This window comes from Pinus tabuliformis, chromosome 7 (genome assembly GCF_031772625.1).
Source record: "Pinus tabuliformis cultivar Carrire ecotype Pingquan chromosome 7, CPIR1, whole genome shotgun sequence".
Lineage (NCBI taxonomy): Eukaryota > Viridiplantae > Streptophyta > Pinopsida > Pinales > Pinaceae > Pinus > Pinus tabuliformis.
Window position 1 is genome coordinate 985,293,386 of NC_142293.1, and position 72,089 is coordinate 985,365,474.

Below are 72,089 nucleotides of genomic sequence, written 5' to 3' on the forward strand. Positions count from 1 at the left end.
TCATATGGGGAGTGGGCTAACTCCACCACCTGAAAGTAGTGAACCTTTATTCCCGCCAGCTTATACCTCTCTTGGTCATTTAGTTTCAGGTACTGCGGATCTTCGCTTTATCATGATCTGATATGGTCATCTGACATTACGCCTACCTCTGGTCCATTCATTTCATACGTGGCTTCCCAAATTCCTATTCAAGTTGTGGTTTCTTCGGTTCTTTTTCAACTTATAGTCACGATTGGGACAGTTAATGTCCCAATAGGTTCTTTAACCCCTCTTTCGACCTCTACATTGGTTACACCTCCTCCATTGAGTGGGAAATATGTACCACCCCCTATCCCACTGCATGGGGGGCAACCACCTCCTCCATATGTACCTCTTGTTTCTAGTGGAACCTATGTGAGAGGATCCCAAACTAATGGTATGGGATCAAGTCAAACAATTGGTAGTATTCCTTTTAGATCTGGTCAAATTCCTTATCAACAGTGTCTTTTGGCTCAAATACCCTACCAACAACCATACCTTACTTATGTTTCATAGAAACCTCCAAATCCACCTTTCAATCAACAAGGAGGATCCCAAATGCAACTTGGTCCTAATCCCTCATTTGGGTCATCTAGTCAATTTCAGTTTGCTTCTGGAACTTTTCCTTTAGGAGCTAGTAATCATTTGCAAAAAGGAACCTATCAATATCAGCAAGGAACCTATCAAATCCCATAAGGAACCTATCAGCGACAAGGACGTTTCATACAACAAGGACCTTACATGAACATGGGTCTTATCAGCAACCTTTGCAGCATCAAGGGCAACCTTTGCATCTGAAAGGGAAACCATTGCAGCAGCAAGGTCAACCATTGCAGCATCAAGGTCAACCATTGCAGTAGCAAGGTCAACCATTGCAGCAGCAAGGTCAACCATTACAGCAGCAAGGTCAACCATTACAGCAGTAAGGTCAACCATTGTAGCAGAAAGGTCAATCACTGTATTAGCAAGGTCAACCATTGCATCAACAACCCTATGTTCAATACTCCTCATAGGTTTTATATCCCCCCTATGGTTCTCAACGGCTTGTGTCAGGTCAATACCAAACTTTTCCTGGTCAGAACCCACCTCTATGGGGACAAACTCAACCTTTGTATGGTCAAAATTCCTCCCAGTGGGGGCAGTATCAAAATCCCTATGGTCAAAATCTACCACTATGGGGGAAAAATCAATACCAACAAGGTTGGAATCCTCAATCTAGACCTTATCAAAGGCCTATCATGCCTTTTAATCCTTAACTGTCATTCTTAGCAACTTTGGAGTTACCGGATGTGCCGAGGCTCACAAATGACCCAATACTTCATTCACTGTATTTTCCTCTAGTGCCTACTAAAATTCCAAGTGATTGTCCAAAATTTGAAGGGAAGTCTAGAGAAGACCCCCAAGCTCATGTCATGACCTACCACTTATGGTGTTCATCTAACTCTTGGGTCGATGACTCCATTCAATTGCATCTTTTCCAACGAACCCTAAAGGTTCTTCCACCAAATGGTACATCAAGTTACCTCAAGGTGCCTTTCAAGATTTCAATAATTTGGATATGGATTTTCTTACTCACTTCCAACTGCAAGTTCAATATGAAACTGGTACCCATATCCTAACGTCTTTGAAATAGAATACTACTACCCACATCTTTGATCACATCCATGAATGGAGATGTCGACGTCGCCTTATTAAGTTTGAAATCCCTGATGATCTTTTAATTAAATGGTTTACTAAGTCATTCGTTAATAAAATCACCAAAGACATAACTATGGGTGGCTGTGTGACCAAAGAACAAGCCATCGCTCGTGCTCAGTGTCTAGATTTGGTATATTCGCAATATAGCATGCTTTATGATCTCTTACCTGATGCTCTGTGACCTTCAACTAATTTTGCATCTTCTAAACCTACGGAGACACCACCCATTGATGGTATTATTGGGCTAGTAGCTCAAACTTCTAGTAATACTTCTTCTACTTCCACGAAGAAGAAATCTACTCCAGCTACTACGCCTTCTACTCCTTCAAATACTCCCAAAAATCCTAGTAGAACTTCTGAGGTGAATGATGTCCAATCTACCACAGCAGACAAGCCTCGAAAGGAAAAAATAAGGGTAAAGGTAAGGCTAAATTTGATACCCCAAAACAAGATCCTCCTAAACCATCTATTGATGATGCATCCAAATGCAAGCCGAAATATCCTTTTCTTATATGTGATGAAGATCATTATACCAAGGATTTTCCCCGCCTTGCTAAGGTTAGTTGTCTATTAAAAGGCACCACAACAACACTGACTGTGTTGAAAGAACCTTTTCCATCACAACAGTCTTCACTAGTAGATCAACCGCAATCCTCTACTTCTTTAGGTTCTCAAGTTTTTATGGGTGGACTAACACGTGTCTCTTTTGCTACTTGATCAAAAGATTATCAGACTCCTACCAAACCAATTTTGGAAAATGGTGCCACTAATATGCCTTCTACTTCCACTCCACCCATCTCTCGCCCTCTTCATATTAAATGACCTAGTAATGATTCCATTATCCGACCACCTCCCAAAGGTGTTCTTCAGAAGTCATCATATAATCTGAATGCACAAGCTACTAAGCATTATAATATTGTGGAATATTTAGCTCAAGCGCCTTTGGAGATGTCAACTTTGGAAATCCTCCAGACTTGTCCATCACAGAAAAAAGCCTTACTATCTGCCATAGAAGGGATTAATCCCACATATTCGAATCTGATTACTTTTGACCTTGAGAACCACATTCCTCATCTCCCGCATCAAATTAAGTTATTATCAAGGGTAAGACTACTCATAGGATTGTTATTGATGAAGCTTCTTCTACTAGCATCATGTCCCTTTCATGTTGGAAAGCTATTGTCTCTCCACCTCTCAACCAGTCCCCTAATAACTTGGAACCCTTCAATGGTAGAGGTTCATGCCCATATGGTATTCTCAATGACTTGTTGATATCATTGGAAGGAAGAACCAACATGGAAGTATAATTTGTTGATGCCAATCTTAATTACAATATTCTACATGGTCGTAGTTGGAACCATGCAATGTTTTGCATGGTTTCCACTTTATTTCGTGTGCTATGTTTTCCTCATCAAGGGAAAATAGTCATTGTCGATCAGATCGCCATTTTCTCTTCCAACTCCTCAAATGGCAATGTGACATATGTTGGGAATACCGATATTCATTATGAGAGTGTTGGGGTGGGTATTTTCAAAGACTCTTTCCTTATGGGAATTTTTTCCATTCCACCTACAAATATCGCTTCAATTAACATGATCTCGACTTGTCACAATCCTTGGGTCATTCCCCGTCCTGATCAGATTGACAGCTTTGGTGTTGTTATGCCGCTTAGCCCCATAGAGCAAGCATATCAATCTATCATTTCAACTTCTACTGCAACTTCTGAAATTCATGATCATTTCAATATGAGTATAGACATATATTTGCAATCTCCCTAGGTCAGTTCTTGGGATTCTTCGGATCCTTTGAATGATATGTTTCTGACTGACAAAAGTATCACAGAAGTTATGTCTCTCGAGGAAACTCCATGGAATGATGCCCATCATCGTTCTTCGCTTCTCCCAAGCCTTAGTGAGGTTTCTTCTTATCTAGAAACCCTTGTTTCCAATGTAATGACTCATCCACTTCAGACACCTATTTTGGTTCATGAAGTGTTGTCCGAAGGAAACATGGGGAACATTTCAGCTACAATGCCCATCGACATCTTTTTCAAACTAGGGATTGTCAAAAATATCCATATCAGGGTTTCTTGTTCTCCATATGAGATCAATATTTATACCACCCTCTTCAAATTATCTCATGATGTCTTTGCTTGGTCGTACGAAGAGATGCCTGGTATAGATCCTAGTATAGTAGTGCATGATATTCATACTTATTCAAATGTGAAGCCTATTCATTGGCGCCTTCATCCCGTGCACCCTAGAAACGCAGTTGCCATAAAGGGAGAAGTTGAAAAACTTCTTAAAGTTGGTTTCATTTATCCTATTCCATTGACATATTGGGTCTCAAATATTGTTCTTGTGACTAAAAAACAAGGAATTATTCATGTTTTTGTTGACTATCATGATACCAATCGGGCATATCCTAAAGATAATTATTTGACTCCCTTTATAGATCAAATCATCGATGAATGTGCAGGGAGGGAGATTTTTTCCTTTATGGATAGATTTTCTGGATACAACCAGATTAACATCCTTCCTGTCGATCAACATAAAATTGCTTTCATTTTTCTTTGGGGAACCTTTGCTTATAAAACAATCCCTTTTGGTCTGAAGAATTCTAGCATTGCCTTCCATCGAGTGATGTCTTATGCCTTTCATGATATTAATCATATCATTCAACCTTATCTTGATGACTTACCAACCTTTCGAGAGATCTTTCTCCGCTATCAACACTACAATATTCGTTTGAATATGCATAAGTGTGTCTTTTGCGTTGAATCTGGTTATCTCTTAGGGTTTGTCATATCTAAGGAATACATTCAGATTGATCCCCTTAAGGTGGAGGCCATTATGAATTTTCCCCCTCCATCTTCTTTACATGAGTTGTTGAGTTTACAAGGGAAAGAAAATTTCCTTTGTCGTTTTGTCCTGAATTACGCTGAACTTGCCAAGGGACTTACTCACCTGTTAAAGAAAGGGATCCCATTCATTTGGGATAAAGTTGCTCAAAAATCCTTCGATGCATTGAATAATTCCCTCATTAGCGCTCATTTATTGCATCCCCCAAATTATCACCACGATTATTTCTTGTACTTTGTCATCATCGATAGTAATATTACCATGGTACTTGTTTAGGACGATGATGATGGAGACAAACACGTGATTTATTACCTGATTCGAAATTTGTTCGATGTTGAAACTCGATATGCCCATGTCGATAAACTGGATTTAGTAGTTATTCAATTTGTTCAATTCTTTTGAATGGACCTAGGCCACCACCATATTCCCTTCACAACTCGCCTGAAGAACATATCACACAAGTTGTATACGTAGCTATCACCGTTCCTCCAGCAAAAAAAGTAGCTTCAAAATCCGCATATCAAGACTCCACTCTGTTGGCACCTGAAGGGGCAAGGACCCATGACATTAGAGAAGATATGAGCTCAGTAACAAATTCTGTTGATAACAACAGATGTATTATTAGGACAACAACATTGAATGGACCCAAGCCACCTACCCCACACAACTCATCTAAAGCGCATATCATTAATGCAGCAAATATCATTGTTTCTCGAGAAACAACAACACCTTCAAGATCCACATATCAAGACTCCACTCCACTAGCACCTGCAGGAGCAAACACCCATTCAAACAAATACGTTAAATAAGATACAGTGGAACAAGCATACAGTTCGACTATGGATAACAACAGATGTATTATTGGGATCGAATGGACCCAGGCCACCATCCCCATGCAACTCATCTAATAATATCACTCAAACAGTTAACGCAACTTCAAAATCTGCATGTGAAGACTCCATTCTGCTGACACCTACAGGAGAAAACACCCAAGATCATTCAAACAAATATGTTAAGGAAGACATGGTGGAATAAGTATATAGTTCAGCGATGAATTCTGTTGGTAATAACGGGTTGATTGCAACATCGAATGAACCTGTAAATATGTTTCCAAAAACAAACTTAGAGAAGAGGGTAGTGTGTCATACCAAAATGAAGTTTCCATGAAAAATGAAACAATAAGAAACAACATTTTTGAAAATGGGACAGCAAAATCGAATACTAAGAGAGTAAGAAAACATATTGTGAATCTCTCCAGCACCCAAATTGACCAGGTTACTCTAGGTCTCCTTGAAAGAGGCTTGAATTTTTCCATTTCCCCTCGTTCCATCCCCAAAGAAGACATTATGTGCAACATTGAGTATGGGATTAAGGATTTACCAGATAACATTAAAGAAATTGTTAGACAGGATTGCTCCATCATCCTCAGGAAAGCCCAACCACCCAAAAGCAATATTACCAAACAAGAATATCTTGCTCTTAAGAACCTGAACCAAAACCCTAACATTGTGGTCTTGAAAGCTGACAAAGGTGGGGCAATTGTTATAATGAACACAAATGATTATAATGAGAAGATGTTGGACCACCTGACCAATACCAGCTACTACATTAAATTAAAAAAGAATCCCATAAAAAATATCTCTAGGAATGTAAATAACTTGATAAAATCAAGCAAAGAACACAACATTAAAAATCTTATTGAAACCAATCCCTACACTCCCAGGATCTATGGAGCCCCTAAAATACACAAAGAAGGTGTCCCCATAAGACCCATTGTCAACACCATTGGAGGTCCTACTTACCATCTAGTGAAGTATCTTGCTAAGAAACTTAAACCCATGGTGGGAAACACTAGTTCCTTTGTCAAAGATTCCAATCACTTCATCAATGAGATCAAACAGATTAAACTTGACCAAAATGACATCCTAGTTAGTTTTGATGTAAAATCTCTCTATACTAACATTCCCATAGATGAGGCCATGGAAGTTGTCCATAAAATCATTGATCCTGACACTGCTAAATTAGTAGAAATTTGTCTAAAATCGACCTTTTTCAGTTTAAAGATGATATTTATGAACAGACTTGCGGTGTAGCTATGGGATCACCTCTGTCTCCCATCATTGCTAATCTGTTTATGGAATATTTTGAGACAAAATCCATTGAATCCTCCCCATTAAAACCTAAACTTTGGAAAATATTTGTCGACGACACTTATATTATTTGGCCTCATGGAAAAGAAAAATTAGACATTTTCCTGAAACACCTTAACAGTCAATCTAATTCTATCAAGTTTACAATGGAAGTAGAAGAAAATGGCAGCCTTCCCTTTCTTGACATCCTAATCAAAAGAAACCAAGATGGCTCCATATCCCACCAGGTCTATCGTAAGAAAACCCACACAGAACATTACCTTCATGCCAACTCTCACCATCATCCAGCTCAAAAACTTGGAGTTCTCAATACTCTAGCAACTAGGGTTGTTCGCATTTCAGATCATGACCATTTTGAACAGGAGAAGAACCATCTCATGGATGTTTTTGAAAATAATGGATATAGAAGACACCAAGGAATCAAAGCTTTCAAGAAGGCAGAAGCTCCTCATAACAAACAACCAATGGATGATTATGTTGGTAAGGTTCACCTCCCTTACATATTGGGTACCACTGATAAGATTGCTCATATTTTAAAAAAGAACAATATAAAAACCACCTTTAAACCTATGAACACCATTAGCAGATGCCTAAAATTGGTAAAAGATCCCATTGATCCAAAATGCCACAAAGGGGTGTATGTGGTTCCTTGTTCCTGTGGCAAAACCTACATTGGTGAGACTGGTCGATCAATCTTAACAAGGATTCAAGAGCATGTCATTGACATTAAACATAACCGATCCAAAACCTCAGCTTTGGAAGAGCACTCCAATAAAACCAATCATCATATTTGTATTGAAAACTCTTGTGTTGTGGCCAAAATTGAGCATTATCACCATAGGAAGTTTAGGGAAGCTATAGAGATAGGAAAACACCCTAACAACCTTAACTGTGATGATGGTTGGAAAATAAGTGATAATTGGATTCCCACTCTAACCTCCGACTCCACCTTCCCCTAGCTAATCCCTGCCCTCTTACTGCTTAATTTGTCCTTTCAATGTCTTCCCTATAGTGTAAAAATTCACAAACCCTAAAAAATTTCACTAAAACTTTTAATAATATATGCTAAAAATTTTATGATTTTTAACTAAATTCAATTCCAATTTTAGTCTTAAAAATTAATAATAATAATTAATAATGAACTAATAGGTTTATAATCATATTAGTTATTAATTATTAATAATTAAAATTAAAATTTTTATAATTTTCAATTTAATTCCAACAATTTTAATTTGATTCTAAACATTAAATTTAATTTCAAAAACATTAAAATTCTATTTTATCTTAAAAAAAATAATGAAAATTAATTAATATAATAATGAAATTTATTCATAAAATAATAGTTAAAAAACTAAAAATATTTCAAACAACCCATTAACCATGAGTTGGTTTGGTCAATTATTTAATATGCATTAATAATAATTAAAACAAATAGTAGTTATTAATTATTATTAATAAAATTAAATACTTTACATTACAATTTAATTCCAAAAAAAAATAATTCGACACATTACATTTAATCAAAACATTAAACTCAACCCTATTTTTTAATTAATAAAAACTAATGAAAATTAATTAATAAAATAATAAAATCTATTTTACAATCATTAAAATAAACAAAAATTTATTAATAATCTTTAAAGGAAGCTATGTATAAAAAACTAAAACTAAAATTAAATCATTATCTATTATTTCACTCTCCTTCCATAAAAACTTGTCGGTTGTCATTCATTCCCATCCTAGCCCACACCTTTATTTATTAACCCTATTTGAGTTATGGCTTATTCACTCATGGATCTATCCTGATGATGAACCATAGAGGATGGTTCAAACGTCGATTGCAAAAATATGAATGCGATGACTCTGGAAGATGACACCACACTATATTCTCATACAAAAAACCATTTTGATTTCTGATTACAACCCCATGACATACATTCTAACCCGTCAGTTACTGGGGAAAATTATTGTAAAGGGATTGTTATCTTATAAGAATTCGATTTGGAATTTGTTAAAGCTAAATCGAAGAAATAATTGGTTTTTGTCGAATTAATTTGTGACCTTCCTTCTAAAGCCACATCTACTGCATCTGATGAGCAGATTCTTGACGAAACTCTCTTCCTCATCACTACTATTGATCCATGATATAGATATACCATTACCTATCTCTAGACCCAAACCTTTCGACCAGAGTTATCCAACTTTGAACGTCAATGCACCAACATCAATCCCAACCTTACCAAATTATTGGAGATACTTTGTACCATTTTGGTGTTGATTCAATCCTTTGTTGATGTTTAACACTTGAAGAAGCTAAGAGAGTTTTAAATGACTGTCACTCTAAGGCCTATGGCGGTCACATGTTAGGATATGCTACGACTCAAAAAATCCTTCACGCTGGTTATTCCTGGCCTTCGATCTTTAAATATTGCATTTTAGCAAGCCAAAAATGTCATGTCTGCCAAATTTATAATGGAAAACATCACACGCCACCCCCACCCTTGCACCCAGTTATTACCGTCGGACCCTTTGCTAAATCGGTTATTGATTTCATGACATGTAACCCTCGCTCGGATGAGGGGCATGGTTATATCATCATCGTCGTTGATTATTTTACTAAATGGGCCAAGGTAATGCCCACATATGATTCTAAAGGTAAAACTATTGCTCAAATTATTTTTAATTACGTCATAGCTCGATTTGGTGTCCCTCAAGCCAACGTCACTAACCATGGCTCTCATTTTCGAAATTATATAATGACAAAGCTTACTACTCAGTTGGGTCTGTGTCACAACGACTTAACTCCTTATTATCCATAGGCCAACAACCAAGTTGAGGCAGTCAACAAAGTCTTGGTTATAATGCTTCAACATATTTTTGGGATGCATAAACGAAATTGGCACCTAATTCTCTTTTTAGCTTTGTGGGCATACTGAACCACAGCGAAGACAGCAACTGGATTTACACCCTTTCAGTTGGTGCATGGCCTAGAGGTTACCCTTCCAATTGAATGTGATATTCCTTCATCCAAGCTAGTTGTCAAATTACTCCCTGATACTTCGTCGGAGGAGGAACGATTACTTTACCTCTAAAGGCTTGATGAAACACGTTGTATTGCTTCGTTAGTAATTGAAGCTCAAAAGAAACGAGTTAAAGCACAATACGATAAAATTTTTACTCCCCGTGTTTTTGTTGAAGGTGACTTGGTCTTGTTATATGATCAAGCCAATGATAAATTGGGAGCTGGGAAATTCGAACGAATGTGGCATGGGCCTTACATTTTTAAACAAGTATTGCAGAAAGGTGCCTATGAGTTAGTTGACTATGAAGGAAATTAGTTAGCTAAGCCCTAAAATGGGCTTTACCTCAAGAAGTATTATGCGTGATTTTGTGTAAATACTTTGTACATTAGTGTGTTATTCATTAGTGTGCAGTTTGGTTTTGGTGTGTTTGTTTGCTTTTGCAAATGTGTTTTCCTCTGCTTACCATGTGTTCTACTTGGTTTGCAGATGTCATCGAACCTTTATGTCGGTTTCATTGATGGAGCTTGTCATAGTACATGGAATTTATCTTCCATCACATGGGAAATCTATGATCCTAATGGTGAGTTAGTAAATTTACAAGGCATATGTTTAGGTCGTACTACTAATAACATTACTATATATAGTGTGGTTATGGAGATTTTGTCAGAATTCTTTGCTCTTGGCATTAGCGATTTAGTCATTAATCTTGATTCATAGCTAATTGTACTACAAATTAACAGACAATATTCAATTAGAAACCCTCAAATTTTTAGAATGTATTTGTGAGTTCGTTTTTTGGAACGAGACTTTGATTACTTCACTTATCAGCATATTCTGAGACATTTAAACACAATAACAGATAAATTGGCTAATTATGTATTAGATAGACATTTGCGACATATGTAAAACAAAAACCATCACATAATGAACATAACATGAAAACATGTATATATATATATATAGAGAGAGAGAGAGAGAGAGAGAGAGATAGTGTTTGAAAATAGTTTATTACATCAAAATGTCAAAAACTGTGTTTTGAGACACATGGCTTCTCAAGCATACATAAGTACAGAAAATAAAGGCTAGAGACGAGTATTTTCCGAGATGGTGTTCATGATAACATGACACATCTTTAATGACTCAATTCAATAACCGACGCAGTCTGGTGGGTACCCCTACATTATGCATCTAATATCGCAGTGGCACCTCATCAATTGATGCATATTCTATAATTCCCCTTGTTAGGACTTCTAGATTACATTCCACCTCAATGATCGAGTATGCTCCCTCCTTATAGGGGTCATCCTCTATCTAGCGTTCCACTCACCTGGCTATCGTAGAAACCCATGGAGGTCTCTCTAGTCCAACATCTGCAAAAATCACAAGTATCAAATCTCAGTACACATAAAAAAATTAGAAACTTCAAAAACATTAAAATTTGGTTTTTACCTGCATTGGTCCACTATGCACCGAGTGGAAGTGGAAGATAGGGATCTCCTCGGAAATTTGTGCCAGTATATGTCCAATCATCTATCATGATTATATGTTTTCATGGCCATCCAAAAAATGATTGGGGAAAAGACATTTGTTGACCACCTCCCTGCTGAGACATCAGCTCACCCCACGTCGTCAACCATGGATCTCTAGGTTCTGGTGCATCCACTTCTGTCCATTGATATTGAAACAATGGCACACGTTCCAAGAAGAATGTCACCAACATGGATCCGAAGCCGAATTTTTTCATCTTTCCTAATGTGCACTTCGTAATTTGGCTCTTCATATTGACCAACAAACCCTCACACCAGTTAAAAACTATGGGACTTAAACAATCAATGGCATACTAGAAATGAGACCTTTACTTCATGTTTGCTTCATGAAATACCTGAGCCCCAGCTATTCGGGCCATAGTATGAAGGATTTTTCATAGTGGGAGATTAGTGATGGTCTTTATATCTATCTTCACACTCTGGGTTTTTTAAGTGCGTGGATTTTTCGAGTGCATGGTTTTTTTGAGTGAGTGAAAGAACCGGATAACTGAATTTGTTTTTCCTTTCTAGAAAAACTAGTAATGAAAATCCACATCCCACCAACTAATCAAATGTTGCAGTAACTCTACTTGGCTCCTAATCCCAGGAATCCGGAAGAATTTTAGTAACCCGTAGTCTCGAAGGATAGCAATGCAATTTGGTTCCTGGTTTTCTTAATGGTCTTCGTCTTTGTGTGCTCTTTCTTTCCATTTGATCGCCCTTTTGGTTGATTAACCTGTAAAACATCCATCAAACAACATTTCATGAGTTTCTATGGAATTAAATCCGGAAATATTTCATGAGTTTCTATGGAATTAAATCCGGAAATAAGGCATTAAATGTGGAGGATTTTCCAAAAAATTCACAACTTTGTGCCAATATGACTATCTATATATTTTTCCTTGCTTCCAGCACACTACCACCGATGGCCGCAGGGTGAATAGTGTGGGTCCAATGGGTAAAGCCCACGATGGTCACCCTCAACATGAACTTTTGCTAAGCCCTCCATGCTGCCTAGTCTATGGATGAAAATGCATAAAATTACAGCCAAGTTGAAGGGAAGAGATAGATCTCTTACCTGCAGTGAACGGCTCGACGAATGGTGTCCGGAATTGATCATACTCTTCACCTAAAGATCAAGATAAATTAGGGTAAAAATGCTCTCCGATTTGCAAAATGGTAAAATGGTGAAAATGATTTACTTTTTTGAGTTTTTATAAGTTTTTAAATGACATTTTTACCAAATTAGGGCATATGTCACTTATGTTTTAATATTTTTTCTCGAAATTAGTAATGTGTGTTTCACTTGTGCAGCGATATGTCATGGAACTTGGTGACATTAATTAATTATGACTGATTCAACAAGTTTTATTTTATCACTTTTTTAGACTCGTAAAAAATAAACGAAAAAAGCAACTGCCTAGAGTCATGTTTAAGCTCTTTTTTGACTTTCAAAACATGAAAAGACTGCAGATTACTTGTCATTTTGAGCTCGTTAAAGTAAATTAAATGAAATCTACTCAGTATAAGTTTAACCCTTTTCTGGATTGAGATAGAATATTGTACGAAAAATGAATACCTTAGTCAAACATGCCTAACCGGTTCTATTGGATATCATTTTCTACCTTTTCGGATTCAAGAGACAATTTATGAAAAGGGGCTTTTGGAGTTTTATTTTTTGCCTCTTTTTCAAACTCTCTAAACATGAAAAAGATGTTAATTTTTACCACTGTTGGACTCATAAAACTTAAATGACGCAGGACTTGTCATCATGATGAGATCAAGTTTCTCCTTCCTAGGACTCGTTAAACTTACTAGGATGAATTCATCCAAAGGATGAACTTATATGGCAAGAAAATGTAATCCCCTTCAAGCTTGAAATCAAAACTAATGGGGTACTCACTAAAAATAGTGGGGGCGAAATGAAAGTGAACATCTCTTTTATTTTGTGTAAAGGCAGCATGTCGCTCTTGAACATGACACTTATCTGTTTCTTGTGTCGGGTTTGGGATGTCCTCACTTCATCACTTGCCTTCCTGGGTTTGGGAAATCCATTTTTCCTCTCATTTGATTATACTTCTTTGTCATCATGACCTCTGATCCCATTTTTAGTCAAATTTTTCCAAACTCCAGAGTCATGTTGCCAATATGTTCAAGAGAAGCCCTATCTTTAGTTTTTGCTGCTTATACATTGTATGACCTTTCTACCACAATCCTAAATCAAACTTATCTACTCTACTATATCGTTTGTTTCATGTTAGTGATGTGGGATACATTATGGCCCTCTTTCGACGGATCGCTTCCTATCGACTTCAACTCATTATCCGAGAAGATGATCTAGAAACTCCCTTCCAGTACCTTGGAGCATGCATGCTTTAATGGCAAGTTCTTCACATTCAACGATAGGTTTACATCATTGGCCTTCAATCGAATGATTCTATGGGTGTTCAACTTCAACTTCATTGTTCACACTCGTGGATTGTACTGATTGTAAATTGAGATTCATTGTCATTATTGATGGTTTCTCTCGTTCCTGTTAATAGTTTACATCATTGGCCGATAATTGGGTGGTTTTCTATCATGTTGGACTTCGACACATTTATTTGTTAGAAAATTATATATTACGGAGCAATGGAACACATAAAATATTGCAGAAATATAAACACTGAAAACACATAAAACAAGAGAGACACAGATATACGTGGTTCACCCAGTTTGGGCTACGTCCACCCCGAACAGCCAGTCCTTCCTTTCTATTATCCAGCAAAATGAAGAAACACAACCTACAGCAAATCCGCTGTAATATCCTCTGTTTTCTCTCACAGCCTCACCTCTCTGTTTCTCGCTCACAGAATACACATCTATCACACAACCTCAAATACAATGCCCTCATGCAAAGATAGGGGTTGCCTTCTAGGGCAAAAAACCCTAAACTAAACATAAGTTCTACCATCAGATCATCCGCCTAATGAACGGCCCAGATTGACTAGAAATTACTATACTTTTACAAGGCAATTTTACATTTATTCCCCCCCGCACCCCCCCGCGTGGAGGGGTGTACAAAACTTCCTGGGGTATACATCCGGCTGAAACAAAGACCTCTGAACAATCATGCTCCACACACAACACTATTCACATGCTAGAATTCATACATTGGTCGTATTAGAATAGAGCTCAAGACCATGGGTTCCATATGATAAAACCCAAGTTGCGTGGAGTTGTGAATTATTCATGATTGTACACATAATTATACGAATGGTTGCAACTATACCATGAGTCCATATATATGATTCTTTCTATTCAGATGGTTGTGTACATACCATGGATTCATGCACATGATCCCTTCTATTTGGATAGTTGTGCCCATATCATGGATTCATGTATTATTAAATGCTCATTCATGTATCAGAGATGTCAGATATGTGTATGTGTATGTTTGATTTGCAGGTCTCTTGACGGTGTTTTTTTGGTCCTTGCCTTGACTTGTAAAGCATTTCACCCATCACTCCTTGTTTTACCTTCATGCTTTAGGGGGCACCTGTTACACAGTATTTTGTCACACCTCCTATTCACTTCCTATTCCACATCCCAAAGTGCCAAATATTGACAATTGTGAAGTGTACTCATCATGAAACACATATTGAAACATCCCCGAAGAATGGAAGAAAAACTGCCATGAGTCAATTTTAGAGAAGGTTGACTGAAACCCTAAAGCTCAGGACCAACACTCTTTTCTCCACTTCTTCCTCGTGCTAATTTCAGGTTGCATTTCTTTTACCTAGCACTACCAGTGCAAGTTTTGATATGGAAACCCGCACTGAACCTATTCTGGCAAGATTTCTTAAAATGGAGGAGAAAATTTGTACGCTGGAAACTTTGAGAAACAATGAGATGGATGTTGTTGGGTAGAGATATGGTTGAGCTCTCTAATTTAGAGCTCTTGATCCTAACTTTAAGGGCCTTCCCGTTGATATGTGGACCTTCCTCCCTCTTTTATGGGTCCTTAACTCCCTCTCCCTTCCTATAAATCAAATCCCCTCCATGCCCAAATGGTTGGTCATTGACTGCCTTCATTCCTATGCTGAGATTATTCCTAAATGTTCCCCATCTAACTTGGATAAGGAGTGCCTGAAGATTCTTGGCTTGGACTTGGATATCCACCAAAAGGAGGTCTCCAACATCAAGGTAGTGGTTGTATGCTTCCTTTTTTTATTCATATATATAGATATATATATATATATATATATATATATATATATATATATATATATATATATATATATATATATATGTATGTATTTATGTATGTATGTATGTATGTATGTATGTATGTATGTATGTATGTATGTATGTATGTATGTATGTATTTGTTAATTTTATTTTATATTATATTATTTTTATCTATTTTAACATGAGTGCATCAAATGTTATGGGAATTACAAGATTTAGCTCAAATGCATATTTGTTTCACATTCAAATAAATAGCACATAAACATTTACAATTTATTACACTCCTATTGTTATAAATTTAGATATTGCATTAATCATGGTAATATTTAAAGCATGTGTGCGATATCCCTCTCATGTTATTTTAATTGATATTGTTTGAGACCAAATATTAAGGAATTTCATTTTCCTTTTAATATTTTTCTACATGTGTTTCCAAAATCGGATGTCACTCCTATACGAACGAGCATCTATAGCACCAACAGAGTCATCCACTACCTCAAAATAAAGAAATTTTATCATTTTTTTGTTTGCACTTTAGCATATTTAGCAGAGGTCTAGTTTTTTATTTTTTAGAAATCATGAGATGATTACACATTAGGATTGACCTAATAGCACTAACATTTCTCTTTTTCCAGTGAGCTTCTATAGCCTCGACAGAGTTAACAACATTCCCCATTTGAAATAACCTCATTTAAGAATCATGGGATGATTACGCACTAGGATAGTCCAATACTACCAACATTGATCAACTACCAGCGAGCATCTATAGCCTCAATGGAGTTATTGGCATCACCCATGTTAAGAAAGTATAAGTTTCTATTATTTTGGAATAATATTGGTGCTTATGGAAGGTCACATGCATGGATTAATTTATGAATGACTGGTTTATCAAATAGTCACAAATTATTTTAGATATAAGATTTTTTGGATATCAAAACAATATAAATATATAGTACTTATGAAAATATCTCATAATAGTTAAAATAGGAAATGAAATGTTACATAGATATAGCCATAAGCTATCAATCACGAACTATGAATGTTAAAAAGTTGAGTTAGTCTTGCAATTCGTCTTTGACCTTTTTCTTTTCTTTTCTTTTTATTACATTATTTTTTTTAGTTTTTTACATATTAAATTGTTATTATTACTTATTTATTTATTTTTTTATTATTATTATTTTAAACCTAAATAATCAGTAGATTATGTAATGTTTCAAAAATTGACCATTAACTAGCAAGCCAATAATTTCGTTTTCAAAATTTCTAAGAGAAAATGAATTTTCTCCCTCTATTTTATCAATAATAAAAGGAACCAACCATAAATTATCGAACTTCTCGTGTTTTTCAGGTTCTTCATTCCTTTTATCCCATTTTAATACCAATCCTCGGGTTGAAAAATTCAATCTCAAGACCTTTTGTCAAACATTTTTTTCATTTTATCCTAGTGTCTATTTAGTTTGTCTTAGACCTCATTTCTAGTTTGTTGAACTTGTATGATTTGATTAACTTGTCATCGTAAGTTGTTAGGTTCTTTGTTAATATCTTGTAATAATTTCATGACCTTGGAACCCAATTTTACATGTATTACAACATCAATACCTTATACCAAGTGAAACAATTATGTTCCTATATATCTTATAGTGCTAACTTGGTCTTCTTAGAAAATGTATTTAGATGTTACATGCAAGTTCTTTTTCTTAGAATCAATATTCTTTTTAAGAATATTAATTATATTTTTCTTAGTAGATTCATCCAACCCATTCCCTTGACAGTAGTAGGCAGTTGAATGTCCTAAAATGACATTGTAACTATCGTAGAAGTTTTCAAAAGTTGCTGAGAAAAAGGCCTTAGAATTGTATGTGATTATATTTCTTGGACAACCGAAAGGGAGAATATATTTTCTTCAAGAAAATTCATAATGATTTTATCTTTTATTTTCCTTACGGTTATAGCTTCAACCCATTTAGTAAAATAGTTTGTAGTTGTTAAATCCAATGATGTTGACCATTAGAGTGGGATGTATTTCTCCAATAAATTCAAGTTCCCATTGTTGAAAAGGTGCTTCAAACTAATAGGCTTCAAAGGGAGTGTGGCTAATTTTTGTTTCTCTAAAAAAAAATTGGTATTCCTGACATGCCCGTACCCTTTTATTCACATCAAAAAACAGAGTGAGATAATAAAAACCACTCCTCAAAATTTTGTGGGCAGTGGCCTTCCACACATAGTTCCCGCCACACACTCCACTATGATGTAACTTGGTTAATAATACAATTAACATCATCATGTAAAACACAATTTGGAATAACTTCTATTGGATCTTTCCAATATAACTTACTTCCTATGATATAATATTTTACAAATTTTAATTTTAACGAACGTGATTGGGCTTTTCTAAAATGACCTAGACATTTCAAAGTCCAAAGGTAGGTGATGATATCTACATACCAATCAGATGAACGAAATCTATCATCGATAGGTGCAAAATATTTGTAAGGTAACAACAATCTTGGTTTTTTATCCTGTTCTACGCATCCAGTTTGTGCAATCAGATTCAAGTGAGTTATTTGGTTGATACCCATGCTTCAAAGTTGGTTTATGTCAAAAGCTTGGCTAAAACTTACCAATTTATGATTTTTATTGGTTTCAATTCTAGGTCATACTCTTGTATTTTCGCAACCATTTCCCTCTTCTGCCTCCAACATCATGTTGAATCAATATTTCTTTTACAGTGGGATTAGGAAAGTAAACTATGGTTTTAAACTACAAAACATAATCTCTAAATTCCTTTAGAGATTTCACTAAAGCATATACTTGATTTCAATTATATTATACTTAATTTTGGTTTCTTGCAAGGCTTTACTAAAGAAATCTATAGGTTGTTCAAATCCTCCTTGATTTTTTTGAAAGAGAACAACTGCTCTAGTGTATTTTGATATTTTTTATAAGTAGAGCTTCGGCGTAAATCACATAAAGAGAGACATTTGTCGACGCGTTTCGAACCAACTAGAGTGGTTCATCGTCAGGACAAGTTGAAGAAGCAGATCCAGCTTAGCATGATAAATAGTCTGAGCAGAGTCTCCAACGGCTAAATTGACTAACGGCTAATTTTGACCTTAGGACCCAGGTCAAATTCTTATTTATTAATTTAAGATTATTATTATAATTATTAATGTTTTTCTTATGGAAATAAGTTAAATTAGGTAAATGGGCCTGGAGTATGCCCTAAAACTGCTTCTGCTTGGCTAAGAGCTCGTCTTCCTCGGACGTAAGGAAACAGGTTAACGGCCCAAGACCCAGAGGCATCTGGCAGGAGTGAAAGCCTGCTCCCTTACGGACCACCAGCGGGTTATTTCAGGTGGCGTGGTTTTCCTTGATAACAGTGATGTGTCAACTGACATTTGCGGATAGCAGCCAGAGATGGCTGTCCTCACTGTTGGTTTGACAAACTGAGTTTGATAGGTTTTTCCACCTTTTGAAAAAAAAAAAAAAAAGTTAAATTAGGTAAAATGGTTGGTTTTAAAAGGGAATTTATTTATTAATTTAAATATATATATATATATATATATATATATATATATATATATATATATATATATATATATATATTAGGTTATTAAGGTAAAAGTTAGAATTAATGGTTGGATTAAAGAGATAATTTATTCATTTATTTAAATTATTTAATAATTATTATTAAAATTATATATATATATATATATATATATATAAATTAATCATAAGTTGAGAAAGTAATTAAATAATTTATTTATTAATAATCAAATATATATATATATATAATTTAAAAAAGTAATTTAATAATATATTTATTAAAAAAAAAAATTATAGAAAAATTATAAAATAATAATAATAATAATTAATTAATTAATTAACTAATAAATAAAAATAAATAATGTAAGGTTAGTTTAAAAAGGTAAAATAAAAATAAAATAAAATAAGTAAATAAATAAATATATATATATATATATATATAAATTAAAATAAAATAAAATAATAATAATAATCATAATAATGATAATGATAATAATTAATTAATAATATTTACAATCAAATTAATAATACTAACGATTATATTTATATAATAGTTACGATCATAATCATCAAATAAAAATCTATCACGGAGAAGTAAAGAGAAAGAGCGTCTAAAAAGGAGAAGGAGGAACAGAAAAGGCCTGAAAACAAGAAGGACAAACCATAACGAAAGCAAAGAAGATGAAAAAGGAGAGGGGGAGGGGGCGAGGGGGGGGTGTGGGGGTGTGGGGGAAGGCAAAAGAGAAAGACTAGGATGAGAGGGCGGGGATCCAACATCTACTGATCTTCCATCCGTCATCCCTATTGAGATTGTTTGGCCTTCTTTCAATCTCAATAGCCTCCCTGAATTTACGATGATGGAATTGAGCAACTTTGGCGACAACCTTGGCCTCCTCTATACACACCTGATGCTTGGTCTTTTCAACATGCTCCGCCAATGCTGAAGACTTGGATTTCCCATGTCTTAGATCAGCTGCATGTTCGCTGATCCTCTGATGGATGGAGCACCCTGTTTCCCCAATATAGGGGGTCCCACAAGAACAAGGGATCAAGTAGACACCCTTCATGTCCTTAGGGTTAATGGGATCTTTTACCGATCGGAGGGAATTGCGAATGGTGTTAAGGGGCCTAAAGGTTGAGGGAATCTCATACCTCTTAAGGATCCGAGCAATCTTGTCCGTGGTTCCTTGGACATAGGGAAGATGGACACCTAGACGACGCTCTTTAGGCTCTTTCTTAATTAATGCATTTTTAGAGGCTTTTCGGAAAGCCTTCTGACCTAGGCGCCTACTATATCCATTCTCCACAAAGACATCAAGGAGATGGGATCTCTCCTTATCAAAGCTCTCACTATCAGAAATCCTAAGGGCACGAGTAGCGAGGGTGTTAAGAACACCCATCTTCTGAGCAGGTAAATGATGGGAATCAGCATGAAGATACTACTCAATATGCGTTTTCTTTCGGAACACAGAGTGTGAGAGATAGCCATCCTTATTCTTGGATATAAGAATATCCAGGAAAGGGAGGCAACCATTGACCTCTTTTTCCATGGTGAACTTAATGGCAGAGGACTGGCTGTTGAGGTGATTAAAGAAGTGTTCCAGCTCCCCTGGGCCATGGGGCCAGATGACATTAGTGTCATCTACAAACCTTTTCCAAATCTTGGGAAGGAGACGAGGAAAAATCATGAAATCTTTAGTATAGTCAGAACTCATGAGGATTGGATCTTCCATTAAATATTTCTTAATTTGAGTAAAATAATATTGAGAAACTTCTTTTCATTTAACTTCCTTTCCCTTTTTAAGCATGTTAGTGATAATTTTTATAATTTCAACAAAATTCAGTATAAAACACCTTAAAAAAATCATTATTCCTAAAAAGGATTGAATTTCATTTTTAGTTTTGGGAAGAGGTATGTTTTCAATAGCTCAAGCCCTTTCAGCATCCACATGAACTCCATGTTTGGACATTGTTTTCCCAAGAAGCTTACCTTACATCATGGCAAAGAAATATTTATGAGGATTTAAATATAAATCATACCTTTGACATTTCTGAAACACTTTCTCAAGGTGTTTCATATGTTGGGAATCAGATTTCGAAAATACAGTCATGTCATCTAAATAAATCACAATAAATCAATATTTTTCGTCAACAAATGTTATCTCCATAACTCATTGGAAGGTGACCCTTGCATTTGTTAGATCGAAAGGCATTTTCTCATACATGAAAGTTCCCCAAGGAGTGGTAAAAGTGGCTTTATATATATCATCATTTTGCACAACTATCTGGTTATACCCCAAAAAACCATTCATCATAGAAATGCAGTGAGGCCCCACTACCTTCTGAAAGATATTATCCATCATGGGTAATTGGTAAGTATATTTAAGTGAAACCATATTTAAATTTCTAAAATCAACACAAAGTTGGATTTCATTGTTTTTCTTTCTTATTAGTACTCGATTGGCTAACCAATCTGAGTACCCTAGACCTACTATTATTGCATACAATAACTTCTTTATTTATTTTTCTATAGATGGTTTAACTCCTTTTGAAGGAATTCAGTGTTCAATAATTTGTCTATCATCAATGTTTAAGTCCTCAAAAATATAGGAAAAAATGTCAATATATTCTTTAAATAGTGAAAAGTACTGTATTTTGACTTCCTCAAACACATATCTAGATAAATTTAGGAATTTAGGAATTTCTTGTGTTCCTAAGTTGAGTTTCCCTACATTTTCATTTAAGGTTTTTAACATAGGAGAAAATGTAGCATTTTCTGATCGAAAATATATTTGAAAGGAATGAGTCATGTAGGAATATAGTTATTTTTCATTTGTACTATATTATGTGTTCCAATTTTATTTTTAAGTTTGGAAGAATTAATATCTGCTCCATAATTATTCTCATCCTCTTTTGTACACGATTTATAACATTCATTGACCATTTAACTGAATCTCTTAATCTCTTGATCATCTTCGAAAATTTAACAATGTCCTACATTATCAGGGTTCGAGGGCCTATATAAAACTTAAATTTCATATTTCAACTTAGTTTCCTCGAGAGGAACAAATGTTGTAGTTGTTATTGCTAGTGTAACTGCTAACTGGTTTTTGTCCCTAGGAACCCTAGTGAAATTGATAGCATAAAATAATTTTTCAGTCAAATCCCATACCTAATTTCTATAGGCTCTCATCCTTGGATGTTTGGTCTCACACTTATCATTGACTTGTTTAATAACAAGCTCAAAATCCCCATATAATGAGAGGTTCTAAATATTTACTTTTCTAGTTGCTTTCAGTCCTAAAACCAAATCTTCGTATACTACTACATTATTTGTAGTTTCCAAATTCAATTTGAATGGGAAGGTGACACTTTCTTGTTCGGGAGAAATAAAAACTACCCCAACTCTAGATCCACTTCTGGAAGAAGTGCCATCAAAGAAAAATTTCCAAACTGTATCTACATTATAAACATTATTTGTTTTCTTAACTATTTTACTTGCCAAGGTTTTCTCCTCATTAGATGATGTTAAAATAAAATTTCTGAGATTATTTTCAATGACATACATAGGGGAATTTTTTGGAATATTTTCATCTCTTAAATTGTACGCCAACCAGGACTCTCAATATAATCTTAAGTTTGTCCTCCAAATATAGGTATAGTGGCATATGATAAGTCTAGCTAAAGTGATCCTCCTAGTTAGCTCCCCATGATCTTGATAAGAGCATACCATAGTTGGGGGGCATATCAGCCACCACCACATCCATTATTATAATTTTGAATGGTACTTGTGCTAGCACAACCACCACATCTTTTATTACTCCTAAACATTTGACTCTTCAAGAATCAAAAGAATACAAGTCCTTGTATTCTCTTGTGATATTGAGACCTAAATTATCCATTATTTCCTTAGGCATCAAATTATGTGATGCGACTAAGTCTAACATGCAATTGTGAAGTGTCATATCATGTATTTTTAGACTAATATAAAAGGGAGTTACTAATTATCTTCTTTTACTATGTGAGCTCCAATACTAATTTTGGGAGAGTCTTCTTGAATATTAATTGTGTCAGTAATAAGGATGTCATCTGTCTTATTATGATTAGTATCTTTCTGTATAAAAAAATTGATTTCATGATTAGATGTGGATATTTTAACAATCTCATTTAATGAGACACTGATTTTGACCTTGGACAATTCATCTTGCGGGTCAAAATTTTGGGAATTCCTTGATACATTTTCTTCTTTATCTACTTCTTAGGGAATCCCCTTTCTGGCATCAATTTGATTTTATTTAGTAATTTTTTTTGTCAGATCTTCTTTGGGGTGAGACGTTTTTATTTTCTTATTCTATTTTCTTGGTCAAATATCATATTTTTTTTCAATTGAGTCTCTATAATTTCAATGAAATAGAAGAGCTGAGGATTCAAAAGTTCTTGATCAAAACAATGAATATAATCTTCATTATCATTTTCACCATATTGATCTTGACCTTGACCAAGATAAGTAATCTCAAGATAATCCTCTATCCTTTGTTGACTAGTTATTTCGTCACCATACTCCTCCAACAGATTTTCATTTTATGCAAAGGAGTTTAGAGAAGAGGTCCTTCTCCTCTTTGACCTTGTTATGTATGCATATCATTATAACACAAAAACATAAGAAAAGATAGATCAATGACTATATATCATGCCACTTTGAGGGGGAAACCTTCCTTTACATCACATAAATGAACAATGCTTGGATGATTCAAATGACAAGACCTCCTTGGTATATATAGGAGTCTAAATGGTCAAAATATAATTAGGGCCTACATAACAATAATAATGTAAGGGCACAACAATAACAATAGTGGGCTTCTATGGGGCACATGAATAAGAATATGAGGGCTACACTAGTATTATAGGTACCTAATGTGACCCCTTCCTTCAAAAATTTGTTGTCCTCAATGCTTGAGTAGTTTTGGATGATTTTGTATAAAATACTCACACTCCCATGTGGAATATTTAGTAGGTAAGTTCTTCCACTTAATGAGATACTTTCAAATTGATCGATTTCATGTTTTCAAATTATTGTTTCCGTGATTGCTTCAAGCTCCAATATGATTTTCCCTTCCTCGTCAAGTTCTAGAAATATAGTTTTAACTCGGAGCTTGTCACCAATAACCTTTTTTAAGCAGCAAACATGGAAAATTGGTGTACTAGTGAAGATGCAGGCAGCTCCAATTTGTATCACATAGTACTAATATTTTGCAATGCCTTGTAAGGTCCACAGTACGTGGATGATAATTTATTAGCTTTCTTATCTTGCTTGAGAGACATTTGTTTGTATGATTGTACTCATAAAATTACCCAATCTCCCATGTCAAAACTTCTTTCACTGTGATGTTGATCTACACATTATTTCATTCGATTCTGCACTAAAGTCAAGTTATCATTTAAGAGTTAGAGAACTTTTTGTTGATGCTCAATGTGCTCTTCCACTGTTTCAACCTAGAATTTTCTTTTAAATACGATTTGATGGATGTTGGATGATATCCATAAAGCACCATAAATGGGGTCATTTTTGTTGCAGTATGGAAGGAAATGTTATACCACCATTCTACCATAGGTAACCACTTCACCCATTGTGTTTGTTTATCAAATACAAAGAAACGAATATATCCTTCCAAAAATTTGTCCACTGTCTCAGTTTTCCCATCATATTAAGGATGATAAGATGAGCTATGAGCTAATTGAGTACCAAGACAAGACAATAATTTTATCCAGAAATTTCCAGTGAAAATGGGATATCTATCACTTACAATAATTGTTTCCACAAATGCATTAATGACTATATTAGCTTTGAAAGGATGAGATAGTTCTCAAAAGTGTGCATACTTGGTAAGTCTATCAATTACCACCACAATGATATTCGTTCCTTTGGACTTGGGTAAACCTGTGATAAAATCCATTGAGACCTCCTCCCAATGCTGACTTGGAATGGCTAGTGGTTGTAAAAGACCTCGGGTCTTAATTGTCTCAACTTTATTTTTTTGGAAGACCAAACATTCTACCACAAACTTCTGAATATTAGATTTAAGGCCATCCCAAAAAAATTCCTTCTTCACCTTGTGGTAAGTTTTTAAAAATCCTAAGTTCCCTGCTATAGGAGAGGTGTACAATTCGAAAAGAACATTTTTTTTGAATTGGGAGTTCTTACATAGATATAGGTGGTGTTAGACTCCGTCTCATGTCAGTGTGAGATTGATTCTTCTTCAAAACCCTGTTTTGAAGAAGAAATCATTAAATGTGTTGTTTTAGAATATGTAATTTATTCTCCAGCTCTTCAAATGGCAGCGACTTCAAGCTCCTATCCCTGCACAAGCACAATTCAGAATATTCACTTTTCATAATATATCAATGGAATCCTACAGTACCTACCTCAATCCTCACAAGCAGATTAAGAAAGATTTTGTCAGCAACTTGAATGGTACATCAATTCTTGAAATTGCTGCCCTCACTGCAATTATGCCTGTTCTTATTCTCCTGCGACAATGGAATGTGTTGCAACTCAGATAGGACCAAGGTGGATCTACCAATATTCGAATGGAGGAGCATAGCAGCAGGAGTAAACATTTGAAAGATGGGAGGAATTATGCATCTTCTTTGATTGATGATTTCTTTCTCGTTGTTTACCAATGCTTTCTTTCTTAACAGTTATTGGCAGACCAGACTTACATTTGTTCTATATGCTTGACGCTTCTTGTACTGCTTGAGATTTTTTACACAAGGTTGTTGTCACATTCTGGAATTTCAACCCATGCAAAGAGTAGTACTTTGTTTGCGTCTTATTGGAAGAAAAATCCTCTCATCATATCGATTTGCAATGATGCTGGTGACATGCTTGTCAATCCTGGCTGTGGACTTCAAAATATTTCCCAGGCGATTTGCTAAGACAGAAACGTATGGTACAGGATTAATGGATCTCGGGGTTGGATCTTTTGCAGTTGCAAATGCACTAGTTTCAAAACAGGCACGCAACATTGATTCGGTGTCCATGTTGGGGAATATGGTGTACACTGGAATTTCTTTTTCACTCTTGCAGCAGTGGCCATTGTGATATCAATAATCAATATTCATCCCCAATACTGTGGCTTCTTTGGATGTGTAATTCTCACAGTTTATCAAGCAGTCCTTGAGGAAGTCTTCGATCATAATGTGCTTGTGACTTTCCTCCTGGCAAATATATTAACGGGCCTTGTAAATGTGTTTTTGACTACTGTTTTTGTTTCTCCATTCCTAGCCTACTGCATTTTGTTTTTATATGCAGTGGTTTTGTTTGTATGTTGTATAGTGGAAAAACAGATTGGATTCTTGGAAAAACCCATGAGGAGTCCCAACTTCAATATCATTTCAGTGGGTCAATTTAGTGAATGAAAGAGGGCCTTGTGAGAAAACTCCATATTGCTAAAGGGAATGGGTTCAGAACGAGAAATAGAGGCCGAGTTCTCTTGGTGTAATAGGGAGAAATTGAATGTGTGCTGGCACTGCTCTCTTAGCTAAAAGGCAAATTTCTTCACTGTTACCAAGGGCCATGTTGACTGTAATAAATGGAGGGTTTATGGCTTAATAAGGAGCAAGAGTTTCATCTTCGAGGAAGGGTTTGTATTTATTGTGGTGGGCTGTGCGACTACCATTGTTTGAAGGATGGATTGGAGTTGTGGGAGCCGTATTCCCTTGTTGGTTTAGGCAACTGACCTCTATTATGTTTTCTGGGTACATTTTGAGGAGAGACTAAACCATTGTTTGCACAGAACTGAGCGCTCTTCTTCCTTGATGACCGTGTGAGCTTTTCTTGTAGCAAAGATTCAAATTTCAGAGGACACATTCATTTGGTTGGTTGTACATGTGTATTCTCAATCAAGTAGATCCATGTGACTTTAATGTAGCTGTAACAAAGGCAGAAAGACAGAGAGATAAGAGGTCGATTTCCTTGGGGTCTTGATTACAACAGCGTATTAAAGGCTGGGCATCATATGGAAGAGATAAATCATAAAAGCCTGTGCGCAGGGGCTCTAACTACGCAAATGATACTCACCTTTGTTTCATTACAGTGCCATGGAGTTTGGCATAAGCTCATGAGGTATTAAAGCAGAGTGACCCTAATTCAAATAATGTATGCTTTCAGGTTTAATAAAATGTTTTTGATACTCTGAAACATTCGTAATGGAACGGAAGTTTACACGAGAGATGGCGTGAATCCCACTTCACTACCTATGCCCATTTTTTCCAACCCTAAAACAAAGTTAAGTGGAGAGTCCCAGTCAGTGAGGCAATGAGGAAACCGATGTAATTAGTGATGTTTGAATATATTCAGGTTGTGTCCTACAGACCCTGGTATCTGGCTATATGAGCGGAGGACTGTATTCACGTAATGATGGCAGGCGCATGGATAAAGCCGATGGTTCTTACAGCATCTCTCTTCCCATTTATGTGCTTTGGAATTGGATTTGTACTAAACATCATTGCCATATTCTATGGTTCTCTGGCTGCCATTCTTTTTGGCACTATGGTGGTAGTCGCGCTCAGTTTGTTTCAATTTACACAGTGTGAAGGTGTGTGCGTATTGGACAGAATGCGGCAGAATTGTTGCAAGTGTTACCAGATGAGTCCTGTGCTTGGCCCGAAGATGGAGCAGCGCCCCTTCTCTGCACAGCTCGAAACCAAGAAGTTCACTTTCAATGTGATGGCAAAACAGATGATGAGCTTCAATCATGAGACAGACAAGATTTTGTTCCATGATTTCCATCAGCGATTGTTGGGATCCTTCGGAGATTTTGTGGGATTGCGGGCGATGTGGCTTTTAGAAGGTGGACTGTGAACTATTGAATGAAACCATGCAAATCTCTCTCATTACAGTTGTCACCATGAGCTGAAAGGACAGGATTTTAGTTTAAAGTTGTTTTATTAAAATGACAAATGTAACGTGGCAAACTAAAAATAAGCCAAGACTATCTATCACAACCAAAGAATGAGACTCGATTTAAGACTTCAGTCCTGATCCTGTGGAGATCTGCGCTCCAGTTCTTAGTCTTTTTGGTTAGTCATTAGAGAATTTCAAGGAGAAGGTTGTTCTCTTTTCTAATTTTTGTAATGTCAGTTGAAACAGCGCCCCTGTCTTGGGTCGATCAGTTTCCTATAGATAGTATTATTTTTATTGTAAATTCTTAGTGTAAGAGAGTGAGTGGGAGAGAGAATTCTGAGTGCTGAGAGGTGTGTGTAACAGAGCTTCATTGTATAGTTTTTGACAGAGATTTTTAATGAAATTACACAGCTCTGACTTCTGAGATTCCAGTGGTATGAAAGTTAGCATAAGTTTTTCTTCTGTTTCATATGTAAACTGTTATGTTTCATTTCACTTCATGATCATTTCTAATTTAACAAATTAAGTGTTAAGGTAGAATTCATCATTTGTATGCTCTGCCTTTAAGTTTGTTCAATATTTAATGTTTTCTTCTGTTTGACAAGGATTCATCTTCTATTCCCTTGTCAGCTCCTCACCAGTCTTGCCATTCCATTTAATCTCAATTTGATGTTAAATTTCTTGCCTACCTTGCCTCAGTCGATAATCTGTGTTTTTTATTATATTTCTCTGTTCAAGATGTTTCTTTGCCCCATGCAGCCCAGAAAAACCCCGTCATTTTATTAAAAAACCCCTTTTTATCAATTTACTAGCCTAAAATCAGTTTCTTTTAAAAGTCATCTCAGCCCCATTTAGAAAACTTTTTGCTAAGATAGATCGGAGAGAGCCCTCTCCTACCCTGTAGGGCTAGCTACGAGGCTAAGTGGTTTGATGTTGCCTTGAGGTTTACCTTTCTCAGCCTGAGGTGAAATTTCAAGCGCTAACATATTGGCGACCATACTGGGGAGAACATTCGACTTGTTGATTGTCTTGTCCCAGTACATGCAATCGAGGTGCAGATCTGATGCTGATGGTGGACAACAGTCAGATACATATGCAGGCTGAACCTTTCACCTGGCGACTCCAACTCGATCCAGACAGTCCAACGCTTGCTGATCCATTCATGCAATGGTGGGGTATGTGGCAAACCCTGCCCTGTGTGAAGCTCTAAACGAAGTTAGAGAATGGTTAGTGGATATTGAAATTAATGAAGAATTTTTCAGTACCTTCCTTCAATGTTTGAAATCTCCGGAGTTTCATCTTGAAATCAAAACTAGATTTTGTGAGATAATTGTTGAAAAACTTGAAAAGGAGATTCAATGTTTAGATGAGCAAATCCAGTCATATGATTTCCAAGACCCTAAAAAGTTCTTGGAAATCCTTCCTCATTCGAAACAAGATATCATAGAATCGCCTATAGATGTTTACATTGACAATGTGCAACTGGAAGTATGCATTGCAGAATTGGGACAGCCAACAGAGTCTGGCTTCCGTGATCCTATTGCGACATATATGGACATGTTTTTCACTTTAATTGATAGATCAGGCTGTCTTTTCCGTGACCAGGGTCATTACTTGCACGAAGGGCTGCCAACAATTGTATCTGTGTCCTCGTGGAAGCATTCTCAAGCGGCATCATTTTCAGGTTTACTTGAATGGTTAATCTGGCATTTTGGTATTACCTGATCTATTGTTTGTACAACAGATTAGAGTAGATTTTGTAAATAAATAAGCAGCCATAAGGGCAGCATCTTGTCCTAGTTTCATTACAGCGTTAGCTTGAAGATTGTTAAGTCAGTGTTTTAGTCATTTCAGTCTTGAGATCAAATCAGTTTGAGTTCAGTTTCAGTTTGAAAATTAAGTCAAGAGTTGTGTCAATAATGACTCCATTGCCCAATGAATGGAGGCACTGTCTTCTTTCCCAAAGTTCTGCGGTTCTTGGCACCTCCACGAAGCGGCAGCTGCCATCCCAAGTGGAGCCGATGTTAGACTCCGTCTCATGTCAGTGTGAGATTGATTCTTCTTCAAAACCCTGTTTTGAAGAAGAAATCATTAAATGTGTTGTTTTAGAATATGTAATTTATTCTCCAGCTCTTCAAATGGCAGCGACTTCAAGCTCCTATCCCTGCACAAGTACAATTTAGAATATTCACTTTTCATAATATATCAATGGAATCCTACAGTACCTACCTCAATCCTCACAAGCAGATTAAGAAAGATTTTGTCAGCAACTTGAATGGTACATCAATTCTTGAAATTGCTGCCCTCACTGCAATTATGCCTGTTCTTATTCTCCTGCGACAATGGAATGTGTTGCAACTCAGATAGGACCAAGGTGGATCTACCAATATTCGAATGGAGGAGCATAGCAGCAGGAGTAAACATTTGAAAGATGGGAGGAATTATGCATCTTCTTTGATTGATGATTTCTTTCTCGTTGTTTACCAATGCTTTCTTGCTTAACAATTATGGCAGACCAGACTTACATTTGTTCTATATGCTTGACGCTTCTTGTACTGCTTGAGATTTTTTACACAAGGTTGTTGTCACATTCTGGAATTTCAACCCATGCAGAGAGTAGTACTTTGTCTGTGTCTTATTGGAAGAAAAAGCCTCTCATCATATCGATTTGCAATGATGCTGGTGACATGCTTGTCAATCCTGGCTGTGGACTTCAAAATATTTCCCAGGCAATTTGCTAAGACAGAAACGTATGGTACAGGATTAATGGATCTCGGGGTTGGATCTTTTGCAGTTGCAAATGCACTAGTTTCAAAACAGGCACGCAACATTGATTCGGTGTCCATGTTGGGGAATATGGTGTACACTGGAATTTCTTTTTCACTCTTGCAGCAGTGGCCATTGTGATATCAATAATCAATATTCATCCCCAATACTGTGGCTTCTTTGGATGTGTAATTCTCACAGTTTATCAATCAGTCCTTGAGGAAGTCTTCGATCATAATGTGCTTGTGATTTTCCTCTTGGAAAATATATTAACGGGCCTTGTAAATGTGTTTTTGACTACTGTTTTTGTTTCTCCATTCCTAGCCTACTGCATTTTGTTTTTATATGCAGTGGTTTTGTTTGTATGCTGTATAGTGGAAAAACAGATTGGATTCTTGGAAAAACCCATGAGGAGTCCCAACTTCAATATCATTTCAGTGGGTCAATTTAGTGAATGAAAGAGGGCCTTGTGAGAAAACTCCATATTGCTAAAGGGAATGGGTTCAGAATGAGAAATAGAGGCCGAGTTCTCTTGGTGTAATAGGGAGAAATTGAATGTGTGCTGGCACTGCTCTCTTAGCTAAAAGGCAAATTTCTTCACTGTTACCAAGGGCCATGTTGACTGTAATAAATGGAGGGTTTATGGCTTAATAAGGAGCAAGAGTTTCATCTTCGAGGAAGGGTTTGTATTTATTGTGGTGGGTTGTGCGACTACCATTGTTTGAAGGATGGATTGGAGTTGTGGGAGCTGTATTCCCTTGTTGGTTGAGGCAACTGGCCTCTATTATGTTTTCTGGGTACATTTTGAGGAGAGACTAAACCATTGTTTGCACAGAACTGAGCGCTCTTCTTCCTTGATGACCGTGTGAGCTTTTCTTGTAGCAAAGATTCAAATTTCAGAGGACACATTCATTTGGTTGGTTGTACATGTGTATTCTCAATCGAGTGGATCCATGTGACTTTAATGTAGCTGTAACAAAGGCAGAAAGACAGAGAGATAAGAGGTCGATTTCCTTGGGGTCTTGATTACAACAACGTATTAAATGTTGGGCATCGTATGGAAGAGATAAATCATAAAAGCCTGTGCGCAGGGGCTCTAACGACGCAAATGATACTCACATTTGTTTCATTACAGTGCCATGGAGTTTGGCATAAGCTCATGAGGTATTAAAGCAGAGTGACCCTAATTCAAATAATGTATGCTTTCAGGTTTAATAAAATGTTTTTGATACTCTGAAACATTCGTAATGGAACGGAAGTTTACAAGAGAGATAGCGTGAATCCCACTTCACTACCTATGCCCATTTTTTCCAACCCTGAAACAAAGTTAAGTGGAGAGTCCCAGTCAGTGAGGCAATGAGGAAACCGATGTAATTAGTGATGTTTGAATATATTCAGGTTGTGTCCTACAGGCCCTGGTATCTGGCTATATGAGCGGAGGACTGTATTCACGTAATGATGGCAGGCGCATGGATAAAGCCGATGGTTCTTACGGCATCTCTCTTCCCATTTATGTGCTTTGGCATTGGATTTGTACTGAACATCATTGCCATATTCTATGGTTCTCTGGCTGCCATTCTTTTTGGCACTATGGTGGTAGTCGCGCTCAGTTTGTTTCAATTTACACAGTGCGAAGGTGTGTGCGTATTGTTCTGGACAGAGTGTGGCAGAATTGTTGCAAGTGTTACCAGATGAGTCTTGTGCTTGGCCCGAAGATGGAGTAGCGCCCCTTCTCTACACAGCTCGAAACCAAGAAGTTCACTTTCAATGTGATGGCAAAACAGATGATGAGCTTCAATCATGAGACAAACAGGATTTTGTTCCATGATTTCCGTCAGTGATTGTTGGGATCCTTTGGAGATTTTGTGGGATTGCGGGCGATGTGGCTTTTAGAAGGTGGACTGTGAACTATTGAATGCAACCATGCAAATCTCTCTCAGTACAGTTGTCACCATGAGCTGAAAGGACAGGATTTTAGTTTAAATTTGTTTTATTAAAATGACAAATGTAACGTGGCAAACTAAAATAAGCCAAGACTATCTATCACAACCAAAGAATGAGACTCGATTTAAGACTTTAGTCCTGATCCTGTGGAGATCTGCGCTCCAGTTCTTAGTCTTTTTGGTTAGTCATTAGAGAATTTCAAGGAGAAGGTTGTTCTCTTTTCTAATTTTTGTAATGTCAGTTGAAACAACGCCCCTGTCTTGGGTCGATCAGTTTCCTACAGATAGTATTATTTTTATTGTAAATTCTTAGTGTAAGAGAGTGAGTGGGAGAGAGAATTTTGAATGCTGAGAGGTGTGTGTAACAGAGCTTCATTGTACAGTTTTTGACAGAGATTTTTAATGAAATTACACAGCTTTGACTTCTGAGATTCCTGTGGTATGAAAGTTAGCATAAGTTTTTCTTCTGTTTCATATGTAAACTGTTATGTTTCATTTCACTTCATGATCATTTCTAATTGAACAAATGAAGTGTTAAGGTAGAATTCATCATTTGTATGCTCTGCCTTTAAGTTTGTTCAATATTTAATGTTTTATTCTGTTTGACAAGGATTCATCTTCTATGCCCTTGTCAGCTCCTCACCAGTCTTGCCATTCCATTTAATCTCAATTTGATGTTAAATTTCTTGCCTACCTTGCCTCAGTCGATAATCTGTGTTTTTTATTATATTTCTCTATTCAAGCTGTTTCTTTGCCCCATGTAGCCCAGAAAAACCCCGTCATTTTATTAAAAAACCCCTTTTTATCAATTTACTAGCCTAAAATCAGTTTCTTTTAAAAGTCATCTCAGCCCCATTTAGAAAAAGTTTTGCTGAGATAGACCGGAGAGAGCCCTCTCCTACCCCGTAGGGCTAGCTACGAGGCTAAGTGGTTTGATGTTGCCTTGAGGTTTACCTTTCTCAGCCTGAGGTGAAATTTCAAGCGCTAACAGGTGGTCGTTATACCACAATGAATTTTTTTTCTAGATAAATGTATCATACGCACTGGGATCTTGCTACAAATTTTGAATGAGTGTCCACACATTTGTCATTCTTCCATTCATCTCTTGCTTCAGTTATCCAATTAGGTTAGATAATAGAAATGGCACAAATAAATGCCTCCACATCCTCATCCCTTCTTAAGAGTGCTTTTGCAACAACATTTTTCTTCCCCTTTTTGTATATGATTTCAAATTCATAACCCAACATATTTGTAGCCCATTTTTTTTCTCTTTTGAAGATAATCTTTGTTCCAATAAATATTTTAGACTATCATGGTATAATTTTAACTTGAAGTGTCGTCCCATTAGTTAAGGGTGTCATTGCTTCAGGGCATGTAGTATTTCCAACATTTCCTTCTCATAAATAGGTTTTTGTAAATACTTTCCCTTGATTAAACAACTTTCAAAAGAAATGGGTCTTCCTTCTTGCACTAAAGCAACACCAGTGCCATTTCCTGAGGCATCACATTTTACAATAAAGGTTTTTGTGAAGTCTAGTGTAGCTAAGACTGGAGCATGACACATTGCCTCTTTAATATGTTAAAAGTACTTAGTTGGTTATGGAATCTAAAAAAATGCATCTTTCTTCAGTAATGTTGTTAGAGGTGTTGTTAATTTCCCATAATTCTTAACAAACTTGCGATAACACCCTACCAGCCTAAGAAATTCTTGAAGATGCCTTAAGGTTGTGGGGATTTTTTATTCCTTGATGGCTTTAATTTTGTTAGGGTCTACCTTAACACCCTCATTAGATACAATATGACCCAAATATTCCACTTCTTGTACCCCAAAGAAACATTTGGATGGTTTTTCATACAATTTTTTCTCCTCCAATAGTTTGAGCACCATGTCAACATGTTGAACATGATCGTTCCAAGACTTGTAGATTAGTATATCATCAAAAAATACTATCACAAATTTTCTAAGGAAATTTTTGAAAGTGGAATTCATCAAAACTTTAAATTTGTAAGGTGCATTAGTAAGGCCAAAAAGCGTGACCAAAAATTCACAATGACCTTCAAGGGTTATGAATATCATTTTCAAAATGTCTTCTCTCTTCATTCTAATTTGATGATATCTTAATGAAGATATAACTTGGTGAAGTAAATTGATCCATGTAGTTCATGCAACAATTCATCAATGACAAGAATGGGAAATTTATCTTTAATTGTGAGTTTGTTGAGCTCTCTTTCATCCAGATACATACACCATGATCCATCCTTCGTGTGCACTAATACTACTAGCAAAGAGAAAGAACTTTGGCTAGGTTGAATTATACCTTCCTCTATCATTTCTACAACCAGATGTTCAATTTCACTCTTCTGGGCATAGGGATATCTTTAAGGTCTTATGTTTAGAGGAACACTTCTTAGAATCAAGTGAATAGTATGATCATGATCGTGAATAGGTGGTATACCTTTGGGAGTCTCAAATACCTTGGAATGATTGTCAAGGACTCTTTGGAGATCTATAGAAATGGATGACTTAGTTGTTTGAACATCTAGTGAGCATAATTTTGAAATTACCCCTCGTTGTTCCTTCTTCAAAAGATTTTTCATGCCATTAGTGTTGATTATCTTCCAAGCTTTCCCTATGATATCCCTTAATTCAGTTTCCTTTCCTTCCCAGAAAAATTTCAAGTTCTTGAAAATTAAAATTTATTGTCCCCAAAGATTGTAACCATTGGACTCCTAATACTACATCAACACCACCCATTGGAATAGAAAGCATTAGACTATTCAATACATATTCCCCCTTGGTTAGATATATTATGGAACTCCCTAAGAAATTTATAGTTCCTCCATCTGTAACCATCACTTAACACTATGGCTCTAAATATAGAAAGTAATTCAAATCCTTGGCTATCTTACAACGAATAAAAGTATGGATACCACACAAATCAATCAATACTATTATCTTTTTCTACTTGATATATCCTTCTATATTGAGAGTTTGAGAAGTGTAATTCCCTCCAATGTAGTACAAGATATGGTCAGATTCATTCCTTCTTTTTCAACCCTTGGGTTGGTTCTTAGGGTATATCTTCTTCTTTTGATGTTTCCTGTTCCTTTTCTTCCTCCTCTTCACAACCTATGTAAAATAATTTATTCTCAACACACGTATGACCTTTAGTGTATTTGTATCACAATTGTAACAAATCCCTTTTGCTCTTTTTTCTTCCAGTTGTTTTCGTGTCAACCTTGTAGGTTGTGGGAGACTAGCAGTGGCAACACTTCCATATTTATAGTTATGAGTGGTATAACTCCTTGTTTCCATAATTTTTCTTTCAACGTTCCTTGCTGCCCCGAATGCATTCTCCAATGAATTACGTTCCCAAATGTGAATCTCATGTTGGATTTTATCCTTTAAAGTCCCTATGAAGACACCAAGCATATGCTCCTTTGGAATATCAGCTACCTTGATATTCAATATTCGGGAAGTCCTCAATGTGCTCTTTCATTGAAATCTTTAGTTTGATATTTATTAATTGACTAAAGAAGGTAATTCTCTTTGTGTCCTCATAATGTGATATCAATTTCTCTGTAAAAGTTGTCCAAGTGATAAGTGATTTACTAGAAAAAATTCATTGATACCACACAAACTTATTGGTTTATAAATATAAAGATGAAATGCATACATGTTATGTGTGTTTCACATCATGTATATCAAAGAACCACTCCATATGTAGTATGCATATTACTGTATCATGTTGAAAAATGTAACTAGGTTTGATCTTCATAAGTGTCATTGTACTTGTATCATTATGTATTTTATGTAAAAAAGAAAAAAGAAGAAAAATAATTTTATTATTATTATTTTATTAGATAAGCATGTTCTTCACGCTTCTAGGATTTTTTGAGTCAAAGAGTCAAAGTCCTATTTGGACCTATTGTAAAGATTTTGGAAAAACAAAAAATCAAATTGTATGTTGGTCAAAATTACCTCTAGATGCCAAGTCGGCCCAGCCTGTCAAGTCGTCCCTACCCCAGAATACATGTCTATTCGGACCCCTCTAGACAATATAAATAAAGGATGATTTGAGCTCATTTGGACACACAATTTACATGATCTATTTTGAAAATTTCATAGAAAGAAGGAAGGTCGAAGTTTGAATTTGACAAGAAGAATAAGGGCTTGGATTATATCTCTTATTGAAGGATTATTTTATGATGGTGTACATGTTGTTGGTCTCTTGCTATTGATGGATTTGTTTTGTAGAAGGAGGGTTTGACTTGGCATCTAGAGGGTTCGAGTCTTTCTATGGTCATGGATCATGGACATCTCACTTTGATCTGATTCTATAAGAAGATAATTTTTCTAGGTTTTCCCCTTGGAGGGGTTTTTCCCTAGCTTGGAGTGTATATTTTGTGTTCACTACTTTCTTGTGATCTTCATATTTACATTTTGGTAATTACTTAATGAAAAGGACATAATAAATATTAATAATAAGCAAACAAACTTCACAAAAAATTATCAAAGAAGAGAAAGCCAACCTAATTTACAAGCCTCCCAATTTCTCAACATGCTAACAAAGCTATGGTTTGAAGAACGAGGCTTGAATATCACTCTGTTGGAATTGGGATCAAAGTATCATGCATTTTATGGCTTAAACTGGATTTATTTTGTGGTAAGGTTTGTTTATGTTCATGGACTCATGTTACAGTAACCTATGAGATGCATTATAGGATCACAATACATATATATTCAAGGCTCAACAAATTTGAAATTTTCCTATGGCGTAGTTCATATGGCTCATTACATAACTTTGTATGGAACTCACTCTACTATGATAGATCGTATTGGAATACTCTATATATTGGAATGGAATTGCATGGAATCACATTCTTTGTGTGTGATGGCATGGAATCTATATTTTTGTGCATCGTATTATTCTAACAATGGTTCATGGCACAACAATGGCATCGTATCACACTTCACTGGATCTCACACTTGTATATTGTTGGACATTTGGAATTGTCTGGGTGGTTAATGATAGTGAGTGTGTTTCTATTGAGGTCAATAGCCATGGGGGAGATGTGTTGGACAGTTAGCATAGTCTGACAGTTGGAAAGTGTGTTGGCATTGATGTCAACTAGACTAGATGGTATGGATGTTGTTGGAATTGATGTTAATTGGGCTATCATCGATGTCCACTAGGCTAGATATGATGGAAACTGGGATAGAATTGGTGTGCTTGGTATGTCAATCTCAGGGGGAGTCCCATGGTTATTGTAGTCTCTGGTATAGAACCATCATAGTAGCAGGATGAGGTAAGAAGATAAATAGTGTACCTATGATGGTTAGGGAGACTCGGGCTTTGGATACATTTATGCATTAGGATATTAGCACAAATTCGCTTGGGAATGGCATAGTTAGGTATTCCTTGGAAATATCTTTACAATGGTATGTTGAAGTCTGCAAATGGCCTCTTGGATCAAAATTTATTGAAATTCAAAGTTAGGATCTCCACGGTCGAAATTTTCAATTCTTGGAAGCCTAGAATCTCATAACTCTATTTATAAATGACACGGGATAGTCTCGAGTCGGGCTAGTGGGAACAATGCCTGGAAATTGAAAATCTATCAAAATCTCAGAAACCCATAAGCCTAAAACTTTATTAATAAATGGCACGGGATATTATGGAGTCGGGTTAGTAGGGAACAACAACTGATGGATTGTCAATTGATGGAACCTATAACAGAGAATGCCTAGAAGTTTGAAATCCCAGAAGTAATTGTAATTGAGATCCAGGAATCGTAGTGGGGCTAACAGGTAGAGATCATAGCGGCATACAAGAGGCCTACAGGTGGAAAGTGGTCCATCCTAGAGGTTTCCATTACAGGAGGCATGATGTGGAGTGTTGACATGGAGATTGTGGGCCATACCTGGAGACTATATCATGGAGGTTCGAGGAGTGGGAATTGTCACTTGTGCACACAAATGGTCCATTCTTGAACACTACAAGCTCGTAATATCTTAAGGAGCATTATTAAAATTATTTGGGAATTAGGGCCCCAACTCGGTAGTAGCATATGTATATGAGTGGGGCTCATTGAATGTTTAAGAAATTGTTTCACATGTTTTAGTGATCATGGGCCATGTGTTAATAACAAAAGAAATGGAACCGCGGGTATATGGTTCAAGGGATGGATGAGTTGATAACTATTTGGAATCATGGGCCAAGTTTGGAACTTATGCCATATTTGGGTCCGCTACATATATAAAGGCTTAGCACCTATGGATATGAACAGATCAACAGATTTGGAGACGATTCCATCCATATTTGGTGGTTATGCCAATTTTATTATTTTCCATAGTTAGGCCTGAAACTTTTATAGTATTTGGAATTTGCTAGAACTCAGAGAAGAAGGCTTGAACGGGTCGGAAACTGAGTAAATGTGCATAGTAAGGTTGGTGTCATTGGATTAATGGAAACTCTAGAAAACTATTGGATGGAGACAGAAAGGACCATGATTTATAGAGGTATCATTTGACTCCATAACAACCATGCTTGAGATTTCCTACAAACTATAAATAATTAAATGGAAAAGATGGCTAAGTGCAGAAGCTCTGATCACAGTCCAAGAGAGCCATGCCTGAAGTATAATTTGAGCTTTGTGGGAAATTAAGAATGAATGGAAAACCATGTTATTTGTGCAAACATAATTGATGAGTGGTACTCCTTGAGTGTGCAAATTGACTAAGACTTAATTCTTATTATGGAGAATCACACAAGCACCCATCCTCATGTTTAATGCAACTACAATGGTTAAGTGAATATAGCACATTCCCAATGTTCAATGAGGTTTCAGAGGCCAAGTAACCAAATGTAATAGCATCATGGATAGCCATTCAGAAGTACACTTTTAAGTAGTATGGAGGATAGCAGAGACAACATCGATCATTATGTTGCAGTGAAACAAAACCCACAATTGTAATTGAACAAGTGGAGGAATGTAGAATTATTGAGAGAGTTGAGTGAAGAGATTTGTGGGTGTGCACTTCTAAGAGAAGGTCGAGTGTGCCTATGCTATAGAGAGATGCCAAGAGTGTTCCTAAGTTGTTGTGAGAGGCTGAGTGTGCTTCTGGTGTAGAGGGCCAAGAATGATCAAATTATTTGTTGCAGTATAATGAGAATAGTGTGCAAAAGATAGAGTTTTGTAAGGGCCAAGTATAAGTTTATGTTTTTTAAGTATGAACGAAGGTTGTTGAAAAAAAAGAGGGCCAAAGGTAGAGTAAAATTTAGAGTTGACAACAGGAAGAGGGGTTTCCATTTACAACAAGTATTATTTCCTTTTTGAGTGTGGGTTTGGGCCTACAAAACAGGGATTTGGTGCTTCCATCTTGGTGGGTATCTGAAGAAAGCTTGAGGGTTGATGCCTCCTGTAAGTTGGTGCTTGCAACAAATCCATGAATTTGGTGCTTCAATTGGTGCTTATAGTAAGTTGATCATGTGACTATAGAAGAAGGAAGTTGGCGCTTCCTACCAGTGGGTGCTAGCAAAAAATCAAAGGGAGTTGATGCTTCTTGTGAGTGGTGTCTCACAAACGTTGATGTAATAGAGTAGGAGCTCTTATTTACATCATAATAAAAAAAAAGTTTTGGCAGTTTTTCTCCCGTAAGGATTTCCACGTTAAACTTTTATGTCTCATGTGTATGTTACTCATGGTGTGTGTGTCCATGTGTTGATTTGTATTTCTATTGAACATGTGTTGTTTCTAGTCACATGAATGGTTGCCATGTTTGAATGAGAAAATATAAATTTGCATAAAAATGTTAAATTTAGCCTTAATATCGATTCACCCATCCCCCAGTATTAAACATTGTTTCCAACAATTGGTATTAGAGCCAAGTTCCTTCAGGAAAAACTTGACCGATCGAAAGTAGATCAAAGGGAAACAATGGCTAATCAAGTATGGATAACACTAGGGAAAGTTCCATACTTGCATGGATCCACCTATGAACTCTAGAGGATTAGAATGGAAGCTTATTTAATGGATTTAAACATTGATGTATGGTGCTCCATAGTGAATGGAGAAAAGAATGAGATTAATGAAGAAGCCAAAAGGATCATCATGAAAGGGCTATCAAAGCCAAATGTTGATAAAGTGAGCCATTATGAAATAGTGATCTATAATTGAAAACTTGAAGATTTGAACAAATTACAAGCAAAATTTATATGTGTTTTGTGTAATGGATCAATTTACTAAACACATAAACAAGTTATTTTAAAAAAAAAATTATAGCCAAACATAGACAAATAACCATATTTGAAACACATAACACAAAACATGATAAATGAGTTCACCCCTCTCCTAGGCTACATCTCCTAGTCCAGCTTCCAATGTAGGGACTCTTTCATTAAGTGCTCAAAATTGTGTTTACATGTATTTACAATGCTCAAACATAAAAATTGATGTCTCCAATGGATCTAAAACTTTCAAAAACCCCATACAAGTTCTTTCTACACCTCATTTGGCCAAAAATTGAGAAATGTATGCATGTTCCAAGTTTTTCCCAAATTATATGGCTAGTCATCCTACAGTTCGACCCAAATTTGGCTTGAGAACCCCAAACCTGGAACCGACGCTCAAATCTAGCCTACAATCTCGCTCAATGGATGAAATTGTAGGACCATTAATTTGGCCATTAAGCCCCCAGTTCTAAAAAACTTGGTTGCATTGGTGCATACAACCGCATAGGGGGCTGACATTCTAGGGCCTAACTCTACGCCATTTAGTTTTATTGTGCCCCAGGTTCTATGGCTCGCCATGTGGCCTTGGGGTTGGCCCCCTCCATATTGTCACACCCATGGTTGTATATGCAGTCATGTGACCCCAGGGCTGGCCCCCTCCAACCTTTCGCCTTCGGCCTTAACGCTAGATCTGTCGGTGTTTGGTGTTGTGGGCTATGGTCGTGGGTCAGGTTAAGTCCTAGCCCCTTGGCCCCTCCGCCTATGGTCCCATGGGCACTGGGGTGGCTAGGTGCTAGGGCTTAGCCTAACCCCCACCCCTAACTATGCACTTTGTAAAGTTTAAATGGGGATTCTAACCATATAGATTAAGAACCAATATAGTGGTGTAGTGATGTGAACTTGTTGTGTTCTGTTATAGGTCGTAGGTTTGACCCCCATGGTTGCTCAACCTCCAACCAAGTTTTTAAACCAACCTCTGAAGGCCATGTGGAAACCCCTGGTTGGTCCACATGGTCCTCCATTATTGGCCCCAATTACAGATTCAGCAAAATACCAATAAAAAAATCCGAGCTATAGGAGTTACTAAACATTAGAAAATTGATTTTTTTGACCAATCTAGCAATGCCATGTGGCATCCTTCCACTGGCCCAAATTGTCCAGTTAGTTGTCCTTTTCCAAAATTACATGTTTGTGAATTCGATCAGAACTCGATATCAAGAGCATACAATATCGGTTTTGAACGATTCAAGTTACATTAGATTTAGATCACTGATATCTATCCAATCATTTAGGTTTCGAGCTTTGTCACACACTTTCAATTTTGAGAACTAATTTGATCCCTTTGATCACTCCCCATTAGAAGCTTTTGGACCTCCAAAAGATCATTTTCATTCAATAATTATATGAAGGTACATTTCCCTCACCCTTTTGACCTCAACCCATTTGGTTTTGTTTGTTTTTTTTGCTTTGAGCTTCTCACGAAGGTACTTCACTTTAAAAGTCCTTGTCTTTCTGTCAAAGATAGGACCTTGCTACAATTCTTCAATATTTTTAGATGAGAAAAATTATGCTAAATAAATCTGAACATTCTCTCCTCGACCTTCAATCAAAGAATACTTATTCAATTTTAAGTTCACGTCACCTTGAACACTGTAGTCATGACGATGCTTAGCATGTCTAGCCTTTTTTTTGCTCGACTCTTTACCAAATGCGATCACCATCACCATGCACCATCTGTCTTCAAATCCAAAACATTATGAAACCCATAAGAGGATGTTTTGGGACCAATGTTGTATTTTTCAAATAGCCTTTGCATTTGATTTTTTACCTCTGCATGATTTAACATTGGCATTTTGTTCACACCAACGTTCAACAATGAAGCATCCTGCTACAATTTCACTTCATTTTGTTTACCTCTTTTAGGAAGAAACTTGTTGAACTCCTGAAACATCTTATCACATGAATTAGAAGCCTCAATGAAATCATATTTCAAACTTTATTCGTATCCTTGAAAGGCTTTAGGTTCCTCAACATCTTTGTGCTTGAACATTAACAATAAAAAATTCTAACTAGCATTAACAATCCTTTTCATTTTTCCAGCATTCACAAGAGATAAACTCAATTTCTTGTTATTCGCTCTAACAATGTACCCAATCCCATTCTTGAAAAAATCATATTTTTTCTCATGGCGATGAATAATATCTCTCCTATCATAAACATATGTACTTCCCAAAACAATACCATATATATCAAGTGAAGCTACATCAAGTTCAACATCATCAAGAAAGTTTGCAATGATTGCAAATCTAAGTATGCATTTCCATGTCACCTGCAATTTTGCATTCTCACATACCCAACCTAAAGGATAAGGTTTAGGACAAGGAATGCTTTCTAAATTCAAATTCTTGACAATGTCTTATGAGATAAGATTTGCTTGTGAACCACTACCAAAAATGTATCTATCTTGGTATGTTTTGAAATGACTATAATGTGGAAAATCTCTATTCTTGTTTTTTTCATATTGAGTATCATTGAGACAATTTGAAGAACTAGTACTTGCAATGTCCTTACCTTTCAAACCCATGGTTGTGATCTTTGTTTCATCCCCGAAATCAGAACCTAAATCTTGTTGTGTAGTTGCAGCAATCTTGTCTTTCTCCTTATTATTAAAATATCTCAGGATGAAGTTTCCCACAGTGATATTCATCATGGCCTTCTTTAAAACAGTGTTTACATGTGATCTTTTCTCCTTCTTTCTTGACTGCAGAATTTTTTATCTTTGCCTTTAAAGTTCCCTTTTCCTTTTTCTCCAAACTTGAATGACTTATCACTAGTTTATTCAAAAACATTTTACCCTCTTGCCTCTAAATGAGTTGCCTGTACACAAAATTCATCTAGTTTTGTAGGGTTAAACATGAGAATGGTATGTCTCAAGTAACTATGCAATCCTCCAATGTATTTGAGCAAAGTATCTTGAGAGGAAAAATCTATACCCAAAATCAAAGATCTTTTCCTAAATTCTTGAGTATAAGATTGCACATTTTTCCCCTTAGCTTGCCTAAAGTTTTTCCAATCCATAATAGATTTTTGCATGTATGCTAATGGATAAAATTTCCTTCTTATTGCAACAACAAAATCATTCCAAGAGGATAAAACCTTACCATGTTTCTTCATGTCCTCTTGAGTTTTGGCTTCCCACCAAATAAGTGTTGCACCTTCCAATCTAAGAGAAGCAAGCTGAATTTTGGTCTCATCATCCTTGATTCTTTGTATCCTGCAATACACTTCAATCTGACAAACCCAATTATCTAATTTCTCAACATCTACCTCTCCATTGTACATAGGAAATTCAAACTTAATATCAAGCTTTAGAAAAGGATTTTTACCATGTCCTTTTGGAGAATTTGGAGGTGTTTGTTTTTGTGAAAGGGTAGAAGAAGTAGAAGAATATGAGGATGAAGATGAGGATGAGGATGATGGAGGTGAAGGTGGTGGTTTGTCACCATTCCATCCATTCCCTTTTAGAGACTTGTCTCCTTTTCCTCCATCTCATTTTGGATATTTTGAGCTCTCTCCATACAACCTTGTATTTCTCTCTTCATAAATAACCTTAACCATTTCAGAGATCTCAAAGAATGTTTTTTCTGAAAGTTCTTTCATCTTCAAACATCCCTTCAATACCTTCTTCATGTGTCATGACTATTGAAGCTTGAGGTGTGTTTTTTCTTCTTGAAGCAATTTGAGATCTTGGCTCCACAAGTTCTCTTTCTCCTCTTTTAAGCTTCAACCTTGTAGTCATCAAAAAAACACTTGCAAACAAAATCAATCATTCACAATAACTAGATGCTCTGATGCCAAGATTATCTATAATTGAAAACTGAAGGTTATATACAAATTTCAAGTGAAATTTATATGTGTTTTGTGTAATGGATCAATTTAATAAACACATAAACAAGTGGTGTTTAACCAAATTACATCCAAACAGAGACAAATAACCATATTTGAAACACATAACACAAAACATGATAAAGGTGTTCCACCCTCTCCTATGCTACATCTCTTGGTCCGATTTCCAATGCAGGGCCTCTTCCATTAAGTTCTCAAAAGTGTGTTTATGTGGATTTACAATGCTCAAAAAAAAAAAATTGATGTCTCCAGTGGATCCAAAACCATCAAAAACCCCCAATGCAGGTTCTTTCTACACCTCATTTGGCCAAAATTGAGAAAGTTATGCATGTTACAAGTTTTTCCCAAATTCTATGGCTAGTCATCCTACAATTCGACCCAAACCTTGCTTGAGCATCCCAAACCTAGAATCGGTGTGCAAATCTAACCTACAATCCCACTCGATGGGCAAAATTATAGCACCATTAATTCAGCCATTAAGCCTCCAGTTCCAAAAAACTTGGTCACATTGGTGCATATAACCGCATAAGGGGCTGAGATTCTAGGGCCTAACTCCACGCCCTTTGGTTTTTCCACACCCCCGGATATTTGTGGCTGACCATGTAGCCTTGGGGCTAGCCCTCTTAGGATGGCCCCCTCAACATTGTCACACCCATTATTGTATATGGGGCCATGTGACCCTAGGGTTGGCCCCCTCCAACCTTCTACCTTATGTCTTAACATTGGCTTCATTGGTGTTTGGTGTTGCAAGCTATGGTCATGGGTCGGGCTAAGACCTAGCCCCTTGTCCCCTCCGCCTGCAATCCCGTGGGCGTTGGGGTGGCCAGGGGCTAGGGCTTAGCCTAACCCCCTCCCCCAACTATGTTCTTTGTAAAGTTTAAATGAGGGTTCTAACCATATAGGTTAAGAACTAATATAGTGGAGCAGTGGTGTGGGCCTATTGTGTTGTGCTGCAATTTGTTGGTTCGACCCCTATGGCTGATTGACCTTTAACCAAATTTTTAAACCAACCTCTGGAGGCCACATGGCAGCCCCTGGTTGGTCCATGTGGCCCTCCACTACTGGCCCCAATTACACATTGAGAAAAATACCAATAAAAACTTCGAGCCATAGGAGTTTCTAAATAATATAAATTTGATTTGTTTTACCAATCTGGTGAGGCCATGTGGCAGCCTACAACTGGCCCAAATTGTCTAGTTGCCTGTCCTTTTTTTGCCAAAATTTACCTATTTGGGAATTTGATCAGAACTCGATATAGGGAGCATGAGATATCAGTTTTGAATGATTCAAGTTGCATTGGATTCAGGCTGCTGAGATCTATCTGGTCATTTAGGTTTTGAGCTCTGTCACACACTTTCAGTTTTTAGCTTTAATTTGATCCTCTAGATCAGACAATAAAGGAAATGTTGGACAGACTGCAATGTCTATATGGAGGAGAAATCTATGCAGCAATAGAGGAGGTTGATGAACCTTGTTGCTCAAGTAGTGAACCTGAATCTATGAAGGTTGTTGATAATGAGAAGAAGAGAAGGAAGAAGAAGAAGAAGGAATCTTAGAGGAAAGATGCTCAAAAGATTGAAAATATTTCTTCCAATGAGAAAGTTGTTGCTCATCACTCTAGAGAGGATGATGAAGAATTAGAAGAAAGGCCATGTTGCTCAGGAGGTATGTTATTGCTCTGTGATAAATGTAAAAAGATAGGTCATTTATCTTCTAGATGTTCATGTGAAGGTTCTAAAGATAGAAATGCATCTAGTAGTGATGTAGATAGACCTACTTTAGTAGCAATAGAAAATGAGGGATCCTCTGAAGAAGAAGAGAGTATATCCCATGAAGTGTTTAGGAGTATCCCTGGTAGTGATGAAGATGGGATACTTCTCAGACCTGTGGAAGATTCCATGGACACGGAGAGGAATTTAGATCTCTATGGTAACTTAGCTAGCACCTCTGATAGTGAAGAAAAGGATCTAAATGAAAGGATCTACTTTAGAAAGAAGTTGATCTTTGCTCTAAAGGAGATCAAGGACCTATCAGAGGAAAATATCAAGAAAAAGGAGCAATTGCATGATTATGAGCTTGAGAATGATGAGTTGAGCAAAACAATTGTAGATTTAAATGCTCAACAAGAAGAGGCTAGCAGGCTGAATGGGATGTTGACCAATCAGCTAAATAATAGAGAAGCTCATTGTGAGAGACTACAAGATGAAGTAGTCTCATTGAGACATGACCTAGAGAGGGAAAGTAAAGAGTTGTCTCAGTATAAGAAGCTTGAGGAGAGCAGGAAGGCCTTGGATGAGATGCTTGTTAAGAAAAGATACCCTCTCATCAAGGTTGGTTTGGGTTTCAAAGAAGATTCAAGATCCAAGAAATAAAATGTTGAAGGTTCAACTACCCAAACAAAGGAAGTTAAATATTCCAAAAACAACAAATAAAAAGAAAGTATTGGATAGCAAAATCAACAAGAGAAGAAAATGAAGACGCATAATGCTTTGAAGCCACAAGGAGAAGATCAATAGAAGAGATCCAAGCAGTGGCAAGGAAGAAGACGAGGAAACAATTCAGATGGCCATGGAAGGCAAGTGAAGAACCAACAAAGGTCCTTTCCCCCTCAAGGACAAATCCCTCGAAGTAAAGGTATCTTCAGTCCTCAAAAGCCTTTTCATGGTTATTGTTTTTCTTGCAATAATTTTGGACATAAAGCCATAGATTGTAGATGGCATGCAAGAAAACAAAATGTGTTGGGTAGCAGCAACCCAAGAATATACAAATTTTCTTGGAGAAGGCATATTGACCATGAGGGAAGTTCTAATAGGAATTATACCAAGTATAGAAACTTTTTGGCTCCATTCATGAGCCCTATTGAATGCTACATTTGTGGCAAGTTCAGGCACAAGGGAGTGGACAGCGAATATAATAGAAAAAATCCCACCTCTCAGATGATGTAGCAAGATGAAGCAAGTCAGCCATAAAGGATGAGAATAAATAGAAGAGAAGGGGATTATGAGTATGTCTTATGTACTTTGTGCAAAGGGGGCATGCTAGAAAATGGAGGATGAAATCATCAAGGAGTTGATTTTTCTCTAAAGAAGAACCAGAGAAAAAATAAGATTAAAAGGGATGATCCTTGTATTCCAGTGGTAAAGCCCTTTATGAGTATCAATTGCAATGAGCACAAAACTTAAGTGAAGAATGGGAGAAATCACCCAATTCCTTTATTACAAAGGAAGAAAAAGTGTAGTAATAATATTTGGGTGAAGAAAGAGGAGAAGTTGGAAAGAAATGTTGTTGTTAGAACTCAGCCAAAGAAGGTTTGGATGAAAAAGGAGGAAATTCTACTCAAGTGGAGTATATCCTTTGTTTCTCTTCATTGAAAGAAGAGAATGGCCTCAAGGGAGGCCAAATAAGTTACATGCGGGCATAATAAATCTTATACATAAGAGATGCATCTGAACTTTGGTGGTATGGTCGATTACCCTTGTTGATTATAATAATGAATTTTTTTATTTTGAATGTATCAACATTGGAATAGAAAAGAATATATAGCTAGCATGGTTTCAGCGGGAGTACATAACAACACTTTTTGTTATGACAATAATATCAGTTGTAACAGAAGCGTGGAATGACAAGAGGCCCACAGTTAAGTCAGGTCCATAGGATCAATCCCCATGCAGAAGCAAGAATGTAGATGCAAAGAGATTAGAAAAGGGAGAGAGCACCAGATCAAGGGAAGCTACTTTAGTAAGCAATAGTAGGAAACCATTTTCAACCTCATGAAGAAAGATTTCATTGGAAATGAAAGATTTGCATCTTGGGTGAAATACCCTTATTTCATTTAAGTTGTGAATTTGATTATGCCTAGAAATCTTGTGTTCATGAACACAATTGGTACAAACTTTGCATGTCCCTTAGTTGTCAATTGGTATCGCTATGTCAATTGGTAGTCTTGGGTTCAAGTGGAGAAACCTTTTTGTGTAAATGAAAATTTCTTCTTGAGATGGAGTCCTAAGAGTTTTCCAAGTATGTTATCTGATTTGTATCAATTTCTTGGTGCAAGTGGTATTATTTAAGCAGAAATCCCTTTTTGGAGAGGTATGATCTCAAGGGAGAAGCATTAGCTATTAGGATGCTCAAGTGGAGTGAGCACAGTCTCAGCAGCAGCATTAGCAATGAAGAGCAAGCCAAAATGCATCATTATTGGCTAGTATTTTCATGCAGCAGTGATACCATGAGAAATTTTATTTGGTATCAATTTCTTTTAATTGGTAAAAAATATGCATTGGCTGAGAAAATATTCATTCAAAAACCATAACGTGTTCAGAGATGGAGTATTATTCAAAGAAGAGGTAGTATATGTTCAGGGGGAGCATATCATATATGTCCAGTTCCTAAAGCAATAACAGTAGCTACAAGAAGACACCAGGACATATTTTACTAATGTCTTGTTTTGCAGGTGTCTTTGCCCTTGATGATTGTAGCTGGGGTTGAATGGAAAACTTCAAGTGCCTTATCAAAGAGATATTATCCCTTGAAGAGAATTATGTAGAGAAGAATGCACATTAATAGTCAGAGCCTCAGTCAGTGATTAAAAGGGGAAGAACAAGCAACTTGTAGCCCTTTTCCATTGATGTCAAGAGGGGAGAGTAAGTTTTGATGGCCCGAGCAGAGGAGAAAAATCCATTGGTGGCTCATGCAAGGAGAAGTGTGGAAGAAGCATGAGGATTGGCCATTAATGTGGAGAAGTGATGAGGTGTTGCCATCAATACCAAAGGGGGAGATTATTGGATAGTTAGCATTGTCTGGATGGCTAGTGGAAGTGAATGTGTTAGCATTGGTGTCAACAACCATGGGGGAGATGTGTTGGACAGTTAGAATTGTCTGACATTTGGAAAGTATGTTTTATTGATGTCAACCAGAGTAGCTGACATGGATGTTAGTGGCAACAAATGTGTTGGCATTGATGTTAACTAGGTTAGCATTTATGTCCACTAGGCTAGTTGTGATGGAAATTATTTATCATTGATGTGCTTGGTGTGTCAAGCTCAAGGGGAGTCCCACAGTTGTTGTAATCTCTGGTAGAGAACCATCATAGTAGAAGGATGAGGTAAGAAGCTAAAATATTGTACCTATGATGGCTAGGGAAACCTAGGATTTGGAGGCATTTCTAAATCAAGATATTAGCTCAAATTCTCTTTTAAATGTAATATTTGGATAGTCCTTAGAAATATATTTCTAATGCTTTGTGGAAGTCTGCAAATGACCTCCTGGATCAAAATTTGTTGACAGTAAAATTTAGGATCTCCGTGGTAAAAGTTGCAGTACCTAGAAGCCCAGAAGCCCAAAATCCGTAACTCTATTTATAAGTGACACAGGGTAGTCTTGAGTCAAGCTAGAAGTAACAATGCCCAGAAGCTCGAAAGCTCAAAAGCCTGGAAGCCCGAAACTTTATTAATAATGTTATCACCAAAAATTGATCACCTAATCATTTCTAACTAGGTGGATCGAAATACACCATGTAGATTTAATTTTACCATAGTAAAATCACTTTCACTGTGGAAATTAATTTAGTAAACCACTTTCATCAAATTAATTTCTGATTTAAATAAAAAAACTCATAAGAATAATTAGATAAATCATTATTTATTTAATTTTATCTAGGAATAACTATTAAATCATTATTTAATAATTATTCCTTGTCACATTTGACTAAATCCCTTAAGAATAATTAAATAAATCATTATTTATTCAATTTTCCCTATTTTTGTTATTGTAATAATTGTTAAATTTGTCGGGTGTGGAGCCTAATTATCTTCTTTATTCAAAGTATCAACGCATTGGACCCCATTTCTTAATGTGGCGGCAACGCCACCCGTAAATGTGCACTGCTAGAGGGGTCCAGGGGGATTGGGGGGCGCCCCCCGAAGCTAAAAATAGATGTAAAATTGCCTTGTAAAATGTTGTAATTTTGTAGTCAATCTAGGTTGTTCATTAGGCGGAAATCTGACGGTAGAAATTATGTTTAATTTAGGGATTTTTTCCCTAGAAGGCAACCCCTCGCTATATATGAGGGAATTGTATTGCAGCTATGTAGATGTGTATTCTGAGTGAGAAAGAGAGAGGATATTGTGTGAGAGCGAAGAGGGAATTACAGTGGATCTGTTGTAGATTTTATCTCTTCATTTTGATGGATAATATAAAAGGACTAGTTGTTTCTCCATGGATGTAGCCCAAATTGGGTGAACCACGAACATCTGCGCCTCTCTTGTTTTATGCATTTTTTGTGTTTATATTTCTGAAATATATTTGATGTGTTCCATTACTCTGTAATATATTATTTTATAACAAAATCACTATTTAATAATTATTTCAATTTCACACCATTCTTAATTCTCGCGAAATAATTAATAAATCATTTTATTTGTTAATTAGTTCTAAATAAATATATTTAACCATTTTAAATATATTTTCCCTCTCTAATAAATATAACAAAGTATTCCAAATGGTTAGATATTGATTTGGTCAATATTATTTTATTATTCTCCATTTTCAAGATTAACTCAAAACTTTGTTATAAATAGGAGGGTACTTTTTCATTCATTATTCACCATGATCATAATCATCGTCACCATTATCATATTTTTTCTTTTGCGCTCCCATTCTATTTCTCCACATTTTGTCTGGGGTTTTCACATATTGAGTGAGAAGATCATTTTTTGAAGCATCAAGGACATCAAATGACCCATCCCATGGAGGGGGGCTTACAGACCCATCTGTAGATCTCCTTCACCAGGTGCTTTTAGTAAAAGATTTATTTAATTAAAGTCTTTCCATTTGGTTTATTGCATTAGGTATTTTTACTATTGTTGTATATTATGGACCTTCTACGCTTTTTGTTGCAGGTTTTCCATTTTTATTACAGATCTGAATCGCTAGCATCTGTCAACTTATTGTTAGGGCCACTTATCGCCTAGTGACTTAAGTGAAGTGTTTTTGGTACACCTTCCAAGAAATTTCCCACTAAAAAATGGTTACTACACTAGCATAATAACAATGTTCTTGGGTGACTGAAGTTTCATAAAAAATTTAGGGCTTTCTACATTTGTTTTTTAGCCTCTCAATTTCTATTTATAGTATTAAACCCTATTTTGTCAAATTTTTGGATTCTGGTGGTTTTCTAGTTCTTTCTACAGGTCATAGGTATCAACCAAGCAAGAGATGGAAAAATCTATGAGAGATCTACCGACCAAGAGTCTTGGGACAAAAATGCACTTTTCAGCCCCTGATCTGCATTCTAGAGTGCACTATTTGGCCCAAAACTAGGTTTTCCACTATCCTACGTGAGTACCTACGTTTTGGAATTTTTCCAGAAATTTTCAGAGTTTTTTCAGAATTGCCAAGAGTGTTGTCCACAAACTAGTTTAGGTACTTCACCTTTGTTTTCAGACTCCCTTAGGCCTGGATCCACTTGATTTGTCTCTTTGAGTATGGAAAAATCCCCCTAGGGTTTAAAGTGCACCTCCACATTGTTAGGAAGAGATTTGTTAAGTGAGGAGTCTAGGGTTTTCAACATTTTAAGCCATTGATTTTTAGAGTTTGACCCATTACTTTTAAGATATTTTGGATAGGTTTCGTTTACCTTTTCTCCATTTAGAGTTTGGGTTTTCCTTTTACCCCTTAGGATCCCCTTGAGCTTCCTAGGTTTTATAGCTTCACTCCTATCCTTTGCAAAAATTTTCACCTCTGATTTTTGGTGTTTGTCTGCACCATTTACAATAGATTAGTGCCTCTAGATCCCTATCCCTTGAAATTATATCATTTAGGCCTTTTTTATGTGTCTTTGGGTGGCTTGTTTTCCCTATCTTCCTTAGCTTCTTAGTAGCCCTTGTGGGCGGGGTTTTGTGTGCTTGATTGGCTATTTATTTTATGTCATTTTCAGATTTATTTACAAATTTTCAGCATTTTACTTTCAGCACATGGCATCATGAAACATGCTTAATTAATTCATCCACTTGACACATTATTTTCACACACTCACACCCTAAGTGAACGTGATCTTGGTTAACACCGCTAAGCCAAGACTTGAAACACTACACCTTAATAAATCAACACACATAGATTAAGCCCACTTGGGCACCGGGGTAGTGTAGGTGTAGGATCGATAGGATAGGCTTCCAATAACACCCATCGATCACTTTCATTGATACATAGAAGTTGACATATTAGGGAGCTTAAAATCCTTCACCATCCTGCGGTCTAAAATCAGAGTGCGTTAGAAACTTGATTCAAAGGGGGTTAGGTTAGGTCATTGTGTGATTAGTTCTCCTCAGGGATACCCAACTCATGGCAAGGAATCCCATGCAGTGGCTGACTACCAAGAAGCTCAAGACTTGACCACCCCCGTGGGATGAAGGTAACCGTAGTGACCAATCTTAGGAAAACACCCTATAGGACTGGTTGTGGGAAGCAGTTGGTTCTCTACCCTACCTTTCTCTGGACATATTTGTTTGCGGGGATGATGTTCCAGCAAGTAAGAAGTTCTTTGGAAGGCCATATGAAACAATAGATTTATGATTGTTTGAGGATTTAGATCACCTATAGGCTAGAGGTATTTTTCTTTAATAGGTCGTGTTTTCTTGCATTATAGTAACATCATTAAAATAGTTAGTTTACACTTGACACCATTTCATTAGGTGTTTGCTTGTTGTTTGCTGCTCTTTTATTCCTATCATCACCCTTTAGTTCTTATATCATTATTTTATGTAAATAATTACACCCCCTAGGCGTTTATCACCCTCAGTTCTTGTTAGGACATATTACTCCTCCCCGTTGATTTATATTTCATCCTCCCAGTCCTCCATCGAGTCATCATTTTGATTCTAATTCCGTTAATTCATCCAGTTCATACCTTGATTCCACGTCTTCTCAACCCCGTATTGCCACCATGCTAAGCACCAAAATGGGTACAGGAACCCATGGTGATAACCCAGGTACCAACCAGGGTTCCCCCACCAGCAGAACCCCCACCGGTGTGGTCACCCCTACTCCCTTGCTTACTTTTATGGTTGGTTTGAGCCTCCCATATTTCAGCCATCTTATTAATGATTCTCTTCTCCATGATCCCACATGGCTAGCTATGACTACTAAACTCCCTTCAAACATCCCAAAGTTTGAAGGCAATCCTGGAGAAGATCCCACTAATCATGTTCGTTCATTCCACCCGTGGTGTTCATCAAATTCTGTTACTAAAGAGTCCATCTATATTCGTTTGTTCCAACACACGCTCACTGGAGATTCTGCTAAGTGGTATGTTAATCATCCCAGAGCCACTCATTCCACTTTTGTGACTCTTTCCACAATCTTTCTGTCATATTTCCAGTTACCTCTTCGTTATGATACCGATACCGAACTTTTGACTTCTTTCCATCAAACTTCTGCCACTCGCCTTTCCGACCATGTTCAGGAATGGCGTAGAAGGAGGAGTATCTATAGAGCTCCTGATTTCGAAGACCAATTCTATATGGATTGGTTCCTTAGATCTTTGTTGGCTCCCATTTCTAAATATGTCACATCACACTTCCCCTAGTCTGAGGAAGAGGCACTCCAAATAGCCTTAAAATTTGATCTAATCTACGCCCAGTCAGGTTATGTTTACATTGTCATCCTTGATCTACCTTGGTCTGGTGTTGTTAATGCACAGGGGCATCTCATGTCATGGATGGAATAGTTGGAACCATATCACACCCTCAACCATATGCTCCACCTCAGATGAGTTATGGTCCACCTCAGGGATGTTAGAAAATTATATATTACGGAGCAATGGAACACATAAAATATTGCAGAAATATAAACACAGAAAACACACAAAACAAGAGAGACACAGATATACGTGGTTCACCCAGTTTGGGCTACGTCCACCCCGAACAGCCAGTCCTTCCTTTTATTATCCAGCAAAATGAAGAGACACAACCTACAGCAAATCCGCTGTAATATCCTCTGTTTTCTCTCACAGTCTCACCTCTCTGTTTCTCGCTCACAGAATACACATCTATCTCACAGCCTCAAATACAATACCCTCATACAAAGAGAGGGGTTGCCTTCTAGGGCAAAAAACCCTAAACTAAACATAAGTTCTACCGTCAGATCATCCGCCTAACGAACGGCCTAGATTGACTAGAAATTACTATACTTTTACAAGGCAATTTTACAACTGTTTTTAGCTTTGGGGGCGCTGCCCCTGAACCCCCCGCCAGGGGGGCTCCCAAAGGTCGCAGCCGCCCCCCCTGGACCCCCCCTGCAGCGAATATTTTACGGGCGGCGTTGCCGCCCCCATTTCGAACTGGGGTCCTATGTGGCAATACCTTTGAATATAGAAGATAATCAGGCTCCACACCCAACAAGGGAGGGACCAATTCCACTTACAATTATCCCTCCCCTAATCCCCCACCAGGCAACCCTTATCCAGGTCCCAGCATGCCATATGCACATCCTCATCCACATCAACATATGCCAGGGCCAGCGATTGCATTGCCTATTTATCCCAATGTTTCCCCATCTCCTTATTATCAGTATGCACCACCTAGTGCTCTAGCTCCTCTGACACCAGTGCCCCAGCCCCCTATGCTTGCTCCCCCTCCGCCACAGCAACCACCTCCTCTGCAAGGACAAGTGTATGCTCAGCAAAGTGGACCCAATACCCATAACCCTAAGAAACAGAACAAAGGAAAGGGTAATCAATGCAACCAGGGTCCTCCACCCAATACCCCTAAGGGTCCTTAACCTAACCTCGTAAACCAACAACAGGGTGGTCAACCCAAGAAAAACAAGGGTCTTTGTACGACCAAACCTTGTGCTTGTTGTAGCATATATGATCATTATACCCATGAGTGTCCTCTTTTACTTCAAATGCAGCAAGTATGGGAAGCTCAAGCAGCTTCTCGAGGATTGCCCCACACCGCTCTTCCTCCCCCTCCTGCTTCATCTCAACCAGCAGTTCTTACCAATCCTTTCCCTCACCAAGGATATATATCTACCCAACCTACACAAGGTCAGGAAGCTCAACTAGCTCCACCATCTGGTCACCATGATTATCATATTCTTATGATGAATTCTAATGAGGTCAATACCGAGCAAGTCAACCTTCAGACTTGATCGTGCCAATACGACAAGCCATCTGCTAAGTTAATGACTGAGTCCCAACCCAAAGTTCCACCGAGCCTCTATCATCATCCAATGGTACCTTACAGATCCCTTAGCCTAAGGTTGAGGTTATTCCCAAGATCCCCAAAGGTCTGTTACATTGAAATGCTACTTCTGCCAAAGTCGCCCATACATATAGCATAGTAGATGAATTGGTGCAGTCCCCTACTGCCATGTCAATGCTGGAAGTTATCCATACGTGCCCATCCAAATGAAAATCTCTACTATATGCCTTGGGTGTTGTGTATCCTCAAGACGATCAGATGATGTTGAAAATAGCAACAAGAAATGTTAAAAATAGGATCTAGAAATTCTAATTTAATAATTGTCCTTGAAATAAATTAGAAATTAAATTATAATTATGTTCTCATAGCAGCTTGTAGCAGTTAACTAAGTTAAGTTGACTTAGTTGGCTCAAGAAATTCGGGTTGGAAGTCTATCTAGATTCATGTAGAGTGATCCCTAAATTTTAGGGGCTCAGGTTGAGTTCTTTTGAGTTGTAATTAGATAACTCAGTCTAACTAAGTTATAGTCAGTTAAACTAGTTCTAATTGTTGGAGGAACTAGTAGGAGTCTAGTAGTGGGGAAGTGCACCAGTGCATCCTAGGTACCACAGCAATTAACTAACAATTTACTCATAAATAACTCATGCATTTCAGTTCAGAGGAAGACCCAGTTGAGATTAGAGTTCAAGGATAGTGTACTATCAGTTGTATAGATTTTCCAAGTTGTACAGATGGTGCATGCAATCAGTAGAAGGCTTATGTTTGGATTGCATAGTTATGGAGAGGTAATTTCCACATTAAATAGAATTTAATTCTCCTAGGGATTGCACAACAAAGTAGGGGCATGGAAGGCTATTAAATTGGCTAAGTATTGATCAGAGTTAGCCTAAGAAGAAGAGAGTTAGATTGGACTTGTGCAAGAATTGTTCGGGCTTGAAAAAGAATTGTATTTTATTCTCAGATCTTCTAGTTAATGCAATATAGATAGTCGAGTTTTTTATCAGGTGCTTTCCATAGAGAAATGTTGTGTTATGTGTGATTAATATTCTTCCTTTTATGCTTATTGTTTTCATCGATCAATTTTGGTTTTCGTTGAAGAGTAGAGTAGATTCTTGTCTTGTGTTTTAACATATCACATAAGTTGTTGAATCTACAATAAAAATATACATATTATTTTCTTTCATGTTGACAAGTCATAAAATCCTCCCCTACCTTCATCCGTTGCATTTCAAATACCAATCTCCATTAGAAACACCATTGTTCAGTGGTGTATCATCGACAAAGGTGCCTCCACCTGTGTGATGGCCACCAGTGTTTGGAAGAAACTTGTTTCCCCTTACCTATCCTCATCCACCATCACTCTTCAGGCATGGGAAGGTCATCCTTCACAACCCCTTGGCTTATATCACAATTTCCTAGTCAAAGTTTCTGGTAAGACTATCTATATTGACATTGAAGTCATTGATGCTCTCCTAGACTATAACATCCTTTTGGGTCGTAGTTATACTTATGCCATTGTTAGGACTCCATATTGTCTACTTTTGACCTTGTATTTTGTCATTATGTTACCCTCTTTAGCCCATAAGTTGAAAGCCTTGATAACATTTTGACCTAATTATTCCAAAGGTATGAAGTAACTCTCCTCATTGCTATATGTTTAATTATTCAACACATATTCATGTTATCTTTATAATTAATCTTTGGAAGTTGACTAAGTCACTGACAATTGATGAAACTGTTTAAAGTCTGCAGAATTATAATTCACAGTTGTTGGAACACCAGAAACAGCAACTGTGTAGTTGCTGCAATACCAGAAACAGCAACTGACTAAAGCGGGTAAAACCTCATTTTGCAATGGCTGAAACATCTGGAATAGCAATTGCCTAGCAGGAGCAGTAACCGTCTGAAGTTGCCAGAACTATACGTTGCAGATGCTGACATAGCATGATCAGCCACTGTCCAAAATTGGCAAAACACAGTCGCAGATATTGGAACACCAGGAGCAACACGAGAACTTCAAGGGAACAGTTGAGATTTACCAAATCGGCAACAATGGTGGAACAGCCAAGGACAGTACGAGGATCTCAAAGAGACGGTTGAGGTTTACCAGCTTTGCAACAGCAAAAGGATCCGATTAACAAAGGATGATAAAATTACACACTGTTGTAACAGCATGTTGTAACAGGAATTGATTTCCTATTTTTGTACAAAAGGGTCAACTAAATGAGTAATGACAATCTATTGTAATAGATGTCTCCTCTATAAAGAGGAGACATCTACATTAGAAAGGGGGGGGAGAACAAGTTGTAACAGGGGTATTGTAGTGCAGAACAAGTCTGAATCCTTATTGTAATTTGACATTTTGGCAGATGAATAAAGCACTGTTCTGAGCATTTTAACTTAGCATCTGTGTCCTGGGGAATCTTGTGAGAGGGACAGGGCCCACCTTCTTCACAAGATTCACCCATTTCTTTTCTGTTGAGTGTGTGTGTGATTTCTGTGTAGCATTGCTTCTGATATTTTTCCTTTGCTGATACTCTGTTTTCTTAATCAATTGGCGCTGTAAAAGAGTGTGTCACCGGTGATTAGGATTTGCAGTGTGCATTGGCAAATTGGTCACAGGGGCAGGTGTTGAACATCCTTACCCTGAGGATAGGGTCCTGATCCTCTGTTACAAGACAGCCATCATTTCTTTTTGCAGATTTGTTACCTTTAGTTAACTGTTTTCATTTCATTTCTGCAATAGATCATAACTGTTGTAACACAGAGTAAGGGTTTGATAGAAAGTAGATTTGTTTATACTACAGCCTTTAATGCTTTTAGAATTAAGTGCATACAGTACGAGGTCACCTTTGAAACAAAAGGACTTTCCCGGGTTGACAATTTAATGTGGTACTCGACTGTTTAATTAATAAACAATTCGAGCAGCCAACATTTTGGCGCCGTTGCCGGGGAAGGCGACTGAAGATTTTAAAGGTATTAACATGTTTTTCTTTCTTTAGAAAGGTAGGATGCATGAGAGGACACAAGAAGGTTAACCATTCAGGTGGCAAAGGCAAAGGAGAGGAAGAAAAACTTTTATTGACGATATTATTTCAAAAGCTGATACATCCCAGAGGTTAAGCTCTCAGAGGCCACAGACCCAACACTCTTCCCAGACAGATTTTTAGACAGAGGAAGTAGTGGGGCCAGAGAGGGTTCTAAAACCATTAGAATATACTAAGGAACCGGTGGAAGAAGACGAACGACCAGTAGAAGAACCAATAGAGGAAGTTAAGGTGGAGGAACCAGTGCAGGACATCGAAATCCCAACAGAAAATTCTGAAGACTGGGAAAGCGCATCAGGGAAACAACCAATGGAAGATAACAATGAAGTACTTTTCGGTGGAGAATGCAGAATAGAGGGAAGGGGAGAAAATTCTCTCTCCACCCTGGAATTCCCCATTGGAGAACTCCCTAGAGGAGCAACTCCTATGAAGAATATCCCACTTTCAGCATTACCCAACTTCCATGGGTTATCCACAGAAGATCCTGATGAATTTCTTTTTGAATTTGATATACTGTGTCGAAGCTATGACTATATTAATTCTGCTCAGAAATTAAAGATGTTTCCAGCTACATTAAAAGGGAATGCATTAAGATGGTTCATGAGCCTGGGAGCTCATGTGATTACAACATGGGACCAGATGAAGGAGAAATTTTTGGCTAAATACCAATATTACTGTCGAACAAGAGAAAGAAAGGAGGAATTATTCAAGATGACTCAAAGAGGACGAAAGTCTAGAAGACTTCGTGGAAAAGTTACAATATAACTTACAGCGATCTGATCATCCTGATATGAGTAAGGATATTCTCAAATCAATACTGCTGAGAGGGGTACGAGATGACTGTTTAGATATGTTAAACATGCTTGGAAAAGGAGACATATCTAAGGAATCCTATGATGATATTATCAATCTCTGTAAAAGATGTTCAAGAGGAGTAGCAAGCAGACCAAAGAGCAAAGACAATACATACTCAAGAGTCCAGAAATTAGTAAGTGGAGGAGCAACACGGGCCGAAATAGGTAACTTACTTGAAGAATTTAAAACTGAAATGTTAAGCTCTTTTGCTTCACAAATTGATACCTTGCAGGTTAAAAAGAAGCAGGCAGAAGCAGAGGTTGCTCTGGCTATTTTCTGCTCTAGATGCAGGGAAAAACACCCACTAAGGGAATGTCCCCTGGACAAGGTACCAATTTGCACTATCTGTGAAAAGGACCATGAGACCCAACAATGCCCTTCTCTACCAGGAATAAAAGCAGCACTGCAGCCAACTAAAGAAGAAGTTGAACCAGTGTACCTCCTCACACAGAGAAGGCAATATCAACCACGAGGACAAGGTATGAATTCTAACATGCCATTTAATCATTGGAATAATCATCCTCCTTTTCAAGCAAATTACCAAACCTTCAATCAAATGTAGTACCCACCCTTTAATCAAATGAATTTCCCACCCATGCAGCAACCGAATCCTCCTTTTGTTGACCCTACAATGTGGAATCCATGGGCTTTACAGCAACCCTCTCAATGGAACCTGAATTGGACAGCTCCTCAGATCCCATTTCCAAACCAATTACCTCAGTATCAGCAATCTCTCGCCTTACCATCAAATGCCCCACCTAATAATCAGACAATAAGACCTCAGCTGCCTGTACAACCTAACCCCAACCCGAATAATAATAAAGCTCTGCAAGTAATTGATGTTCAAAACCAACTAGTTTCCCCTCTGCAATGTAATGACATTCATTTACGCTCAGGAAGAATACTTGAACCCATTATTGATGACATCACTTCTGATTCTGATAAAGAAGAAATCGGAAAAGAAAAATCATCTAATGCTGAAACAGTTGGATCATCCTCTAATAATAATGCTGAAAAACATCCTCTAAAAAGACTGTTGAATCAACAAAGCCACCATTCCCTGAATGTTTGGTTCTTACCAAAACACTTGAGCCACATGTTTTAATTTGTTAGGAGAATTGCAGAATTTATATGTTAAAATTCCACTTTTACAAGCACTAAGAGATGTACCAATTTATGCTAGAACTGTTAGAGATATCTGTATTAAGAAACCTGGAAGAAAAGCTAAGGACCCCCTCACAGTTCATGTGATGGGTGATTTAGCTGCTCTAATGTTAGAAAAAAAACCCCTGTAAAATATGGTGACCCTGGTCACCCTACAGTTACAGTTCAAGTTGGTAAAACCTTTGTTTCTAAAGTTCTGGTAGATCTCAGTGCTGCAATAAACATCATGACACTTGAAACAGCATAGTTATTGCAGTTAAAATATTTTATTAGGGAAACCCCAACCATTCTAAAGCTGGTTGACCGCTCCACAATCAAACCTGAAGGAGTCATTGAAGACCTAATAATTTTAGTCGAATCTTGGAACTACCCAGCTGATTTTGTGGTGTTACAGACCAAAAATAAGTTGGGGGGTCATCCATTGATTTTAGGAAGGCCTTGGCTGGCTACAGCAGATGCCTTCATTAGCTGTAGGTCAGGTTCAATGACAATTTCTAATGGATCTTAAACCAAGCAGCTTACTCTGTACCCTCATGCCACACCTATGATTAACAATGATAATTCAGTATGGTTAGATTATGAGGATGATGAGACTCAACCCATTTTGACTGTCGGACAAGCCCTAACTTTTAAAGATTCAACCGAAGATGAATTAATTAGTAGTTTTATTTCTGAACCTTCTTCGGTTAACTCTGAAATACATGATCACTTGACTGCATGATCCAGGTGGATGTTGGTGGCCACCCACCAACCCATTTGGACCCCCACAACTGTCTCTTTCAGTCTTTTCAGTTTCCTAAATTACACCACAGTTTACTATTTTTAGCAGTTTTTTCGGGTCCCGAACTTCCGGAGCCGTTTTGAGGCCCTAAACGACGTTTTTTTTGGGATTCTGGGGCAACATGGGTCGTAGACCAATGTTGCCTCCCAAAGTGGTAGTACTCGGATAGATCTTTCTAACGAGCTATCGTGCACGTCAAACGGAGATCGTATGCCAAAGTTACGACCCCGGGAAATTGATGTACCAATTTACCCAAACGGGGCCCACAATTTGGCGTTTCATCTTCTAGGGTTAGGTTTCGGGATGTGAAGGGTTTTCCATTGTTTCTCAACAATAAATAGGCCTTCGAGCCTCATTGTAATACAGTTCGGAACAGTTCAGAGGCATGTAGCCCCCACATCTCTTCTCAGAGATAAGCTACCATCGCCCTAGCTGGTTTCTTTCAATTTCTGGTTGTATTCAGTATTTTACAGTAATGAAATGAAGTATTATTTCCGCTGCATCTCTGTTTTTATGGTTATCGCATCTCTGTATTTATGGTTATCTCTGTAATCTATTGCGTTCCTGTTTAAATCTGGATCAGTGGTATCAGAGCGGTCTGCTTTTTCTCTGTTTTTCTTTGCATGTCCCCAACGAGGTCGGGATATAAGGAGTTAGGGCTTGAACTGGTCGAACCTTTGCAAGACCAGCCTCGAAAATCCCGACGGCCTCCCATGGCGGATGAGAAGAAAGACGAGGGGGCAGGAGATCCTATCAAAATCTTGCTCGAAGAAGCGCTCGAGCGGCAAAGGAACGCGATGATGGATAGCTTTGCGCAGATCCTTCAGCGGCTACCCAGAGGCGACGCATCGGCTTCCAAAAGCGACTCTGGAAACGCCACACCCTTCAAGGTACAAGTTAATTTTGAAATCCCCATCTTCGAGGGTCAAATAGACGCAGATGCCGTAGATAAATGGTTAAATCTGCTAGATGGGTATTTTTCTGTTCATGAATTTTCAAGTCGGGAAAAGATTGTTTTCGCTCTTCTCAAAGCAGCCCCCCACGTCAAGGACTGGTGGGAAACCTACTGCGAGCAGAAGGATGAAAGTACAGGCTCACTATTTTCAGCCACACCCACTTGGAATGACTTCCGAGATGCCATCAAGGAGCAGTATTACCCTGTCGGAACCTATGAGGACAAATACATCAAATGGACCACACTGCAGCAGGGACGAGACCAAGATGTGCCAGAGTTCACAAACATTTTTCATACCCTTCGCACACAGTTGGGTATCAAAGATTCTGAGCTGCATCTGGTACTCAAATACCGTGGCTGCCTACACAGATACATCCAGGAAGAGATGGGGTTCTTGAACATCCCCTCACTCGGCACAGCGTACCGATACGCTGTTAAAATCGAGCAAAAGTTCAAACAGAAGAAGCGAGACTTTGGATCTGCAAATCCGAAGCCCAAAGGACAAAGCCAAGGCGGGGTGACCCAAGATAACCCGTCGAAGCCACAAGAAAAGAACAACACCACAAAGCCGAAGAAGGACACAGGAAAGTGGTGTGAGTTCCACAAAAGTCCCACTCATAACACAAGTGAGTGTCGGACCAAGCAGTCGCTGGTGGCCGAGTTGAAGGCTTCCGAATCAGATGCATGTTCTGATCCTGAGCCAGAACCCGACAAGGGGAATAGCAAAGGGAAGCAGATCATTGATGCGGATCCCAGTGCCACTGTTGCCACCGCCAAGATCAAGAAAAATGAGCCCGAAGATCCAGAGGAGGGGGAGCGTCTTTTCCACTCACAGATGTGGGTGAAGAGTTCACCGCTGCGATTCATTGTCGACAGTGGTAGCCAAAAGAACCTGGTTTCAGCAGAGGTCGTGAAGCGGTTGGGCCTACCGACTACACCACACCCACAGCCGTACAGTATCGGGTGGCTTCATGAAGGACGAGATCTCAAAGTTCGCCAGCAGTGCCGCCTTCCCTACAGCATCAAGCCCTTCACAGACGAGGTATTGTGTGATGTTACACCTCTGGATGTTTGTGATGTACTATTAGGCCAGCCATACTTATGGAGGCGACATGCTGTGTATGAGTCCAGGCCTCGTGCTGTCATTATTTCTTTGAATAATTCATTATACAGGATACCAGAGGTAGCCCCACCTATCGCCACATCTTTGATCACTACCAAGAAAGGCAGCAAGCTCATATCACAGACCAGGAAATTCATTTGTCTGGTTCACTCCCAAAGTAAGGGGAAGATCGTTGCTACATCCATGACCCCTGCAAAGGGTTCCTCCACGCAGCAGCAGCAACAAAGGGATACGGTCATGACAAAACACAGGAACAACTTCTCCTCACCCACATGCGTACCACACAAGTTTCAGGTGGGCAACAAAGTCTGGTTGCATCGACAAAAGGAACGCCTTACCAGAACCCATCAGAAGCTCAGACCACTCAGACATGGTCCTTACAACAGTACCAAGGCTATGGGGAACAATTCTTTGGAGCACATCATTCCTCCATTCATTCGCCTGCACCAAGTGTTCAATGTGGACGATCGTCGACCATGCTTCCCACCATCACTGGACACATCAGAGATTGCAGGACAAGTTCAGCAGATGGAGGAACTCAACGCAATGGGGACCATTGCTTCCTAAGGGGGGAGGAATGATCCAGGTGGATGTTGGTGGCCACCCACCAACCCATTTGGACCCCCACAACTGTCTCTTTCAGTCTTTTCAGTTTCCTAAATTACACCACAGTTTACTATTTTTAGCAGTTTTTTCGGGTCCCGAACTTCCGGAGCCGTTTTGAGGCCCTAAACGACGTTTTTTTGGGATTCTGGGGCAACATGGGTCGTAGACCCATGTTGCCTCCCAAAGTGGTAGTACTCGGATAGATCTTTCTAACGAGCTATCGTGCACGTCAAACGGAGATCGTATGCCAAAGTTACGACCCCGGGAAATTGATGTACCAATTTACCCAAACGAGGCCCACAATTTGGCGTTTCATCTTCTAGGGTTAGGTTTCGGGATGTGAAGGGTTTTCCATTGTTTCTCAACAATAAATAGGCCTTCGAGCCTCATTGTAATACAGTTCGGAACAGTTCAGAGGCATGTAGCCGCCACATCTCTTCTCAGAGATAAGCTACCATCGCCCTAGCTGGTTTCTTTCAATTTCTGGTTGTATTCAGTATTTTACAGTAATGAAATGAAGTATTATTTCCGCTGCATCTCTGTTTTTATGGTTATCGCATCTCTGTATTTATGGTTATCTCTGTAATCTATTGCGTTCCTGTTTAAATCCGGATCACTGCAATCTTGGAATCTGAGTCACAGCAGAATCTTAAAACTGAAGACTTATCTCAGGCATCAGCTGACACCCCCTCCAAAAGTATAGCAGTCGAAATCGAGTCTGGCAAAACATTAAATATAAACCCTAACTTAATAGATGTTGAAACACAACAGTTAATGAAGATACTCCACAAAAATAAACAAGCAGTTGCATGGGATTCCACAGATATGAAGGGGATTTCTTCTGAATTATGTACTCACCGAATTTATATTAAAGAAGGATCCCGCCCAGTCTACCAACCCCAACGACGAATGAATCCCAATTTAAGGGAAATTGTGAAAGAAGAACTTCAAAAACTGTTGAATGCAAGATTCATATATCCTATATCTGATAGCGAATGGTTTTCACCATTAGTGATAGTACCTAAGAAAAATGGAAAATGGAGAGTGTGTGTGGACTATAGAGCTCTGAATAAGGCCACTCAGAAAGATCATTTTCCCTTACCATTTATTGATCAGGTGCTAGATAATTTGGCAGGTAAGAGATTCTTTTCCTTTTTGGATGGGTTTAGTGGTTATAATCAGATCAAAATTGCACCCCAAGATCAAGACAAGACCACTTTTACTAGTCCATGGGGAACTTTGGGCTATAAAGTTCTTCCATTTGGACTATGTAATGCCCCAGCAACATTTCAAAGAGCAGTGATGGGAATTTTTTCTGATATGCTTAATGATTCCTTAGAAATATTTATGGATGACTTTACTCCTTATGGTGTGACTTTTGAAGATGCCTTACAAAATCTTGAAAAAGTACGTAAACATTGTATAGAAGCACATCTTGCTTTAAGTACTGAAAAATGTCATATGATGATGAATCAAGGTATTGTTTTGGGACACTTCATTTCATTCCTAGGAATTCAAGTTGATCCAGCTAAGGTACAAGTAATTCAGACTCTGCCTATCCCAAAAACACAAACTGATGTAAGAAGTTTTTTAGGACATGCTGGATATTATAGAAGATTTATCAAGGATTTTTCTAAAATAGCTTCTCCTTTGTTTGTGTTACTTATGAAAAATGTTGAGTTTAAGTGGACTGATGGTTGTCAAAAAGCATTTAATGAACTTAAACATCAATTGTCTACAGCTCCTATTTTAAGAGGACCTGATTGGGCACTCCCCTTTCATATATCCTCTGATGCTTCAGACACTGCAATAGGAGCTGTCTTGGGTCAAGAAGAAAACAATCTTCCCTATGCTATCTATTTTATTAGTAAAAATATGACCCCTGCTGAACTTAATTATACAGTCACCGAAAAAGAATTCTTAGCAGTTATTTATGCTATTAACAAGTTTCGGCATTATATTACTGGTTACACTACTTTTGTGCATACTGATCACTAGGCCATTAAATATTGAATGGACAAATCAGTTACCAGATGGTTATTATTATTACAAGAATTTGATATCACAATTGTAGATCAGCTAGGTAAAGAAAATGTAGTTGCTGATTTTATTTCTCGGTTAAAGACTGATGAAAATATTCTAGTAGATGATTCTTTTCCTGATGAATATTTATTTGCAATATCTGCTCACTCACCTTGGTATGCAGACATTTCCAATTACTTAGTTGCAGGGAAACTACCATAACACCTATCGCACAGAGAGAAAAGAAAGATCGTTCAGCAAAGTGCTAGGTACAGCTGGATAAGTGGGTGTCTCTTTCACACAGGACTTGATCAGGAAATTCGAAGATGCATCAGAGAAGATGAAGTTTATGATATATTGAAGGCTTGCCACGATGGCCCTTGTGGAGGGCATTTTGCAGACAAAAGAACAGCACACAAAGTTCTCAGAATGGGTTACTATTGGCCCTCACTTTTTAAGGATGCAAAGAAATATGTTAGGGCTTGTGATAGCTATCAGAGAATGGGCCAGCCTAATCATAGGGATGAAATGCCACTTAACCCCCAGGTAATACTTGAACCTTTTGAAATATGGGCGCTAGATTTTATAGGTCCCATCAATCCTCCATCCAATCAAAGAGTTTATATACTGGTTTGCACAGATTATATGACTAAGTGGGTAGAAGCTAAGGCACTTATCAAAGCTAATGAAGAATCTGTGTTAACTTTTCTATTTGAAGAAATCTTTGTTAGGTTTGGTTTTCCTAGAGAACTAGTCACAGATGGAGGACCTCCTTTTAATTCTCATGGCTTCAAATATATGCTCCAGAAATATCACATTAAGCATAAGATGACTACACCTTATCACCCCCAAGCAAATGGGCAAGTGGAAAGTACAAATAAAGTCATAGAAGCCATTTTAACAAAGACAGTTAAGGAGAATAGAAGGGATTGGTTTCAAAGGTTGCCTGAAGCATTATGGGCTTACAGAACTACTTGGAGGAACACTACCGGTTTTTCACCTTATGAATTGGTCTATGGTAAAAATGTTGTTTTTCCTGTGGAATTTGAGATCAAAACCTTAAGGACTGCTTTAGCTGTTAACCTTGATTTGACTGATGCACAGACAGCTAGGTTGCAGCAGCTTCAGGAATTGGATGAAAAAAGATTGGATGCCATCCATCAAACAACCATGATACAACAGCAAAGAACTAGGTGGCATGACAAAACTATTAAGCACAAGCAGTTCCAAAAAGGTAATTGGGCCTTACTGTATGACTCCCGTTTTGAAAATTTTCAAGGGAAATTAAGAACAAGGTGGCTAGGACCTTATGAAGTAGATGTTGTTTTTCCAAATGGAACAGTCAGACTCCTAACGATTGATGATAGCAGAACACCATTATTAGTGAATGGGTATCGACTCCGTTTGTATCAACGGCCTATTTCTAAAGAGGATTTCAAAGCTACTTGCATGACAGATATACACTATACCTTTTTGGGGGAATCTGCTATCCCTCAATGCACTTAATTTCCTGTTTATGTATTTATTTTTAGATTAGATTTTTTTTAACTAATAATCCCTGTCAAGGGTTGCCATGTTACAATTAATTATTTTGCAGATCTTAGTTTCGGAGGATGGCTGAGAACAAAAATTCCAAAAGAATCACTTTGTAGCTTGGGAACATCTTACAGACCATAAATCGTTCCTTTCACCACTTCCCGTTGCTACAACACCATTTCCCGTTGCTGCAACACCACTTCCCGTTGCTGCAACACCACTTCCCGTTGCTGCAACACCATTTCCTATTGCTGCAACACCATTTCCTGTTGCTGCAACACCACTTCCCGTTGCAACACCACTTCCCGTTGCAACACCACTTCCCGTTGCTGCAACACCACTTCCCGTTGCAACACCATTTCCCCATTGCTGCAACACCATTTCCCATTGCTGAAACACCACATTCCAACGCTTAACACCAATCTTTTTCATTCTTTTACTAAAGAGTACCAATTTCCTCATTTGTGTTCCCGAAAAATGAACCATTATTCTGATGGAACATATCATTCTTCATCAAAGGAACCAGCCATGCACCCCGATAATTACATTTCTCCATTACTACTTCCTGCCAATAATAAAGACCGCCCGTATTTTCATATTTTTAGACCCTTTTTAATCATTATTGATCCAGCAAAAGACAAGATAAGACTTTATGGCGCAACAACTAAAGGTAAATATAAAGGTACGCATGTTTAAGTGTGGATATTAAATTATAGTTAATGTGGAGACGTTGATACGACTACCGAAATCATTGTACTACCAATCAGATCATTCAGCCGTAGATTTGGGGGGATTACCAAAATATCGTAATGATGACATAACACGTCAATCACCGCCGCCCCTAGTTCTCCCGGTAGTATCTAAGTCACCTCGACTGTACCTTACCGTGTCATAACCTCATTTGCAATGGTTTACTCTGTCTCGACCTCGGCTACTCGGCTCTGCACTGTGTATTTTGTCTGAACCAGCAACTATGGGGGGAAATCTAATTACACATGAACCTAGCTCAACAGCATTGCTGGAACTCTACCCGGAAGCCTACCAAATCTTTCTTCGAGCAGGATGGGTAGAGTATTTCAGAAGACTGCCAGATTTTAACTCACAGCAAGTTCTGGAGTTCGCATGCAACTTAAGAGAAGGATTTTCCATTGTCTAGGGAGTGCAAATTCCAGTGACAGAAGAAGCCATAGCCCAAGTTTTCGGGTTACCAACCAATGGTACGCGCTGGTTTAGTAGAAAACATCTTATTCTGAATGCGCAACAAGACTTTCTCTTACCAGGCGAACATGTCGAATCCAAAGGCAGAGGGGTCGCACTTCAGTCACTGCCCCCACTGTGGTGAAAGGTTGCAGAGTTCGTTAAGCAATATTTGACATGCAAAGGTCATTATCAGGTAATTTACCAACACGACTTCATTTTGTTAAATCATTTGAGGCATGGTCAGTTAATAAACATGCCTTATTATCTATTGGGTTGTCTAAAAAATATGTCACATTATACTGTAAATGCAAAGCATCAGCTCCTTTCCCTGAAACACCATCGCTTAGCCCAACTTCTGATAAATAGAGGCTTTGCTCTAAACCACCCACCCCCCCCATTAATCCTCCTCAGCAAGCAGAGGAAATTCCTCAGCAAGCAGAAGAAATTCCTCAGCAAGCTGAGGAAATTCCCCAACAAGTATCCCAAGAAATTCCCCAGCAAGTATCCCAAGAAATTCCCCAACAAGTATCCCAAGAAATTCCCCAGCAAGTATCCCAAGAAATTCCCCAACAAGTATCCCAAGAAATTCCCCAGCAAGTATCCCAAGAAATTCCCCAACAATCAGAGCAAGTATCCCAATAAATTTCCCAACAAGCAGCTGAAAATCAACAATCAGCAGCAGAAACACCCCTGCAGAGGACCCCATCCCCCAATGAAGCTCAACCATCCACCCCTGTACTCCATATTTCCACCGATGACTCCGATGATAATACCCCCATCATCTTTTGCAAAAGGAAAAAGCAGCAGAAAATTGTAACCCCACCAAAAAGAAGAAGAACCAGGGCTTCACTTAAAGAAGCTGCTATTGCTGATAGTTCTCCCATTTTAAAGGAAAGTGGCGGTAAGAGAAAAATCATTGATTTTCCTGTTTTCTTACCAAGGCGACGAACAGGGTCGTCTGTAGCAACTGAACCCATTATCCCTAGTTCCCCACCCATCATCCTAAAATCCCGCATTCTAACTAGCCCTGAGCATTCATCTCCCTCACCCTCTGCTGCTGAAATGCAGAGCATTGACAGTTTTGTGACATTATTTTCTTTAAAGGAGGCAGCTGCTACACAAGAACCAGCTGCCGAAAAATCCAAAATGGACACCCAAGATGATATTGGGCAAGTGGTTGTTACACAAGAACCACTTGTTGGGAAACAAGAAGATAATGACCTGCATGTGGCTGATACACAAGAACTAGCCACTGACCCAACAGGTGATACACAAGAACCACCTGTTGGGGATGCCAATGCTCAAATTGATGATGAACAACGACCCCTGCCTCCACTGGAATTTGCAGCTACACAAGCCCCGACCACCTTAGCCTCCCTGCAGGAAGAAATTGAGTTTTTAAAGTCTCAAATTAAGGATTATCAGCAGGAGATAATAATGGTTAAGGAGTCCTATCAAAACGAATTCAATCTGCACACCTTAGCACGGGTAGCATCTGCAGCCGAAAAGAGTCAATACAATGAATATATGTGCAGTGAGTGTGGTGAGCTTTACACTCAAGCGGGATACAAGATAGTCGAAGTTCCAACGACTAGAGCCAGCTCACAGACCTCCCTTGTTGTAATTAAAACAGAACAGCCTGTTGTTACACAAGAACCAGTGAGCTCTCTAAGAATGGAAAAAGAAGAAACAAAACAACCTGCTACTACACAAGAACCAGCAGGTTCTTCAAGAATTGTAGAGGAGGACATAAAACCACCCCGGCCTACCCAAACTATTACAGAACAGAAATCCTTTACTGATGCCTTTACACAGACTGAACCTCCCTGTGTCAGCAATGCTCACACTGAGACCTCTAGTTTTCAAGAACTAAAGGACACATGGAGAACAGAATATGAGCTTTCACAAGGGAAGGCATTCCAACAGCAAAAGTCAATCTAGTTCAGCTATGCATACAAAAATTGGGATGCACTTGAACAGTTTCGAGCTCAACGCAAAGAAAATAGGAAATTAAAAGATAGGTTGTCCAATATCTTTGACTTTGTCCAGAGGGTACTGGCTACAAGAAAACCCTCTTTTAACTATGCAGCATTTCTGAGAGAACGCTTAGCGTTCTTACAAATAAAGGCAATCAAAGATGGAAGACCTTATCAAGTTGCTAGACCTGATCAATTTATTGAAACATTCACAGAAGCACCAAATAATGATCAAAACTTGCTCTGTGAACTCTATCTTCACAACGAGGCCATGCCTGAAGATAGAGTGATGAATATACTCCCTATCGTTGGTGATATCCAAATAAGAGCTTTCATCTCTTTCCTAGCCAACCAACTTACTTGGAAAAATGCTTTTATGTCAGCAACACATAATGAGCAGAACTGCCTCCTCTGGATTCGAAGTGAACCACGGAATGCAGCCATCTTCATTGCACAACATCAACAAAATCTGACTAAACCAGGGATGGTTGATCATATGAGGCAACTACAAGCAGCAGTCTTGCAGGACTGCCAACATTATGTGAAAACAAAGGGAGCTCTGGCCATCAAAGCAAACAATTTATTTTGGGAACATTGTCCGAAAGAGAGACAGGAATATCATCCTTACAATCCCCTCAATCTTCCAGTAGCAATTTCACGCATACCTCATTATGTCAGATGTATGGAACAGTGTGCTGAAAAGTGGATTGGGTACTGTTTTCATTTCCCGCTCTTGTGGTTACCTGGTCAGCAATATAAGGCTCATTATAAACTGACCAAAAAGGAGGAGGTGGCAGTATGGCAGCAAATACAGAGTGTC